This window comes from Benincasa hispida, chromosome 12 (assembly GCF_027475165.1).
Source record: "Benincasa hispida cultivar pf3 chromosome 12, pf3_genome.v1.1, whole genome shotgun sequence".
Taxonomy (NCBI): Eukaryota; Viridiplantae; Streptophyta; class Magnoliopsida; order Cucurbitales; family Cucurbitaceae; genus Benincasa; species Benincasa hispida.
The window spans coordinates 81,205,041-81,275,510 of record NC_143489.1 but is presented as its reverse complement, the minus strand read 5'-3'; the positions used below and the strand labels follow the sequence as shown (position 1 = coordinate 81,275,510).

Sequence of the window (70,470 nt, the reverse complement as noted above, 5' to 3'; positions counted from 1 at the left end):
GTGTAGAGTTTTCCCTTACTGTATTTGTAGTTATTCATGTTGTAATTTCTGTATTTTAATTGTATAACCGTTTGTATTGAAATCGATTGTAAATATATGTTCATTCATGATTGTAATTTGGAATAGTCTTATTTCGCTGCTTATGGAAATCTCGCTTCCGATTTCCTTCAATTGACATTAGAGCCAGGTTCCCTGATATTCCAAATTACAGATCTGAATTGAACGCATTTGACAGTCGCGGTGGGTTGCTACATTTGTAGTTAATCATTTTCTGCATTTGTGGATGAATATGATGAATGTTTCAGGTTTAAATTGCCTTTTTGTTAAAGCTTTCGGTATTACAAAGTGTTAATTGTAAGGTCCCCCTTGTTTTTGGGAGAAATTAACTTTGCAATCGAGTCTGTAATTTGAAAAGTTCAAGTTTGTCGAGTTGTTCGTGATGAAGCTTCAGCGCATGACGATGCAATTCTCAACGAAGAAGAAGACCAAGTGTTGGTCGGATCGTGTAGCCTCAGGTAAATGATCGTTGGGATTTAACTAAGCGATCATTTAGGTATTTTTTTTTCTAATCGTGTAGTATTTTCTAATCAATCATTTAGCTAATACTAAGTGATGGGGTAAATCGTTTACCATATCGCGTAGCGTTGGTTGCACAATCGCGTAGGCACTGGAGGTAGGCAATCGTAGTGGGAGCATTCGATACTCGTCGTTTAGTTAAGGTACACGATCGTGTAGTAATAACTAAACGATCGTTTGGATTTTTCTAGACGATCGTATAGTAAATGCTAAACGATATTTTAACTCTGGGAGCGCTGGTAAGCGATAGACGAAGTGTTTGTTTTATCGTAAACGATCGCGGGGTGTTTAGTACACGATGGTTGGAGAAGCGATACTTTGCTGAGCAGTTCAAACCCAGTTCGCCTGTTTGAACCGAAGACTCCTTGTCTTTGTAATAGTTAGCTTACCTTTTGTGTTTTAAGGAAATTTTACCCGGTTCATCAACTCTTATTGCTTATACATGTGATGTATGGTACTTATATGCCAAAGTGTTTGTCATATAGTTAAAAACCCACCTTAGGTTGTGCAATTATTCATGCATCATGTATTATAATTGTTATAATCTAGCATGAAGAAATTACTTGAAAGCATGCGCATACATCATGAAATATAAGAGTTATATTTTGCATGCAGTGAGCATTATCATGCATCATCCTTTTCTTATAAATGTTATAGTCTAACGGTGAATGGAAGCATGTTTTGCTTGTTTCATTGCTGTTTTGTATAAGTGTTATATAAAAGAAGTAGCAATGAATGGACAATGCATTGAGCATGAAACTTAGGCTGTTTATAATCGTTATGAATGCCTTGCATGTGTTAGCTTCGCATTGTGGTGGTTGTTTCCGTTTATTAGTGTTATAAAGGAAATTAGACCTAAAATCAATAATTCAGAGTTGCATGTGGACTTAGGGTGAACTCAAGTTTTTAAAAGGGTTTTAAAATTGGATTGAGATAGACCTAAGTTCAAGTGGTTCTAAAGAGTTTAGTAACCTAGATTAATCCTTTTAAAATCGGTTTAATAGGATTAAATTGGTTGAATAAAAGATTAAATTTGTTGTAAACCTATCTATAAGGGACCTTTTGTCTAAGGTGGGTTCTGGCTAGGCTGGGGTTCTTAAGTTGATGGAAACGTAACACTTCTACCTGAGAACCTACCTGGAAAGGTGAATTGGATAGATTTTCAACAAGCATGCGATGTTTTGGTCAAAGACTCCGTTAAAGAGTTTAATGGATGATGATCAAAAGTTGTTTCACTATCCAAGGTAAAATTTACTCTTGGAAAAACCTAAAAGTCACTTAGTTAAAATCCTTAGCTGTGTTTTTTCTAAGTAAACTAAGCCCTAGGTTATAAAATACTCAGTGGGAGGAAGAGGCATATTAGATACGTCTATGATTCCACTCACGTTTCTCCCTGTATGTTCACACCGTGAGATTCATGCTTGGCCTCGAGATGCCTAAGATGCATCCCCCTTCGGATGGTGTTTACATGAGTCAATATCAAGGTGGACGGAGAAAGTGTTTATAGTAAGTGGGTGAAGGGTGTGTGTCAATACGTCCTATGGTCTCTGTCATTGGTTCACACCGTGAGATCATTCTATAGGCTCTCGTGTCGCCTTCGGAGCGTCCCTCTTCGGATGGGTTTTGTGCAGTTGGTCAATATCAAGGTGAACTCCAGAAATGGATAGGATCGCTTTAGGTTTTGCCCCAATTGTATTTTTTTCCTTCGGATTGGCCTTTTGGGACGAACCTCTAGGGCTTAAAATGGCAGATCAAACTTACGGGAGATTGTTAAGTAAGTTAATGATCTTTTGGCCAAATCAATAATGGCTTGTCGTTATAGGAACAAGAGTTGTTTTGGTATTAATGACTGGTTGAGAACTTCTCAATTCAGAGGGGAGACAACTGAGCTCCCTTCGGCGGCTTTTGTCCTAAATCTTTGAAGCGTCATTGTGAAACTAGATGTCACACAGGGTTCATGTTAGTTTTGCTAAAATATTATTGGATGTTGTTTTGTTTTACAACAGGTATTTGCTTAAAACCTAATGTAGGTCAATGTGTTTTTTCTTTTCAGTAACTCGTTAGTATTTCTGTTTAAAGCTTTTAAAAATGACCGATTACTTACAATGGAAAGAATCGTGTGAAATGAATTTCGTGGCAAACGACCTTCATCCCACTACTCTCCAAAAGAGGAGACAAGACAATAAATATGATTTATTAGTCTTGGAGACATGTCTGGTAGAGAATGATGATTTTGCTTGGATCCTCGATTCAGGTGCTACTAATCATGTCAGTTCGTCTTACCAAATATTCAGTTCTTGGAAAACGTTGCCACAGGGAGAGATGACTCTTCGAGTCGGTGCAGGTAAGGTTGTTTCAGCTGTTGCTGTAGGCAGGCTGAAGTTATTTATTGACAAGAAATGTTATCTGTTACTGGATAATGTTTTTGTAGTTTCTCATATTAAGAGGAACTTGATCTCGGTTTATTGTCTCATTGAACAAGGGTATACCGACTCATTTTCTGAGAATAAAGTGTTTATTTTCAAGAATGGAATGGAGATTGGTTATGGTTCAATGGAAAATAACTTATATGTACTAAGGCCGTTAGTCATAAAAGCCTTGTATAACACTGAAATGTTCAGTACGGCAACAACAGCTAAAAGACCAAAGGTTTCTCCAAAAGAAAATGCCCATCTTTGGCATCTAAGGTTAGGTCACATCAACCTCAATAGGATTGAGAAGTTGGTGAAAAGTGGACTACTAAAGAGTTTAAAAGAAAACTCCTTGCCGATATGTGAATCATGCCTCGAAGGCAAGATGACCAAACAACCTTTTACTGGAAAAGGTTACAGAGCCGGGAAGCCTTGGAGCTTGTACATTCCGACCTCTGTGATCCGATGAATGTTAGAGCTCGAGGTGGGTATGAATATTTCATCTCTTTCATAGATGATTATTCAAGATTTGGGTATCTCTTCCTAATGCAACGTAAGTCTGAAGCCTTTGACAAGTTCAAGGAGTATAAGGCTGAAGTTGAAAACTTATTAGGTAAGAAGATAAAAACACTACGATCTGATAGTGGTGGAGAGTATATGGACATCCAATTCAGAACTATATAATAGAACATGGGATTGCATCCCAACTCTTGGCCCTTGGTACACCTTAGCAGAATGGTATATCAGAAAGAAGAAACAGAACCTTGTTGGACATGGTTCGGTCTATGATGAGTTATGCTCATCTTCTAGACTTGTTTTGAGGTCATGCAGTGAAGACTGCATATTATATCCTGAACAACGTTCCCTCGAAAAGTTTTTCTGAAACACCTTTTGAGTTCTGGAGAGGCCGTAAAGATAGTTTACACCACTTCAGGATTTGGGGCTGTCCGACACATGTGCTAGTGACTAACCCAAAGAAGTTGGAACCGCATTCGAAGGTTTGCCTCTTTGTAGGCTACCCCAAGGAAACGAGAGGAAGATACTTTTATGATCCGAGTGAGAACAAAGTGTTTGTTTCCACAAATGCTATCTTTTTAGAAGGAGACCACATGAGGGATCATAAGCCACAAAGTAAGCTCGTTTTACGTGAGATCTCAAGTGAGACTAACACTGCTGAGGGTTTAACAAGAGTTATTGAACAGACCGACAGATCAACAAGAGTTGTTGAGGTCGGGACGTCTAGTCAACTAGCTCAAGAGTTGAGACTGCCTCGACGTAGTGGGAGGGTTATGAACCCACCGGATCGCTACATGAGTTTGACTGAAATCCAAAATGTCATTACGAATGATGGGATCAAGGATCCATTGTCTTTTAAGAAAGCAAGCTCAGTAGCTTTCCTGGTACTGTATGTAGATGATATCCTACTCATTGGGAACGATGTAGAGTATTTGACTGACATTAAGAGTTGGCAAGCTACCCAGTTCCAAATGAAATTTGGGTGAGGCACAGTATGTTCTTGGAATCTAGATCATTCAGGATCACAAGAACAAATGGTTAGCCCTGTCTCAGGCATCGTACATTGATCAAATGTTGATCAGGTACAGGGTATAAAATTCTAAGAGGGGTTTATTACCCTTCACGCATGGAATCATTCTGTCTAAGGATCACTATCCTAAGACACCTCAAGAAGTTGAGAAGAGGAGACGGATTCCTTATGCTTCTGCTGTAGGAAGTTTGATGTATACAATGTTGTGTACTCGATCCGATATTTGCTATGTAGTAGGGATTGTCAGTCGGTATCAGTCCAATCCAGGATTTGATCACTGGACGACGGTCAAGACGATTCTCAAGTAACTTCGGAGAACGAGGGTCTACATGCTTGTATATGGAGATAAAGATCTGATCCTTATAGAATACAACGTTGTTGATCCCTTTACAAAGGCCCTCACGACTAAAGTGTTTGAGGGTCACCTGGAAAGTCTGGGTCTGTAGAATATGCGACATCTTGTCTAGGGCAAGTGGGAGATGATACTGGGGTCTGCCCTAGTTTATTGTATATTGTATTGTACATTAGTCTCCCAAGTCATTAGAACAAGTGGGAGATTGTTGGGATTGGTGTTCTAATTCTCCCGGAGTCTCGTTGTTTTGTGAACATACACATTGTTCAATGAATAAAATAAATGTTATTTAATTCTGGCATTTACTCATATCCAATAAACAAAGCTCCTTGGTTATCTTATGTAAACTTAAGCATGTATATGTGATATACAAGTGGATCATGCCTTAAGTGATAACCTAAATCGGTCTGTAGTATAAGGATTAAGGTGGGATATCTGATCCTGATGACGCTACGGATACGACTCGCTTTGTAGAGGTTTGCAAATGTTGTAAACTACTACAGATGGTAGATCCTGACCATTCACGTGGAGACGTGGAGCAGGGGTGTCCTATACAAAGAGTGTGTATAAGACCTGGACCACGAGATGATTGACTCTGTATATAACGTCGTTGATACTAGAGTCTTATATCTCACCTAAACGACTATAGGTGACACGACCTCAATCCTGAGTGTTTTGGGAACTCTTGCCTTTGAGAGCGGTCCTTTAATTAGTATGGGTGATAGTGGCCAAATTGCCAACTCAACATGCCTACCTTTTTGGGGACTTGTTTGCTCTGGAAGCTGGGAACTCAATCTAGAAGATGGAATTCACTCCTTTCCCAAAGCAGGGATAAGTAGAGAGATTGCTCCCTTAAGGGCTGATTCCGGGGCTTGAACATAGTGGCCACAACTTCTCTTTGGAAGAGAAGACTCGGTCATAGTAGGACTATGACTTATGTTTATTAGAGGGATCAGTGGTACTTAAGGAGATAGATGTAACTACATGGACATAACGGTTATTGGCCCAGCTGTACTTACGAGCGATCTATGAAGGGTTGTCGCACTGCTGATTGGTTAAGATGGACACATAATATATCTGTGGTAAGGAGAGTTCAGCTATCGGTCTTTAGTGAAGTGTCTGGCAGTTAACGAATGGTGGATCCCATGACTAAAGAGTTTAGTCAGTTATTCACGTACCGTTGGAGCTTCGAGCTACAGGTCCATGAGGTCCCTTTGGTAGCTTAATGGATTTAGTTGAGGATCAGTTCTTGGTATTTATTTGAAATGTATTTTGATTATATGTGATATAATCGGTTTGATGTATAAGATACATCTAATGGAAGATTGATGTAAATGAAATTTACGTTAAGTACCATGGAATAGAAAAAGAACTATGGTTTATATGTTTCATGAGATGAAATATTAAAACTATAGGTTATAAATATAGTATGATAAACTGGTTATCATTTATGTTTATAATAATATTAATTATTAGATAATTAATTCTTTTTCTTTTAAATAACCAAAGTAGTGGGTGGTTATTTGATTATGGTAACTGTGAGTTTAAAAGAAAAATGGTTTCTTATTTTCAAAAAAAGTTTTTACAAACATTTGAAAAGGTTTTTGAGATTTCTCTCGCGAAAAAGAAACTCACGAAGTCGTCAAGTAAATTCAGATTTACTAAACAACGGCTGGACGAGGTAAACGATCATGTAGTGGCGAGCTAAATGATCGTGCAACATTTACTAAACGATCGTGGGCCCAAGGTAAACGATCATGTAGAGTCTGTACGCAACAGACTGAGCTAAACGATAGGCTAGACGATTGCATAGCTTTTGCTAGACGATCACATAGCTTTATCTAAACAATTGGGCAGCGACCTATACGATAGGTCTCCGCCATCTCCCAGTTGCCCAGTCGTGTACACGATCGTTGTTTCCTTCGTTTGTCTACCTCATACTAAGGCCAAACAAAGCCCACCCTCTGGATTCTCACGTGAAGAATACCAAGGTCGCCTGGTGGTGTCAGACTCAACTAGACATTGTCGAAGTTTTCTGGAGGCCGTTCGTGGTGCTGTAGAGGCCGTTCACTGTTGCAGAGGAGATCGTGACCGAGGCGATCGTTGAGGATGAGCGTGAAGAGTTCATGCCGTGTTCGTGCGGTGTTGCAGTTGTGTAGATCAGGCGTTAGAGGTTGTTGTTGTTCGATTAGAGTCACGCAACGGAGCGTGGAGACGCATCTGCAACTATTGTAACATTTTCCCTTACTGCATTTGTCGTTATTCATGCTGTAATTTCTGCATTTGAATTGTATAACCGTTTGTATTGAAGTCGATTGTAAATATATGTTCATTCATGATTGTAATTTGGAATAATCTTGTTCCGCTGCTCATGGAAATCTCACTTCCGATTTCCTTCACATTATTCATCAATAATTTAGGTATTCTGAAATACCAGTACACTAGGAAATTCCAAATAAACACAGAGATAAAAAAATACAGCTTACTGTATTATAAATCCTAGGTTAAGCATGCATAAAATTAATTCTACAGAAAAATGAAAGAAACTTTCATTGAAGACTCGATTAGAAATTACCAATTCTTCTTTGCATTGAAACTCCATAAATACTACCAAAAGAGTTTCCTTTTCTATTCTCTAAGAATTGTTGAGGTATGTGGTTTGTGGGAACCAAAAGTGAATTGGGAAGTTGGAAGAATTTTAGAGAGGGAGAGAATTTTGTATACATAACTCTTCTTGCAAAAAATCACTTGCATAAACATCCACTCTGCGTACGTTGTGCAGGTGTTTTATCAAAGGAGGGAGAGTTTGTGAAACGTGGGAGTCATCTCACGTTTCTATTAACTTCTTCTTCGTAACTGCGTACGTTTATGTTTTTCAGATCTTTGTAAATAATACATCAGCTCCCCTCTTTGTGGGTACCAACCTAGATCTCCCATCTTTCAGAACTTTGTATCTCAATGGTAACCAACCCAAATGTCAAAGTACGAATCATTAAATGTCTTTAGGTCCACATTAAGTCCCTTCGATGTCTTCAAATCCATCAGATCTCTGTCTAGATCCACCTAGATCTCTCTAGGTTCTTGATCAAAATTTTGGGTAATAAAATAAATCTCCTTAATTGCTTTCAGATTGTTAGATATAGATGTCAAAAAGTTGTTGTATTGTGGCAGAACAACTGTCTTGAAAGCAATTACAGTGCAACTTTGGTACTAATCCATGTGCCGATTGCTCCCCGGTTAACATAGTTTCCAATTTCAAATGTGCACTCACCGAAAAATGGATTAGAATCAATGAAAATTATGCTAAGAAAACAGTAAATCTAGAGAAAAACATGTGAATAGGAAAGATAAAAATGACTTTATCTCTTTCTTTTCAAAAGTAAGAGCTATTTAAAGGAAAGGTAAGATCGGTTTCTATAAACAAAAAATCATTTTGAAACTAATTTTAAAACAGTTTTAAAATTAATTAAAATTAATTTTTAGAATTAACCACCAACAATTAATTCATGTCTTTTCTTTTGCTATATTAATCATTCTAAACATTTGTTTAATCTAAAAAAGAATGTTATAATGCAATATCGATAATATTGATAACAAAATTGTTATAAAAAAATTGATGGATCAAATTTTAATTTCAATTTAAATACTATTTCAAGAAAAAAAACCAATTTAAATACAGAGTATAAACAAGATGAATAACATTTGTTTCATAATCATTTTGTCTTTTAAAATTAAGCCTATGAATATTACTTTCATCTCCAAATTTCTTCCTTGGTTATCTATTTTTCACTAATGATTTAAAAAACCAAACCAATTTTTTTAAAACTAAAAAAAGTAGCTTTCAAAAAGTTGTTTTTGTTTTTATAATTTGGTCAAGAATTCAACCATTATACTTAAAACATATGCAAATCATGGTAAGAAATGTTGATGAAATATGCTTAATTTGAAAAAAAATAAAAAACAAAATGATTATTAAATGGAGCATAAATAATGAAGATAGATGGAAAGTTTGATTTCAAGATGAGTAACATACATGTGCGAAAGCATAATTCAACTAGTATAAGATATGTATTAGGTAAGGAAATAAATCTAAAATCAAAGAAGAAATAGCTTAATCAACATTTAGTGGACATCAAAGTAAAAGCAGGTAAACAGAATAGCCATCGGTAGCGAGAGTAAAAAAAATCTAGAGATTTGGTGTTTATGTGTTTCATTGCCATATAATAATTAAAATAATTAAAGAGTAAACATAACAATTAAAAAAATCATGTAATTTTTTAAAATATAAAATTAGTAAAATTATCCAGCTCATTTAAAATATGTCATTCAATTTGTCATGCCAAATTTCATTTGTCTATGATAGTTGTTTACTAACAGTAATGTTAATTAAGGACCATTTAAAATCATTTTTCAAATCTCAATGACCAAATAGATATTAATTCAAAATCTTATCGATAAAAAATGTATTTTACCATAAACAAAAATATTTAAAAAGTTTGAGAAAGGTTAAAGTTAAGAAAAAAGGTAAATAATGTAAATGAGAAAAAAAAAAAGAAAAAGAAAAGTACATGTCGTCTCACAGATAAGGATGAGAATAGGATCGATCCCCGTTCTAGTGGAATCAGGAATATGTAAATATAGGGTGTATCCAAGGTTTAAAATATCGATGTCGACGAAAATATAGAGATCTTAATTTTACAAAAATTTTGATAGAAATATCGATAAAATGTTGAATTCGATGGATATTTCTGGAAAAAATTATAAAAAAACAAAAAATTCAAATTAGCAAATAAATATTTTATTATTTTCAAATATGTAAATATGCATATTACTTATATTATATTTATATTAGTGGTATTTTGATGCTTGTTTTTTTGTGTTTCGTGAATTTTTTGACGATTTAATGGAAATATCGATTTACCCTTCATATTGGTATTGAAATCATGTAAACATGGAAATATCAACATATCGATAAAAATTTAATCTATGGATGTATCCCATGTTTTATTCCGTTCACCATTCTAGTAAACATCATGAAATAAATAGGATCTCATTTTTTTTTTATTTCTATTCCTTGATATTCCCATTTATGCAAACTAAACACCAACTCCATTCAATTACATGGAGATATATTATTGGTTTAGCAATGTTTATTTGAACTTTCAATATTGTACTTAAAGCTTGTCAAATATTGTGTTTAAAGATCTCTAAATTTTAAAAGGTCTAATAGGCCACCAACTTTGAGTTAATATCTTTTAGATCCCTAGCATATTTAAAATCTTTAAAAATTAATTGATTTATTTGGCAAAAAAATTGCTTATAGAACTTTTCACTTTTCTGTGTCTTATAAACTTATAAATATATCAAATATCAAATTATACCATAACTTATTAGATTTAAGTTAAAAATTTAAAAATCTCTACTAAAAGTTGAAAATTAAAAAAAATGAAGAATTAAAAAAAATGAAGAAGGAACGTAGTTAAGTCAAAATATACCAATAGTCCTATCACGTATTTATTGTAAGGGATTGTTTAAGAAACTGAAATATAATCAGATTTATTGGAATTAACTGAATGTTGGAATACGTGAAAAATCGAGTATAAATAAAAATGACATCATAAAGTGTAAAAATAGAAAAGAAGATTGGATTAAAAACAGAATGAATATTATAAATTGAGATCAAAACTTTTAATTCAAACATAAATTTTAGATTAGATTAGATTGCAAACTTATTCCATTATATGTTCTGAATAAGCGTTGTTATCTTTACGGAAAAAGAAGCTATTTTTATTTATTATTTTTTGTGTAAGAAAGTGAAAGGATGGAAGAAAAAAAAAACTCACAAAGATACCAAAAAAGAAAAAGAAAGAATGAAAAGTCGTTACGTTAGAAATCCCAAGTCCAAGGTCTCTGTCGTTTAGCCATGGCGGAATGGCGTGGATTTGTGAGGTATATATACCAACCATCGTCGCTGTTCTTTTCTTCGCGATATGAACAAGATAATCATTTTCCTCGTTTTCGTGCATCATTTGATCTTCATCACCATCTCCATCCACTCTCTCGCAAGTGTTTCTCTGTAAGACGCAATCTTCTAATTCACCGTTCCTCTTCGTCTTCCCTTTGCAGTGCGCCTTTGTATCTCTTTCGCGATGGATTCTTCTGTCAAGTCGTTTTTTGTGGAATTCAGAGCCTCCGCCAATGCTTTCCTGTCCAAGTACGAGCCACTGGCTCTCGTTTTTGTCCCTCTTTTGGTCCTACTATTGGCTCGGTTGCTTCAGTCATTTCTGGATCTTGTTTACGAAAGAGGACTTAAAGCCACCTTCTTATCGTTCTTCATGGCCACGATTAAGTATGATCTTCGCTTTCGCTACTGGAGTTGTTAATTTGATCTTTTTGGAAATGTGGTGATGTTCTTGGTTGTCTGATTGTGTCTGTGGAAACAGGTTAATTCCAGGGGTGAAACGTCGGATCGATTCTGAGAAGCAGAAGGTTGGTTTTCGTGTTTATGGTATTATAGTTTCTTTAAATGATATGAAGTTGCATTTATGAGTTGATTTTATGTTATAGCAACCATGTTGATTTTACAGAACGAGATTGTACGCTTACGGTCTGCTGTATTTGTTTTAATTAAATGAGTAACTTTAGTGATATGGTATGCGTTGAGAACCTATCGGTAGGGCTGCTGGATCAGTTCAGAGCATTCCAAATTATTATTTCTGGGTGGCCATTTAGTTGGTCAAACTTTGACCCAGAGCGTTGATTCTTCTTTCTTTATTCCATGGCAAATTTGATACCGCACCGCATTTCCTTCATTCTGGTATCTGTCTTTGGTTTAGATTAGATGGTCACATCCTTGGAAAATCTGGCAATGAAGAACTCATCCATCTTCTGTGTAGGAAATATCAGTGCCATGTTTTTCCACCTTTGTCTCTACATGTACATATATGTTGATGTCCAGATATCTTTCGAAGGAGAAGACAAGAAACTTTAGACCAAATTGAATTCTTTTGAAATTTTTAAATGGAGAAATGATTTAGAATCTCAACCATTGTTTACTTGCTTCTAGTTTTATCAGATTTAAGTAACTATATCGTGGTGGATCATGGTGGACCTTGTGGTATTGTACAGTCTAGCCGTTCAATAGATTTAGTGTTTGATGTCTCCAGACTCCATCCTCTGGTGCTTAAGCCAAATCTTTATTGAAGTTAATCTGGAGATGCTTTTACACTTGGATTGTGCCTACAAATTGGCCTATGCAGTGCCTCTCAAAATAAGTACAACCAATCGCTAGCCATATAGGTTTCATTTATTTATTTTTTAGAGAAACTTGATTTTCATTGAGGAAAAAAAAAAAAAAGAAAGAAAGAATACACAGTCGTACAAAAAGGTGATCCCGAAAAAAGGTAGCCAACTACAAGATAGGGCTCCATTCAAGTACGATGAGACCTAGTGAATAATTGTTTTGTTCGATACAGGTATGAATCCAACTTGGTATTATTAAAACAAAAATGGCTAGAAACCAAGGTTCAAAGAGAACCAAAGAATCTAACACAGGACCAAACATCGTCAGAGAAAATCTCTCTACCCTTCAAGATTCTATTATTTCTCTTGCCCCACAAACTCCACCAACTAGCACAAATCCATGTCTCTCTTTGAGTTTTGATTACAAGTTTTTATATATATATAATTGTTCTCTTGGTAACATCTTACTTAGTTAGAAACCCTTTCTCTAGCGCCTAGAGAGGTTTTTTGTATGTCCTTGTATTCTTTCATTTTTTTTCCCAATGAAAGTAGTTGCTTCTATACAAAAAAACCATTTCTCAAGAAATGGTGGATTGAGGAGAAGTTTCTCGATCAAGTCCATGCAACGTTGAGGGTTGGCAAAACTAAATTCGAACACCTCAAAGAAACTCTACATACCACCCAAGCAAAGTCACACCTCCAAAAGATATGATCGAGGTCTTCTGCTGCCATCTTGCAAAGAATACAACAATGGGGCCTGACCAAAAAGGTCTGGCTGAGATCTGATCCAAGGTGTTAACTCAACCATGAAAAATCTGTCAAACAAAGAACTTGACCTTCCACGTAGAGGAGAAAATAGATTCATTAGCCATGTATGTTTCATGATTTCAGATACCTCATACCTTGAGTAGCTATAACCACTTCACAGAAATTGTTTTCCTCGCCATTATCTCTTTCCAATTTAGGCTAAAGAGAAAAACTATCATCATAACTGATAACTAATACTTGGTACTTATAATTTTGGTGATGATGTTTTGTTCAATGAGCAGGTTGTGGAAAAATTACAATCCAGCGGTAATTCTAAAAGAGAAAGTTGGAGGACGGAGTTGCCAATGGCAGGCCTAGGAACTGAAGTCATTGAGAAAATGAAAAATGAGAAACAAAACGATGTGGTTTGGCAAGGCAAATGCTCCGGTACAGTGTATGTTTGAAGTTTGCACAGGCATATTTACTGATTCAATACAACTTAATTAGAATATAGTTACACTAAGATTGATATATATATATATATATATATTTAAAATGTCAATATTCATGATTATTTTTCATTTCTGAGCAGCTACATTGGAGGATCTGAATCTGAAGGTCATTTTTCTCTCATAAATGAGGCGTGTTCAATGTTAGTAAGTTGTAGCTGATCTATGACTTTTATGTTTTATCCAAAGTCTCTACTGAAGTGCTGAAGTCACTTAGCTATCATGTAACTGGTGAAATTTCGTTATTTAGTCATAAGTACTGGTAGTAATTATGTGGGGTCTCATGTTTTGCCCGTGAACTCTCTTTTCTGAAAATGTTCCTGAGTTAGTGCCCCTGATGTCAAAGAACAATTAGCTTTCTACAATTACAAAGTTCTGTGGCAGAAACGAAGTATTTGTTATACTTAGATACAATTATGGATCAATAATGAACAGAGAGAAATTAATTAGCTTGAACTTAATTTGAACTCTTTACCAATTAGCTCAAACTTAACGGATCAAGCTCTGGAGACTAAAGTAATTTATAATGATATTGTAGCTAAAAATTTTGAGTTCAAATCCCTCAATGTCATTTATTTATTATTTATTTTTTAGACATCATCCGGGTTACTGATATCCTATTGAAGTGGAGTTTGGATTTTATTGAAGAGCTTCCTTTTTCGTTACAAATAAAACTCCTAAAGGATCATAACATGTTTGATAGATCTTTAACAATTCACCTTGGGCTGTTCTGGATATTTTTTTTTCAGGTTTGCACATACAAATCCTTTGCATTTGGATGTATTTCAAAGTGTGGTGCGGTTTGAAGCTGAAGTAGTGGCCATGACTGCTGCTCTTCTTGGCAGTAAAGTGGAGGCTTCTGGAGGGCAAATCTGTGGAAACATGACATCCGGAGGAACCGAAAGCATACTATTGGCTGTGAAATCAACTCGTGACTATATGAAAGCCAAGAAGGGAATTAAAAAACCTGAAATGTATACTCCCTCTGTTCATCATGTATGTTTTGTTCTATACATTTCTTGGCGACCTTAAATTTATTGTAGTTTTCCCTCAATGTTCAGGATAATACCTGAGTCTGCACATTCAGCATATGATAAGGCTGCTCAATATTTTAATATCAAGCTGTGGCGTGTCCGCGTAGACAAAGAATTCAAAGCAGATGTCAAAGCTATTCGAAAATTTATCAACAGGAATACTATCTTGGTATCTATTTTTTATTCTCTTCTTACACTTGTATTGACGGAAATTCTCTTTTTCTACATTTTCCTTATTTTTATTCACAATTTTGTATATGTTACCCCATTTTCCATTCATAAGAACTAAGAAAAGCTGCTTCACCCTGTTGTAGTATAAATATTTATATCTGTATGTTAGCTGATTGTACTTTCCTTATGCTCTTAATATTGCAGATTGTTGGATCGGCACCTGGGTTTCCTCATGGAATCATTGATCCGATTGTTGTATGTTCCTGTTTTCTTGAATTATTTAGTTGTTTTCTATGTGCTGGGACAAAGACCATCAATCTTAACTTACGTGGCATTTCTTAAGTAATTTCTGATCAGGAAAATTTTGTAATATTCTTGCAGGAACTTGGGAAATTAGCTTCTAGCTATGGTATTTGTCTGCATGTTGACTTTTGTCTTGGCGGCTTTGTGTTGCCGTTTGCGCGTAAGCTTGGGTAAGGCTGTTTGGGTTTATATCTGAACAAATTTTTTTATATGCACTAAAAAACCATAGCATATTCAAAGTTATCTTAATTAGCTGAAAGTTTTTATAACACACAAAATACTTCTAAACAAACCAATATGTTGGTCGTACTTCTAACATGGAAAATAGCTGTTTGCAGTTTTGAATCACGTCTGAATGGAATGCTAGGATCCAATCTTAAGAAAACAAATTGAAATTGTGTTACAATAATTACTCGATAGCCTTTCATGAGGGCTAGCTTCTCTTTCACAATCGACAATGGATTAATTTCCCAAATTCTACTCGATCCCTAAACCCCTAACAGGGTTCACACCTCTCTTTAGGCTTTGATTTGTAAAAGGTTTTTGTAATTATCTTTAGTTCTTATTTAGCTTAATTGGAGCCCTTTTTAGGTTGTTTCATTTTCATTTTATCTATTTTATGGTTCTTATACCTTTTCATTTTTTGTGAGTGAAAGTTTGGTTTCTCATTAGGAGGGAAAACCCAACTGACCCTAACAAACTAGACATAAAGTTCAAATTTAAAGTTTAAAGATTAATTAATTTCTTTTTGATGAAATGTATCATTCAATTTTTAAAAATTTTGAATTTGTCGGGATCTATTAGACACAAAATTGAAAGTTAAAGAACCTATTAGATACAAAATTGAAAGTTTAAGAACATATTAGATATAAAATTGAAAGCTTAAGAACTTATTAGAAATTTTTAAAAGTCCATAGACCAAATAGACACAAATCAAGTCAGGTACAAGATTTGTAATTTATCCTAACTTTAAATATGCCACTAACATTCCTTTTACGACACATTAATCTATCAGGAATGTTCTTAGTTGTACATTATCAGATGCTTTATCACTAATCTCTCTCTCCATGTTTCCATAGTGAGGATATAGGCCTTACTATGAAAGAACATAGCGATTTATTTCCCCCGTATGTGTGGGATCATATTACCTAGTACAGCACACCAAACATGCAATGATGAGTTATCATTTAGAATTTACGTGAAGCAATAGTGTCGCAATTATTGTACATTAACGATGTTTTTCTGTCCATGTTCGTTATTGAAATTTTCTTTTTATTCCTTATTTTCAGGTACCCAATTCCACCTTGTGATTTTTCAGTTAAAGGAGTGACATCGATATCTGTGGACGTACATAAATATGGATTAGCACCCAAAGGAACAAGTGTAGTTTTGTACAGGAATCATGAGATTAGAAAGGTAGTTTCTTTTACTGAACCATTTAGACTTTATTTGATTAGATTGGAATAATTGGTGTCCCTTCGGGGACATCCGGTAAGATTGGAATAATTGGTAATGGTTTTTTTTTTTAAAAAAAAAAAAAAATTATTTTTAAAAAATTTAAAATTTATTATTATTTTTTTGAGATAAGTAACCAAACTTTCATGGAGAAAGCTGAAAAGATACAATCTCAAAACACAAAAGTTTGGTTTCTTATAAAAAGAAAAAGAAAAAAAAAGGTTTAAAGTTCAATTGCTAGTAACTGGATATTAGATTAAATGACTCAGATGAAATCAAGATCCCTTTAATCCCTATCTTTTCTACAATTAAAAATCATTTTTATATTATTTCTGATTTCACTTGGCTTTATGGTTGTTGGTCGGTTGGTGTTATCTTCCGGCTGTGCCTTCCTGCCTTGATTTCAACAGCATCAATTTGTTGCTGGTAAGTTTACTTATCCTTGTTACTGAAACGTTGGGTTTTCATACCTCAAGTTTAAATCAAGTTTTTATTAGCTACTAATGTGGCAGCTATTGGGCCTCCATAGTTGTCATCAAAGTTTAACTTTATTTTAGGATGTATTTACAAAACTGTGATATAAATAATATGTTTTCTTGTCACGTTTCATAAGTGGAAATCTCCATGGAGACTTGTTACAGATTTAGGCTAATACTATTTCGTACTTATCCTTTTCATGCGAGCAAAGTCCTTGTACTGAAAAAAAAAAAAGAAAAAGAAATATGCTCCCTCGACCTTTTGTTGTGGTCGATTTCACAGAAATGACATTTCCTTTTTCAATTTTTGGTCTTTTAGTAAGTGAATGGTCTGGTGGGCTTTACGTCTCTCCAACAATAGCTGGAAGCAGACCTGGTGGCTTGATTGCAGGGGCGTGGGCAGCAATGATATCTTTGGGAGAAGAAGGTATCTAAGACATGAATGCAATGACACTGTTTACCTTGTATGTGGTTAAATACTTTGCTTTGAGCTCATTGTCATTCAATTGCTTTCCATAGGATATTTGCAGAATACAAAAGAGATCATGGAAGTGTCAAAGAGGGTACATAGAGGGTATCTTCTGTTTCAATATGCTTTCTATTCATCTATTTAGACTGGGAAGAACTGTAGGGTGTTTTTCTATTTCAAAATCCATTACTTTTGGTGCAGGATAAACGAAATTCCCGAGTTATTTGTCGTTGGAAAGCCAGACATGACAATTATAGCATTTGGGTCTTCTGTTATTGACATTTTTGAAGTCAATGACGTTATGTCATCAAAAGGCTGGCATTTGAATGCGTTGCAAAGACCTAGCTGGTGAGCTTTCTCACCGAGCATAAAGAATGTCATATTTGGATCAGATTTAAAATGTTGCACAATCTTTTTCTTTTTCCTTCCAAAATTCCACTATTCTTCTCTTGCACTCAAAATATGGTTTTTGTGCCCATTTCTACCTAGTTAAACGATTAAAGGCCTATTTGGACTGACTAGAGAAAAAAATATTTTTCAAAAAAGTCTTTTTTATTTAAATTCTTTTGATAAAAACGGTTTAAAATATACTTTGAAAGTGTTTCATAAGCTATTTTGAGTGGTTTTCAAACACTTATTTTTTCCAAAATGACTTATTTTCAAAATTAAATACTTGAAAAGTTAAACCAAACACACCCTAAGACATCTGTATTTCCTTTTGAAGGTCGGAATTTGAAGCCCCACTCATTCATTTGTGAGGGAATGCTGAACTGGAACAGATTTTGAAATTTTCGACTCTATACTATGCTCTGGTGTCTTTATCACATTATGTCTGATCCATCTTCTTCGACTTTAAAAGATTTAATTAAACAGTAACTCTAATTAGTGAAACAGATTTTTCATTCCCATTGCCTACAAAACTCAAAAGCTTTGAGTGCTTAAAATTCAGTACGGTGGAAAAAAAAAGTTTGATGGCATTGATTCAATGAAACAAGACAGGACCCACCTCTGAGATGGGTTCATGTTTTCTGTTCTACTGTTTTCATGCGTCAGCTTTAAAGTTTCCAGTTCAGTCCAAAGTTTTAATATTCTAAAAGACTAATCATCTCTCATATTGATTCAGTATTCACATCTGTGTGACGCTTCAACACGTATCGATAGCTGTCGACTTTCTCCAGGACCTGCAAGAATCTGTCAACACTGTAAGCTTATTTGCAACAATCCTCTTAGTCCATCAGATGCAATTTAACTAATATACTTATTTTCAAGATGCCTTATTGACTTTGTTGTAATGCCTTGAAATTGACATCTAGCGATTTGTATTGGAATTCGTATTTGTCATACTTATATTATTAATGAATTTGATCCTAGGGTTTAGAGAAGTACATTATAAACTCTCTAATCTTAGAGGCGCATCTGATATGTATTTTGAATGTTATCACTAATAAAATTGTTTTACCTCTACTCGTGGACGTAGCTAAATACATTGTTAGTGAACCACGTAAATCTGTGTGTCGATTCTCTATTATTTTACGTTTTCTGATTTCTTTGTTTGTTGATGACTTATTTATTTGTAATGATATATTTCAGGTAAAAAAGAATCCAGGTCCAATTAATGGAGGATTAGCTCCAATATATGGTGCAGCAGAGAGAATGACAGACAGATCTATGGTTCAGGAGTTGCTCATAAGTTACATGGATGGTACATGCTAGCAAGCAGTGGCATGCCTCATTTCTTCACATTGGTTTGTTTCATATAGACTTGATTTTATATTGTGTCATTTTCCAAAAAAACAACTTTAAATTATGAAAAGAATAAACTTTATTCTTCAAAGTTTACATAGTTTTAGTTGCTGTAATGTGTTGAATTATTGGCTCATTTTTATCGTCTTATAAACATGTATTGAATACTTTAGATGTATGCTCCAATACTAGGTGGTTGATGATTCTGATGATACGTTTGACCTTAGAAAAACTTTTAAGGGTGTGTTTGGTATGTGTGTGATAAAAGTAGAGAGTTGAGTTGAGTTAGTAATTATTATCTGGGGAGTTAAATTTTCTGGGGAGTTAAATTGTCTGTGTTTGTTTGCAGAGTTGAGTTGAGTTGAGTTGGTAATTATTATCTGTTTTGTTGTGCAGAGTTGAGTTAAGTTGAGTTAGAGGATCTGATGCAGTTTTTTTGTAAATGAGATTAGTTATATTTTTTTTGTTTGTTTTTTTATTTCATTTTTTCATTTTTTAGTTTTATGCTTTGCTATTGTTGATTAATTTTCAAGTATACACGTATTTTCTCAAATTATTTATGACATAAACTGGATAATTTCAATTTTTTTTCTCAATATGTAGAACATAATATATTATTTTTCATATATTCTTTTCAAAAACTGTAATAATTCTAATTCTCTTCAATCGATAAAACATACCAACAAAATATATTTCATATTGCTGCTCAATTAATTAGTATATTGTATATTGTATGTATATATATTGAATGTAATTATCCCAATTACTAATTGGTATATTGTATGTATATATATTGAATCTTGCTAACTTAATTTTATTATTTCACATATCATATAGTTTAATTTTATATAATATGGATAGTATATTTGGGGATCCAAATGGCAAAGATGAGGGAAGAGAGAAAGAAATGAAAATATATTGATTTTTAGAGTTAGTTTTGAGGAATAAAAAAATGGAGTTTTGAGTGGGTGAAAAATAGGTTTTAATAACTCATAGGTTTGACAATAAAAAAAAAAATCTGGTTCCAAATGGCAAAGATGAGAAAAGAGAAAGAAATGAAAATATATTGATTTTTAAAAAAAATCTGGATCCAAACGGCAAAGATGAGGGAAGATAGAAAGAAATGAAAATATATTGATTTTTAGGGTTAGTTTTGAGGGATAAAAAATGGGAGTTTTGAGTGGGTAAAAAAGGGTTTTAATAACCTATATTTTCTTTATGGGCTTAACAAATATGAGTAATAAATACCCATTAAACGTAATAATTCATATCATTTATCAAACATCTCCTAACTCAAGTTTTCTAAGGCTTTTGTTGTCTTTTCAATGTTGTCTCGAGTTTTTTATTTTATCCTATCTAGGTGATTGTTACTTATAAATTAATCATTAATAATTTTACACAACATAATATAAGAAAGTCGACAAGTTTGATGAAAACAAAAAAATGGCCGAATTGAACTATATATATATATTAGCTAATTGAATTACGTGGCCTCTTGCACCAATTTATCGAAATTAGTATTTAACTATTTCTCTTTATTTAAATTGTTTAAATTGGTCGAGAGTTTAATTTAAGTTAATTATCTTATTTTATTTTGATAACTTAGATGTTTCATCATATACATTTCCAAGTGATTAAAATTAAAATTTAATATATTTATATAATTCAAATATTGTTATAAAAATAATTTAAATATTAGGCAAACAAAATATCTTTTTTTTTCCCCCAAATTAAATGATCATTTCCTGTGACATCTAGATCGACCTCGTTGAGTCATATATAATCTACCGTTCCCATGGTCTCAAGTATTTTGATGGCTTGACCCTCATTCTTAATGTGAATACCATCGATACGAAATTGATGTCACATACTGATCTTGTACACCATGATAAGTATGCGAGCATTGATATTCTTCTATAGTGATTATATCTAGACTGCCAAAGGAAGATGAGGTTGTTGAAACTATTTTAAAGATAGAACTTTGTAGCACCAAACCTTTGGTAAATTGTTTAGTACATGATAGTTTGATTGGAGTTATAAGAGCTTTATGTTCATGTTGACATTGCCGAGTCATATATTATCCATGATTCCCATAAACTAGAACGACTTTGCTCGAGTCATAAACTATCTAAGATTTCCTATGATGTCTAGATCGATTTTGTTGAGTTATATACTATCCATGATTGCCATGACTTTGAATATTTGATGACGGACCCTCCTCCATAATGTTTATATGATACCGGAATGCAAGCATATGCATCGAAGTAATAAAATCCCAACTAAATTCGGGTATTGTTCTCAGAGACTAGCATGCACAATTTATCATAAACTTAGCTATTGTAGTTCCTTATCGATTTTATTTAGGCTACTGGAGGATGGTGTATGAGCAATAATTAAGTGCGAGTGACAAATAAACACAAGAGACAAATTAGAGGAGAACGAATTCAGGGTGTTGTTTCATTAAGAAAATCCTAATGGTAGTAACATGCAATTAATTAATGAAGATATGTTGAGGCTAGAAGTTCTAAATTCGGGAAATCATTCATCAAGTTCATTCCGTTCTAACCCTAGTTTATCAAGTTTAAATTTCTTCCCATCGCTTAAACTAGTATTGCTTTAAGACCCTTCAATTACACCCCTTATTAATCTCAATTCATTTCCAGACAATCTTGAGTAATAATCTAAATTATCAAATCCAGCAAATTAAACTCTTCTTCAAGCAGTAGAATTTACCTAAATTAATTGATTAATGGCCAGTTAATCAAAGCAATAAGAACAAATAATTTATAAACCTCATCAATAATTAAACATTTGCAATATCAACAATTCATTCAAGAAATTCAAAACTCTAACAACACCTTAGAATGTAGAGTTTAGCTACACATATTTTCAATATCTATAAACCCTAAGTAGAAAGAAAGCATCTTAGACAAGGAAAGAGTTAGGGAAACAAAAATCAATCTTCCTTTCCCGTCACCTGATCACAATCTTGGTCTTCTCGACCTTCGCCAATGAATTCTTATATGATTTCCAACTGGACTGTCCTTTTCTAGATACTTTCGTTCTACCTTAGGTCGAAATTTTCCCAAATTTTTCTTCTCCCCATCACCTGACGGCACTGCTGCTTTTTATAAGAAATTGTCGTAGTGTTGCAACACTGACGTTCGAAGCAATCGCAGCGCGCACTTGCCATCCGAAGCATCACAACGCAACAAGGCAGCATTGCGACGTTGGCCTATTCTCTGCTCTCGGGTCTTCAGCATTGTGCGGCAGCATTGCAATGCTAGGTCAACGTTGGCCCTCCGATTTTTTCCTTCGAAATCCTTCCTCTTTTCTTCAATTTTGGCCTCTAGCTTCCCTCATAATTTCATAGTTGGCCCCTAGATACTTGTATTTGAACTTCTGCCCTAGGTAATGATCATATTTGCCCAATTTTCACCTAATCCTTAGTTTCCTTAAATCAATTCAACAAACCATATTAAACCATACCAACTAGTAATAATAGCTCACCCTAAACTTAAAACTTTGCTAGTTCCAAGTAAAGGAAAGAAGGAAAGAATGAAAAATAAGAAGAATAACAAATACCAAATAACCAAGGTCTTAGGTATGCATGCTCTCACTCAAATTTCATCAGCTTCTCAATACATACAACACATATCCAGAGAAAAATTCATACACATCCTAATCACTGAGCATTTCTAAAACCAAAACTTTTTATCCCCTATATGTGTGACCCATCCTTTAATTCAAAACTCATTCACTGACTTAAGATTTAATTAAGTTTCATCAGCTTTCCTCCTACTCTGGCTCAAGCACCAATCATTAAGCACCAACACACTCAAGATAATAATATATCAACTAAGAGGCCTGCATTACTCACTCTAAAAGGGTCCCTAAACTTGCATGATTCTACCTAAGGGTACTAACTTTCACACAAATACTGTAGGGACTCATCCCTAGTCAATTCCCAAGTGTCTTAACTGATCACATAAATTACTGTTTTTTTTTACCCCCATCCATGCATACACATTACTATTTTTTAAAAAATAAATTATTTTTTTAGAATAATGTTCTTTTAAGCTCATTTTCTCTCTTTCTTTTTTTCTTTCAGGCAAAACAACCTCTCTCTTTTTTACCTCACTCAGTATAACATTACCAATTATCATGTCAGACACTCTCTAACCAGTGGGGCCTTTCGAGGTGACAATCGAATTGACATAAATTAATTTCTTGTTCAGTTGAAGGTTCTAAATTAAAGTGGTTTGTGCTCAGAATAAACAGAGGATACAAAGAGGGATTTAAAGCAAAGAAAACTCAAGATAGGACTATGTTATCCAATTTCCATTTTAAAGCATGACATACATCAAGAGTGACTCATCAACCATCATCATTAGAACATGCAACCAAAGATCCCAATTTAATCAGTCTAGAAATTCCTCCTAACCAAAATTAACCCGTTTTCAAAACACCCTTTAGATTTTTTCATTAATTCCAAAATTAACAACTCAACATGCATCAATCATTCAACTCAAATTAACATGCATATACGTTAAACAGATAACCCAAGTACCAAGTACATAGTGAAGGAACTCTTATTCAAGAGAACCAGTGAGTGGAAACTAGATCTTTCCAAGCCCATTGTGAAAGAACAAAGCATTCACAAACATACAAGAACAGTTATGCATTATAGAAAAAATTACAGCATGCTTTCTTACTTAAATACAAAGGGAATCGAGAGACATACATTTGAAGAACTCTTTTTCACGTATTCCTTCGATCTGTACTGGTCAGGCATCCCAACAAAGTCTAAACGATCATGAATGAAACAAACATCCAGTGTAATCACGAACTATCTAATTCTCGAATGGTAACCTTTGACACTACCACTTAGTTACCTTGGTATTCTCGGAGTGAGAATCCAGGAGGTGTGGGCTCTGTGTGAATTTGGTAGAGGGAAGAAGGATGTATACGATCAAGTAAATGGGAAAAAGGTTTAGCCTATTGTATAGGCAGTGGGTACTCGATCTTTTAGTAAACGAGGAGCAATCGTCTAGTAAACTTTGCTTAGTCGTTTAGTCTCTCGAAAGGGCTATCGTATAGCTTTCTTTCACTTGATTAATTGTATTCAATAATCATGTGATTCTTCAAAAAATGAAAATTCTTTTCATTTTATTCTTCTGTTATTAAAACTGAAATTAACCTCCCACTTGCACGGTTAATGGAGAAAGGAAAATAACCAACTAAAACAATTATCTCATAATTATTTTTATTATAAATAAATATAATAACTAATTTATCATAGGGAGTTGCAAATATAGACATTAGACCTAAACTACTAGCAGATATAACACAATGTAAAAAAAATTGTAAATATGACCAAATTTAAATAGTCTATCAATGATAGACCATATTATTGGTAGGAGTCTATCAGTGATAGACCATATCACTGGTAAGAGTCTATCAACGATAGAAGTCTATCGCTGATAGACTTGTCTATATTTACAATTCTTTTTAAGTGATGTTACACACTTGGTTATTATTCCTAAAAATGCTACCAATTGCAATTGCACTTTATCATATTATATTTATAACCTATAGTTTTAATATCACATCATATGTAATATATAAACCATATTTCTTTTCTCCTTTATTTATTATAAATCATGTTTATATTAACCTCCAATTAATGTATCTAATACATCAAATCAATTAAATCACATATAATCGAAAAAATTTAATTATATCATATATAATCAATTTCACTCTTGTTAATTTGAACACTTCAAACTAACCCAAAAACTGATTCTTAACTTGAATCCATTGAGCTACCTAGGGGACCTTATGGACATGTAGCTTGAAGCTCCAACGGTACATAAGTAACTGACTAAACTCTTTAATCACGACCATCCGTCAACTACCGGACACTCCATTAAAGACCGATAACTGCACTCTTCTCATTACATATATATTTTTGTGTCCATTGAATATAACCAATCAATAGTACGATAACCCTTCATAGATCTCTCGTAAGTACAACTGGGCCAATTTACCATTTTGCCCCTATAGTTACATCTAACTCTTTAAGTACCACTGATTCCTTTAATGAACAATACATCATAGTCCTACTATGAGTGAACACTTTTTGGGCCATGAGAAAGTGTGTGGCGCTACATTGTTCAAGCCTCGGAATCAACCATTAAGAGAGAAATCTATCTACTTACCTCTGCTTCGAGGAAGGAGTGAATTCCATCTTGTGTAGCTGAATTTCCAGCTTCCCAATCAGACGAATCCCAAAAGTGATAGGTTTGAGTCAGCAATCTGGCCACTTGCACCCATCAAAATCAAAGGACCACCCTCATAGGTAGGAGTTCCCAACTCACTCTGGATTAAGGTCATGTTACTTATGGTCATCCTAGTGAAATGAAAGTCTTTGTCATGAACGATATTATATAATGAGACTAAACATTTCGTGGTCCGGTCTTATACAAACTCCTTTGTATAGGATACCCCCGCTCGCACGTCTCCACATGAATGATCAAGATTAGACCATCTGTAGCACTTTACAACGCTTGTAACATCTATAAAACAGGTCGTATCCGTAGTGTCACAAGAATAAGGTTTCCCTCCTTTATCCATATACTACAGACCATTTAGTTTATCACTTAAAGCATGATCCACTTGTATGTCTCCATATACATGCTTACGTTACAACGATAACCAGGGATCTTAGTTTATTGGTTTTTGGTTAATGCAACCAAAATATCCCATATTTCATAGACAACAGTGAAGAAAATATCTCATATTATTACATCACAAATGTTTGTTCATACATGTGTTTATAAATTACATGACCCTACGAGATTTAGGGCATCAACCCCAATAATCTCCCACTTGTCCTAAAGCGAGTGGGTATACAAGATAAATACAAATACAAAACAATAAACTAGGGCACTAAGGCCCAGTACAAAATCTCCCACTTGCCCTAGACTAGCCACAGACGGTCTCGTAGACCCATGCTCTGAAGGTGACCTTAAAAAAATGTAGCTGTGAAAGCCTTCGTAGATGGGCCAACAACGTTGTGCTCCAAAGAGAGCTTCGTGACTATCACGTCCCCTTGATGCATTATCTCGCGGATGAGATGATACTTCCGCCCTATATGTTTGCCGCGCTTGTGCCTCCTAGCCTCCCTGGAGTTTGCCATAACACCACTATTATCACAATAGAGGGTGATGGGCCTAGACATGTCTGAAACAACTTCTAGATCAGTCAGGAACTTCCTGAGCCAAACGACCTCCTTAGCAGCTTCACAAGCCGTTACATACTCGGCTTCCATCTTGGAGTCAGTGATGCACCCCTGCTTAGTATTTCATCATACTACAACCCTTTCATTAAGAGTTAACACTAATCCTGAAGTGGATTTCCAAGAATCCTTATCAGTCTGAAAATCAGAGTTCGTGTATCCAATAAGGATCAAATCTTTAGATTCATACACAAGCATGTAGTCCTTCATTTTCCGAAGATACTTGAGGATGTTCTTGATGGTAGTCCAGTGACCCTATCCTGGATTAGACTGATATCTACTGACTATCCCCACAGCATAGCAGATGTTAGGTCTAGTACATAACATTGCATACATCAAACTGCCAACGACAAATACATAGGGGACCCGTCTCATTTCCTCAACCTCTTGAGGTGTCTTAGGACAATGTTCCTTAAACAATGTAACTCCATGCTAAAAAGGCAGTAGGCCTCTTTTGAAGTTCTGCATCGAGTACTTGATCAACATCTTATCAATGTACGATGCCTGAGACAACGCTAACACTTTATTCTTTCGATCCCAAAAGATTTGAATACCAAGAAACCAAGTCTCTCCCAAATCTTTCATTTGGAATTGGGCCACTAGCTAATTCTTAACTGAAGTTAGTAAACCTACATCATTCCTAATGAGTACGATATAGGAAAATTACTGAACTGTTGATGATTTTCTTGTAGACACAAGGCTTATCAACGTTTTGGTCAAAGCTGTAAGATTTGATCGCAATATCAAACCTTATGTTCTAAGATTGAGATGCCTGTTTCAGCCCATAAATGGACCGATTCAGTTTGAAAACCTTTTGCTCTTGACCTTAGGCGATGAATCCCTCAGGCTGCACCATATAAATGGTCTCCTCAAGATTACCATTCAAAAAGGCACTCTTGACATCCATTTTCCATATCTCATAGTCATAATATGAGGCAATGGATAGAAGGATGTAAATAGACTTCAACATGGCAACATGCGAGAAAGTTTCCTCATAATAAACTCCCTCCACCTGGGTATAACCCTTTGCCACAAGTCTAGCCTTGAAGGTTTGCACCTTCCCATCAGCACCCTGTTTCCTCTTGTAGATCCATTTACAACATATAGGTTTAACCCCATCAGGTTGATCTACAATATCCCATACTGAGTTGAAGTACATAGACTCCATCTCGAGATCCATGGCTTTGATCCATTCATCTCGGTCAACATCCTCCATTTCCTTTTTATAAGCCAACAAATTCTCAACCTCGCCATCGGCTACCATAGCCAGGATTTCAGTGAAACCTATATAGCGAACAGGTGGGTTTGCAACCATCCCACTATGTCGAGGTTCCCTCAACTCTTGAGGTGGATTCGACCTACTAGATGAACTTCCATCAACAACTCTTGTTGATGTAGCAGGTCATTCAATAACTCTTGTTGATGTAGCAGGTCATTCAACAACTCTTGTTGAAGTTTCAGTAGTTTCGTTGGAAAGTTCACGCAACACGATTTTACTACGTGGACCGTGCTCCCTCATATGATCCTCCTCAAGGAAAGTAGTATTTTTCGATACAAACAATTTGTTTTCCTTAGGATCATAAAAGTAACCCCTTCGTGTACCTTTGGGGTAGCTTACAAATAGGCACAATCTCGAACGTGGTTCTAGTTTCTTAGGATTAGCCTCAAGCACATATGCTAGGCAACCCAAGATGTGGAAGTGATGCAAACTAGGTTTACGCCCGTTCTATAACTCCAAGGGTGTTCTGGCAACACTCTTGGAAGGAACACAGTTGAGGATATAAGAAACAGTCTCCAATACAAAACCCTAAAACGAGTCTGATAAGGAAGCGTAATTCATCATCGACCGAACCATGTCCAATAGGGTTCTGTTTCTCCTTTCCGATACACCATTCTGCTGAGGTATACCAGGCATTGAGAGTTGGAAAACAATTCCATGTTTAATCATATAGTTTTAGAACTCAGAATCCAAAAACTCTCCACCCCGATCTGATCGAAGTGTTTTAATTCGTTTATCCAATGCGTTTTCAACTTCAGCCTTGAACTCTTTAAACTTTTCAAAGGATTCTGACTTTCGTTGCATCAAATAAACATACCTATACCTCGAATAATCATCACTAAAAGTGATGAAACATACCTTTTACTCATAGCCTCCCTTGGCTCGCACATTCATCAGACCACAAAGGTCTGAATGCATTAACTCTAGAGGCTCTTTGGCTCGATAACCTTTTCCAGTAAAAGGTCTTTTAGTCATCTTGCCTTCAAGGCATGATTCGCACACAGATAAAGAATTTTCCTTTAACTCACTTAGAAGTCCATTCTTCACTAACCTATCAATCCTATTGAGATTGATGTGCCCTAATCAAAGGTTCCAAAGTTGGCCATTTTCCTTAAGAGAAACCTTAAGTCGTTTATTTTGAGTTGCGATAGTTTTAAACATCTCTATGTTATGGAGGGAATTTTTTGCTAACGTCCTTAGCACATACAAATTTTTTTTTCCAGTTTTGCTGAACAAATTTCAACACCATCTTTCAAAATAAACACTTGATGCACCGAAAATTTGATTTCTTCTCATTATGTGGTTGAGGAGCTGAAAAACCTAGAGGGCCCTGTAAGACATTTCTAGTGTTAGCATAGGAAAATTTTCATGATTACGCAAACCTGGATGATAATTAGTGGGTTGTTGTGCTTGATATGATGGAAATTGAGAAAATTAAAATGGCCCTTTGGACGGATTAGCTTTATGCACAAAATTTTCCTGCTCAGGGTTAGACATTTCCAATGATGGGTTAGTATTGCATGCCACCGTACTTGCAATCGAGGGTTGATTACCTATAGACAAGTGACTAATTGTGTTAGTCAAAGTAACCATTTGTGCCTTTAATGCACTTACCTCATCAAGCTCGTAGAGGCCTTCCACTTGAGATGTGAACCGTTCTGATGGCCAGTTATAACTCATGACCACCATATCCTCCAACAGTGACTGAGCAACATCGTAAGTTTTAGAAAAAATGGAACCCCCTACCGCAACATCCAAAATGGATTTTGTTGTGCTAGTTAGTCCATTGTAAAACAACTGGATTTGAAGCCAGTCAAGATATATGTCTTGAGGACACTTTCACAATAACTCCTTATAGCACTCTCATGCTTCAAACAGTTGCTCACCCTCTCTCTATCTGAACGTTTTAATTTCTGTCCTCAATTTACTAGTTTTTGAAGGAGGGAAGAACTTGTTAAGGAAAGCCTAATGTATTTTGTACTTTATTTATATTTGACATTTTACTCCTTTAGCTTTAGGACAAATGAGAGATTGTTAGGATTGGTGTCCTAAATATCTCTTGTATTCTCATAGTTTGTCAACTTTGTAAACAAATTGTTATTAATAAAATAATAATTATTTTATGAACATACACTCTATCCAATAAACTAAGATCCTAGGTTATTTTATGTAATTTAAACATGTATGTAGAGATATACAGGTGGATCATGTTTAAATGATAACCTGAACGGTCTATAGTAGATAGATAAGGTTAGGTACCTTATCATTGTGATATTACGGATATGGCCTGCTTTGTAGTTGTTATAAGTGTTGTAAACTGCTACAAATGATTTGATCCTGATCATTTATGTGGAGACATTTTAGGAGGGGTATCCTATACAAAGCGTTTGTATAAGACCGGAACACGAAATGACTAGTCTCTATTTATAACACCGTTGCTAGAAGAGACTTACATTTCACTAAGATAACCATAGATGATTTGACCTGAATCCTGCCTATGAAGGCAGTCCTTTGATTTTCATGGGTGAGAGTGACCAGTTTCGCCGATTCAATATGCCTACCATTTTGGGGATTCGTTTGATTATGGAGCTGGAAACATTGCTACACAAGAAAGAATTCACTCATTCCCTATTGTTAGGGTAAGTAAAGAAATTGCTCCCTTAAGGGTTGATTTTGGAGCTTGAACAATGAGGCGCCTCGCTGTCTCCAGATCAGAGAGGGATACAGTTATAGTTGAATTATAACTTATTTTTCATTAGAGGAATCAGTGGTACTTAAGGAGTTAGATGTAACTACGGATGCAAAATGGTAATTTTGGCCTAGTTATACTTATAAGTAATTTGTGAAGGGTCAATACACTGTTGATTGGTTATATTCGATGGACACAAAAATATATCTATAGTGCGAAGAGTGCAACTGTTGGTCTTTAATGGAGTGACCGAAAATTAATGGAGGTTGATTAATTTAATTAAAGAGTTTAATTAATTAATCAAGTACCATTGAAGCTTCAATCTATAAGTCCATGAGATCCCTTCGTTAGCTTAATTAGGATTAATGAGAATCAAATTAATTTTGGATTAATTTGAATTGTTCAAATTAATAAAAGGAAATTAATCATATGCACATTATATTATAAAGTTTTGGTGGGAAAAATAAATATTTGAATATGATTCAAATATTAATTATATGAACATGATTCATATAAAAAACTATAGGTTAAAATTAATGTGAATTTGATTTATACTAATTCTATAGGTTGTGTGAGAGATTTATAAACTATAGTTTATATATTATATGTGATATTTATTATAATAACCTCCCCCCCCATTCCCCATCATCGCTTAGTACGTGGAGTGAGTTCCTTCTTTTCACAGAGAGGTGGTTTTTTTCCCTTGAGAATAACAGGAAAGCCTCGTGGTGATGCCCGAAAACCTTTGCTACGTTTTCTTGTTGAGATTGGGAAAATGTGTCAGTTCATGATCTTGTGGATTAGGAGATGATTCATGAAGATTGGTATTCTTCAAAGGTATTTCCCAAATTTCTCTCTTTCCTCTTCAAAGCATGATGTGTAATTTGATTTATTGTTTATCCTATATTTTTCATATGTTTCTCTAATTTTTTTGTTTGTAATCAAATTAAAAATTTAAAAGTACGACATTCACACGGTTCCTCCTGGTATTCAATCCTTTCAAGCTATACATCTTACAGTATGAACAAAATTTTTTAATAGATAATAGTTAGAGTTGAAAAAAATCCTCGTGGGGTCGGGTCCTCGTGGGTCCCTACCCCGACCCAGTTTGACTAGGGATGGGGCTCAAACCAGGGATCCTAACCGGGTCCCTAGTCAGGGATGGAGCGGGGACGGGGAGGATATCCCCGCCCTGTCCCTGTCCTCGTCCCCATCCCCAATTAAAATTTTTTATTTTTTTGTTATATATATATACACACACACATATATATATAAAGTCGGAGATGGGGGAGCCCCCTCGCCCCTACCCCGCCCCGTTGCCAATCCTAATAATAGTCACTCTTTTTTTTTCTTTTTTAATTTTAAACAATAAAAGAGTTCAAATAAAAATAAACTTTGAATTTTTTTTCTTTATCAATCCAAACCGCCCCAAAATGTGAACATCTTAATGTATTTCTCTCCTATCAAAATTATAAACATATATTAGTAGTAGTAAAAACTAATTATAAAATAACTTTAAAAATATTTTTTATTTTCAATTTATATTATTAATTTAGTTTATTAGATTAATCTTATTAATAAATAACACGAACATATAGTCTAACATCGAAATATGAGGGGAATATGAAGCTCCGAGGTTACAAATTTATTCAAAGGTGCAACATCATCAGTTTCTGGAGGGTCTAAGTGCGATTGAGCGGGAGTGATCTAGCTCTATCCTCTCATCAAAGTGTATTCAAATGCTCTTGAAGTTATTAAACTATTGAATGGAGTTGATTTTTCTTATGCTGAGATTGAGGTCATTATTGAGGATATTCTTTTGATTGGGAACATTGTGAATGTTGCCCAACTTTGTCATATTCCTTTAAAAGAGGACAAATCTGCTCATAATATTGCAGCTTTGGCCTCCTCTCAAGGTTGGTCTTGTTGGGTTGTAAGACTAAACATATTCTATTTGCAATAAATATGTTATTGAGATTTTGTCCAATAAAACTGTTATTGTATATGTAAATTACACTAAATCCAATAAAATAAGATCCATGGCTATTGTTTAAGTACTTAGACTTTATGTGGAGACATAAGAGTGGATTGAGTTCAAGTAGATAGCCCAAACGGTCTATAGTATACAGATAAGGCTATGTACCTTATTCTGGGGATACTATCGAATGCAGCCCACTTTGTATTTAGTACAAATGATATGATCCTGAATCGTTCATGCGGAGACATACGAGTGGGGGCGTCCTATTCAAAGAGTTTGTATTAGATCAGACCAAGAAATAAGTCACTCTTACTTTATAATACTGTTTACTGTTTAAGACTGACTATTTCAAAACGATGACCTAGGTAACTTGACCTTAATCTTGAGCTAACTATGAACTCCTATTTATTCGGGATTATCATTAGATTTGCATGGGTGAGGGTTTGCTCAACAGCGCCGGCTCAATAAGCCCCCTATTTCAGAGGTAAGACCGGGTAGATAGCCGGGGACATAAGGTGCAAGACAGAATTCACTCCTACCTACTTACTCGCTTTTAGGGATCGTACAGAGGCTGTCCATCATAGTTAAATCAAGTTGACAGAAATATATCTATAGTGAAGGGACTGCAACTACTAGGCTTTAGTGGAGTGACCTAGAAGTTAATGAATGTTGATTAATTCGGTTTAAAGAGTTTAGCCAATTAATCTTAGAATGTTGGAGCCCATGATCTGTAGGTCCATTAGGTTCCCCTACTAGCTCACAAACGAATTAAACCTTAAAATAGCTTGATGAGTAAATTTGAAAAGTTCAAATTTGAATTAAGGGAATCAATAATTATATACGATATAACTACACGTTTAATTATCAAATTAAATGAAATTGGATAATTGAATAATATTTAAATTTGATTTAAATATTGAATACATGAATAAAGATTCATGGTTAGGATTTGGTGTTTTAATAATTTAATATTGGATATTGAATTATTTTAATTAATTAAATAAAATTTATTTAAAACTAATTGCTTAAACTAATTTTATTTAAATTGAAAATTTGAAATTTAAGAAAGTTCAAATAATAAAATCAATTTTGTTTTAATTTAAGTTTTGAAAATTTTATTTTTAAATGACATTTGAATAAAATTGATTTTGAATCTATTTTTTTTTTCAAATTTAGTGGGTTTATCCCACTTTAAACACTAAAATTCCCATTATAGGTTGAGTTGCTTGGTGCCAATTTATTATGCAATCAAATTGCATGAGAGACTTGAATAAAACTGAGTCAAGATCAGTTGAGTTTTCAAGCCATGCAATTGGAATTTTCTGGTTTTTGGTTGAAGAAGAAGTTCTTCATCACTTGAACCACAAAACCACTTTTCCTCCATAAAAATTCCCTTGAATTCAAACTCATTTTAGATCGCACCTTCTAATCTAAGGTCCTAGAAGATAATAGGAAAGATCAACTAGTGGTTTACAAGTATTTGGAGTGTGGATTTGAAGATTGAAGGGTTCCTTAAAGGTATATCTTCAAAACTCTATTTTTAGTTTATAAATTTGCATGTTTTTATAATAAAATTGATGGAATTAAAGTGCTTAAGGTCCTAATTGCTTCTACATGTTGAGTATCTACATTATCAATTGGTATCATAGCATAATTTAAACACTCAATTCACATTAATTTTAACTTGGTGGGTGTTTTTCATAGGTTGTATGAAAATTGGTGCTGATATGGATAGTTTTAGTTTTGTCATTCGATTTCTCTTCAATTCAATGTTAATTGTTATAATTGGCTTTTTGTTTATGGGTTTTAATGTGTGATTAAGTGTATATAAATTTGTTAGACTTGGTAAAGTTGCAATTAGGTTGTAACTGAAGAAAGAAGCAAGAAAGGTCAGCGGCAGAAAACTAGGTGTAAAGCTTCGCCTTACAGTGTTGCAATGTTGCCCTTGGAGCATTGGAACGTTGTTCTTCAGCCAGCCCAAATAAAAAAGGTTATCCTCACAGCATTACAATGTTGTTCATCTCAGCCCAGAATGTGCGCGCACGACCCGATTGGCGGTTCAAGTGAACCAGTTCGGCCAGTTTGGGTCAAAGAGGTTTGGTTCAACTTGGATTTGACCTATTCAGCCTATTTTAGAGCCTTGGAGGTTTGGTTCGGGTAGTTCGGGTCTGATTTGGATCGATTCGTGAAGTCTAGAGGCTTTTAAAGGTTTTTTCAATCTATTACTGTAATAATTTAGGTTGATTGCTTGCTTAGGATGCCAAAACTGGTCCATATCAATGTGTTTAATTATTTATGCATTATTAATATATGTTATAATTAAATAAATCTTGTATATGCATATAGTATGCCATATAGATTTAAAATTCCACCATAGGAAGCATGTAACATGTATCAAAATTATGTTACAAATGGTTATAATATATAGTATGCATGTGTTAGAGTTTCATGTTTTAATATAAAGTTTTATATTAAATTGTGAAATGCTTGATGATTGCTATGGATTAAAAGTATGTCTATATTTTATAAAGTGAATTAGACATTTAAAATCTATAACAAAGATTAAATGCATACTCATCTAGGATTTACAAATAACAACTTGTTTTAATAGTTTAAATAAGTCGCTATTTTGTAAAACTTTAATTACAAACTCAACCAGTCTATAATCCTTTCTAAGGCTTGTGGTATTTAAGTTGACAGTTTATGAAACACCTGCCACTTGAGGATTATAGTCGAATTATTGAGCGTTTTTAACCCGGTTTTATGAGCATGGTGAGCATGGTGAGGTTTTAAAATTAGTTTATCACCTAGACATTGCAGGAGAAATCCAAATATAAACGTTATACTTGGAAAATTACCTACACTTAGGTTGTTTTATTAGCTGGAAGATACTTAAGTAAATATTTACCCAAAAAAAAAATAGAACACTTCAGTGGGGGATTAATAACATATACGATATGTTTTTCTTAGCTTTCACGTCCCAAAGAGTTCACACCGTGAGATTCATGTTTGGCTTCGTGTCACCCTGTGAGTGACCTCCATTCGGAAAGTGTTTGCATGGGTCAATAGCAAGAGGAATAGGGGAAATAGTCCATAGTAAGTGGGCGAAGGATGAGTGTCAACATATCTTATGGTTTCTTCCATTAGTTTGGACCGTGAGATTCCTATGTTGCGCCTGCTTGTCATTTTTAGGCGACATAAGTTAGTCGTTTTACGGCGGCTATCCCCTCAGAGGGTTGTAACATGGAATTCAGAACAACTCAAACACCAGAAATGGATAGGATTTCTTAGGTCTATTCCCAAACTTGACTTTTCAATTCGGTAGCATGTTGGGGTCGACTTCTGAGATCTGAAAATGGGGGGTTACACTTATAAGAGTTACTAAGTGTTAGTAAGTTCTCGACCGAAAACGGTAACTAATTGACTATAGGAATAAGAGTTATTCTAGAATTTGTATTTAGTTAAGAATGTTTTGCTTCAGTGAATGAGTATTTGACTACCCTTCAGTGACATCTATTCTGACTCACTAAAGTATCGTTGCAAATAAACAATAAAATTTGGATATATTATTACTTTTGGTAAAATTTGTTTGGATTTAAAAGTAATTTACTGATTAGAACTTGCTTATATTTTCAGCATGTCAAATTTTTCTAAAGTACTCGCTTCCAACAAGTTTAATGGTTTAATATTTCAACATCAAATATAAACACAATACTAGCAGATGATAATTTAAAATTTGTTTTTAATAGAGAAATGTCCTCCATCTCCTAGCTCATTTGCAAACCAAAAAGTTTGAAATACATATGACAGATGAATTAAAGCACATGAAAAGGCCTGAATCCATATATTAGCAAATATATCCGATACTAGCTAAGAAATTCAAGAACATGATTTCTGCTAAGAAATCATGGATCCATTATAGATATTGTTTGGACAATTGGTTAGCAACATTATTCCTGAAAAATGTTTATAACTATAACATAAAAGATAGAACCTCTGTTAACGAACAAGTTATAGATATGTTAAAAGCAATAAACACAAATGTCATAAATGAGGAAACTAAGAAAGCACAATAAAGTAAATATGATTTACTTGTCATTGAGAAATGTTTAATGGAAAATGATAAATTAACCTGTATATTAGATTCAGGTGCCGCTAATCATATTTACGCTTTCGCTCAAGAAACTAGTCCCTAGAGGCAGTTTATAGAAGGTGAAACAACTTTTAAAGTAGGGACCGGAGAGGTTGTCCTAGCTAAAGCAGTGGGAGATATGAAGTTATTATTGAAGATAGATTCATTTTTCTTGAAAATGTTTATTACATTCCTTCCATGAGGAGGAATTTAATACCTATCTCACGTTTGCTGGAACAAAAGTACAAAGTCTCTTTTGAAGATAATGAAGCTATTTCAAAAGATATTAAAATATGTTTTGCAAAACTGGAAAATAAATTATATGTGTGAAAACCAACTGAGGTAAGAGTTGTTCTAAATATAGAGATGTTTAAAACAACTGAAACTCAAAATAAAAAACGAAAAATTTCTCCTATTGCCTATCTTTGCCATTTAAGACTTGGCCACATTAATCTCAATAGGATTGAGAGATGGTTAAGAGTGGACTTCTAAATTAGTTAGAAGACAACTCTCTACCACAATGTGAATCCTGTCTTAAGGGTAAAATGACCAAAAGATCTTTAATGGAAAAAGGTTTTAGAGCCAAAGAACCTTTAGAGCTCGTACATTCAGACCTCTATGGTCCAATAAATGTTAAAGCCTGAGGAAGGTATGAATATTTCATCAACTTTATTGATGATTATTCTAGATATGGCTACATTTACCTAATGCATTATAAGTTCGAAACCCTTGAAAAGTTCAAGAAATATAAGCTAGAGGTTGAGGACCAATTAGGTAAAAAGATTAAAACACTTCGATCAGATCGAGGTGGTGAGTATATAGATGTAGAATTCTAGGACTATTTGATAGAACACAAAATTCAATCACAACTCACAGCACCCGGTACACCTCAACAGAAAGGGGTAACGGAAAGGAAAAACAGAACCTTGTTGGACATGGTTCTTTCGATGATGAGTTATGCTCAGTTGCCTAGCCTAACTCTTTTTGAGGACATGCAATAGAGGCTGCTGTGTATACTTTGAACATGGTTCCCTCAAAAAGTGTTTCAGAACATCTTATGAGTTATGGAGGGGACATAAAGGTAGTTTACGCTACTTCAGGATGTCCAACACATGTGTAGCTACAAAACCCAAAGAAATTGGAATGTCGTTCAAAAGTATGCCTATTTGTAGACTACCCTAAAGAGACAAAATGTGGTCTATTCTATGATCCTCAGGAAGATAAAATATTTGTCTCTACAAATGCAATCTTCTTAAAGGAAGATCACATAAAGAATCATCAACCTTGCAGTAAGCTAGTATTAAATGAAATATCCATAGAAACAATAGACAAATCAACTAAGGTTGTTGATCAAGCTGGTTCTTCAACAAGAGTTGTTGCTGAAACTGGTACTTCACATTCTTCTCAAGAGTTGAGAGTGCTCCAACGTAGTGGGAGGATTGTTCAACAACCTGGCCGTTACGTGTGTTTGACAGAAACTCAGGTCGCCATACCTGGTGATGGCTTAGAGGATCCATTACCCTTTAAATAGGCAATGAAAGATGTGGATAGAGACCAATGGATAAAAGCCATGGACCTCGAAATGAAATCTATGTAATTCAATTTGGTTTGGGAACTTGTAAATCAACTAGAAGAGGTAAAACTCATTGGTTGCAAATGGATCTACAAGAGAAAACGAGACCAATTTGGTAAGGTACAAACCTACAAAGCTAACTCGTGACAAAAGGGTTTACCTAAAGAGAGGGGGTGGACTATGAAGAAACCTTCTCTCCAATTGCCATGATCAAGTCTATTAAAATACTCTTATCCACTGTTGCTTTTTATGATTGTGAAATATGGCGAATGGATGTCAAGGCAGTCTTTCAGAATGACTATCTTAAAGAGAGTATGTATATGTCTCAACTAGAGGAGTTTATATAGCAGGGTTAAGAGCAAAAGGTTTACAAGCTTAAAAGATCTATTTATGGATTGAAACAAGCATCTCAATCCTGGATTATGAGATTTGACACTGCGATCAAATCTTATGGCTTTGAACAGAATGTTGGCGAACCTTATATTTACAAGAAGATTGTCAACAAGACTATAATTTTTTTTTGTTTTATATGTTGATGATATTCTACTCATTGAAAATGAAGTAGAATTCCTAGTTGACGTTAAAAGATGGCTAGCGCAATTCCAAATGAAGGATTTGGGAGATGCACAGTATTTTCTTGGAATCTAAATAATTCGGAATCGCAAGAACAGAACGCTAGCATTATCTCAGACATCTTATATAGACAAGATCTTGTCTAGATATAAAATGCAAAATTCTAAGAGAGATATATTATCTTTCAGGCATGGAATTCATTTATCTCAGGAATAATACCCTAAGACAGCTTAAAAAGTTGACGTTATGAAACAAATTCCCTATGCATCAGCAGTTGGAAGTTTGATGTATGCCATGTTGTCTCAGGAACAATACTTTAAGTCTAATGCCCTAGTTTATTGAATTTATTCTCTCATACTCAACATTGTATATAATTGTTTATATATAAACCCACTGAAGTTTTAATTCAAGTGGGAGTTTGTTAGGTCGTGTGTCCTAAAACTCGCAGTTTGCAAGATTAAACATATTCTATTTGCAATAAAAATGTTATTGAGATTTTGTTTAGTAAAACTGTTATTGAATATGTAAATTACACTAAATCCAATAAACTAAGATCCATGGCTATTACATGAGTACTTGGGCTTTATGTGGAGACATAAGAGTGGATCAAGTTCAAGTATATAGCCAAAACGGTCTATAGTATACGGATAAGGCTGGGTACCTTATTCTGGGGACACTATCGGATGCGATCCACTTTGTATTTAGTACAAACAATGTGATCCTGAATGGTTCATGTAGAGACATGCGAGTAGGAGCATCCTATGCAAAGAGTTTGTATAAACTGGACTAAGAAATAAGTCACTCTTACTTTATAATGCTGTTTACTATTTAAGACTGACTATTTTAAAGCGATAACCTAGGTAACTTGGCCTCAATCTTGAGCTAACTATGAACTCCTGTTTATTTGGGATTATTCTTATATTTACATGGTAAGAGTTGACTCAACAACGTCGGCTCAATAAGACCCCCATTTTAGGGGTAAGACCGGGTAGATAGCTGGGGACATAGGGTGCAAGACGAAATTCACTTCCACCTACTTTTAGGGATAGTAGAGAGATTATTCTCTTAAGTACCAATTCTGGGTCTTGAACAAGGGACTCGGTTTGGTGATTGGATCACAAACCAATTGTTCATTAGAGGATTAGTGGGACTTAAGGAGCAAGATGTAATCTCGGGGGTAAAACAACGTTTGACCAAACCGTTATTACGAACAACCTGTGAAGAATCGACTTACTAAACATGATTAAATTAAGTGAACAAAAATATATCTATAGTGAGGGGGTGCAACTACTCGGTAGTTAACGAATGTTGATTAATTCGATTTAAATAGTTTAGCCAATTAATCTCGGATCTTTAAAGTCCATGAGCTGTAGGTTCATTAGATCGTCTACTAACTCACAAATGGATTAAACCTCAGAATAGCGTGATGAATAAATTTGAAACATTCAAATTCAAATTAAAGGAATCAGTAATTATATACAATATATTACATGTTTAATTATCAAATTAAATGAAATTAGAGAATTGGATAATATTTAAATTTGATTTAAATATTAAATACATGAATAGAGATTCATGGTTATGGATTTAGTATTTTAATAATTTAATATTGGATATTGAATTATTTTAATTAATTAAATAGAATTTTAAAATTAATTATTTGAATTAATTTGATTTAAAATTGAAAATTTGAATTTTATGAAAGTTCAAATAATAAAATCAATTTTGTTTTAATGTAAGTTTTGAAAATTTAAATTAAAATTTGAAAATTTTATTTTTAAGTGACATTTGAATAAAATTGATTTTAATTTTTTTTTTTTCAAATTTAGTGGGTTTATCCCACTTTAAACACTCAAATTCCCATTATAGGTTGAGCTACTTGGTGTCAATCTATTATGCAATCAAATTGTATGAGAGACTTGAATAAAACTGAGTCAAAATCAGCTGAGTTTTCAAGCCATGCAATTGGAATTTTCTGGTTTTTGGTTGAAGAAGAAGTTCTTCATCACTTGAACAACAAAACTACGTTTCCTCCATAAAAATTCCCTTGAATTCAAACTCATTTTGGATCCACCTTCTAATCTAAGGTCCTAGAGGATAGTAGGGAAAATCAACGGGTAATTTACAAGTATTTGGAGTGAAGATTCAAGCTAGATTTGAAGATTGAAGGATTCATCAAATGTATATCTTCAAAATCCTATTTTTAGTTTATGAATTTGCATGTTTCTATTATAAAATTGATGAAATTAGAGTGATCTTAATCGCTTCTGCATGTTGAATATCAACACCATCAGGTCTTTGTCCTGGAAAGATATTTTTCTAGGATGTGTTCTCTTATTTTCTAGGGATTGCCAATTTTGGTTGTTTTCAGTTCTGTTGTTCTCTACCTAAAAAAAGAAAAAAAATGTTTATAAACTGTTTTTTTTATTCCATAGATTTATTCTCCTTGTTTTAACATATTTGGTATACTTCAATAAGCTTATAAGTATAATATACAAGTGAAAGCATGCAAAGTTGCAAACCCAAACAAATAAGAACACTCAACTTTATATAAAAGTTGTTTTTTTAATCTTACCTAATATTCTGCAAAAAAAAAAAAAAATTAAAAAAAAAAATAAAATAATAGTATTGGTTTCTCCTTCTTTTTATAAATTTTTTTCCACCCAAACAAAAACAAATGTTAGGACAAATATAAAGATCAGTAAAATTTTTTGAGAAAAAACAATGATGTAGAAGATAAACACACAACCAAAAAAAGTGGCAACTTGTTCGTAGTATATATTATCACAATCAAAATTATAAATAGTACATAATAACTAAAAAAAAAAAAATCTTATAATAAATAATTAGAAACATAACCTTTGAAAATCTTTTTGAAACAAAATGGAAGGAGATGAGTGAGAGCTGGCTGCTGGAAGAAAATACTTTGCAATGGCCGATGGAAATGGAGAAGATTGGTATAGATGGAGAGGTGGAGAAAATGTTGGAGCTCAATAGCCATCATTCTCTGCGTCTTCTCAGGTCAATGCGCGGCGGACGAGGTGGCAGGTGCAGTGGCGCGTGTCAGATGTTGGCGGGACTTCACGACGGCGCGTCAGGTTTGACCACTGACTGTGTCTGCCGTGACTCCATCCGATTCCCGTTCAATTTCCGGTCAAAATTACTTTTGAATGCATGCGTCTCTTTGAATGCATCCTGTTTTTTGTATATATATATATATATATATATTCATTCATTTTTTTTACATTGCAATTTTAGCTAATCAGAATGCCGATGGGTATGGAAATTTTCTATTACTGCCTTTCTGGTCATCGGTAGTTTTCTAATTGCAGTTGAAATCTAATGCATTTTTCCCTGTGAAGCTAGGTTTGGTAAGCCAGACTGAATATCCCTTTTCAATTTCTAGAGCTTTCATGTTTTTAGTTTGCTTTATTAACAAACTGGTTCATTTGGTTTCGTTCTCTGAGAAATTTGTACCTGTGCTAGAAAGGTCTGAGATAGTGAGATGAGATGTTTGGTGTATTTTGTTAAGTATATTCCTTGGTTGCAAATTCTTTGTTCATTTAGAAATTAGCACTTGAAAGATCAACTCATTTAATTGTTGCTGTAGATGTGATACACTTGAAAGATGCATCGTGTTCATGTTGATGAAACAGAGGTTTGTTGGTTCTTTCCTTCGAATGAAGGTTTATTTGGTCTGGAATTCATCAATTGCCAATGTTGTTTTCTGTGTTTTCTCCATCAGGCGAACCTGTTTAGTCTATTTCCATTGATGACTAATGGATATTTATGTTTAATGGATATTTAGTAGATTCGTGAATTTTTTAAAATATCAAAGTTGAAGAACTAACTTTGACTCTTTTGAAAGTTCAAGCACAAACAGACACAATTCTTAAAGTTCATGTTGAAATGAGTATAGTTCAATTGGCACGGTGCTTGTGCTATCAATCTCGAAGTCAGAGATTCAATTCCCCCACCACGTATTTATGAAAAAAAAAAAAATCCTCAAATTCATGACTAAACTTGCAATATAACCTATCTTATGTTAATTTAATACATTGTATTAAATACTATTTCTCTCACTTTTATATTTATTTTGCTTTAATCCATAAACTTTAAAAATTTATCCTGGAACTTTATACGAAAATTATTTTAGTCTTGCCGTTCACCTTTTTTTGTTAGTCATTTAATTGAATAGAAGATTTTGGTCCATTTTAAACCTACCGTTTTGACCTTGTGTTTGAATACTTGTCCATGTAGACATTTACAATTAAATAAAGGATCAAAACACATGTTATGTTAGATCTTAAATAAATGATTTATATAAAACTAATAGAAAAACTAGAATGAATTATTATTCAAAGTCTTGGGACTGCAACATAACATTTAAAAATTAAGGGACATTAGATTGTGTATGAAATTTTAGGCTCAAAACCAGGTTTATACCTAAATATGTTTGTACTGTGCTTGGAAGGTGAACATATGGGGTATTGATCTGGTGGTAACTGTAGTAGAGTTTTCTTGGACTTCTTGGATAGATGGGAGTTTAAAACAACTTTTGCTGACAACCTGCTTTGATTAGACCGTTTCTTAGTATCGCTTGATCCTATCTCCCTTCTGTGGCAAATTTCATAAGTGCAGGTTGAAAAATGAGAAAAAATATCGGTCTTCAATATGAATTTAGTAGCTTTCTCTACCTAGTGGTTGTTGCTTTGTCTAAATCACTTGTATGAGAGGAGTCTTTGACATGCATCCATAAGCTTCAGCAGTTTTCTTGCCTTGTGGCTCTCGGCAGAATTAATATCGATGATCCCACAGTGCTTACTGAAGATCTTTTAATTCTCATTTGTGGCCTGAGATGTTAAGATGTCATGTGATGAATTTTAATTAGATTTTGCCCCTTTGTATCAGAGGAAGATTGTATTGCCCCAAGTCTTAGAGAATTTTGTACTCAAAGCTAACATTTGATTTCTTCCTTATTCGGAAAAGTTTTCAAGTAGGCATAATAATCCTTAATTTCTTTTTTTATAGCTGTTTACAATATTAATTAAATTTATCTTTGAAGAGGTACAAAATATAATAAAGATTCTTGAAAGGCAATTAAAAAAAGTTTTGGATGTCAGAGAAATGAAATTATAAATTTAGCTTTGAAGGCAAATTTCCCTAAAACTTGGGGCAGTATAAAGAGTCTCAGGACAGTTAAATTTTGTTGCCGTTCTATGGATTATTTGGTCAGAAAGAATAGGTGGATACTTTGGGTGTTAGAGGGCACTTGGCAGGAGGTTTGGAATTTAGCTATGTTTAATGCTTCTCTTTAAGCTCATTCCAGAAATTTGTCTGTTTGATTGCAAACAGTTGGGGTTCTTTTGTATGACTTGTGTACTTTTGGATAGCGCTCTTGTTCTGGACATGGCTTTTCTTTGTGAGGTCACTTATTTTCTGTATATATATTTTTGAAACCTCTTGCAGGAAGCGGAAAGTTTAAGAAATTGAACGACATAATCAACCTGCTGGAAATTAGCAGTGGAAAATAAAGGGTTGGCATTTGCAAATCGTGCCAATGAAAAGGGGTTTTGTTTAGTTACTCTCCATTAATTTATGGCCAGTTTACCAGATAAATACACTATATCAAATAGGTGAGTAACTGAGTATGTTGAGTACAGAATATCAAATACATGTGCATTTGATAGGTATGCTAAATCCAACTACTTGGTTTCTGCCTAAGGAGAAGTTTAGTTTACCCGATGCTTTTACATATATAAAATACGTCTTCTTCATGAAAGAAGACAAAGTTGTATTGTATCTACATCAGAATTTCGAATTGTGCTGATAAAAAGGATGAGTCGATGACTACCTGTTTTGCCAGACTGTTTGGGGGGGTAGAAACCTATTGCTTTTCAACCCAAAATTCTTTGTTATCAACAAGTAAACTTAACCAGGTGCACTTGCCTACATGAGGAGTGGATGAACAACGATGGAGAAGTATCCTTGATAAGATGGCAAATATTGGCAAGTATCTTACCAAATCAACTTATACTAGGAAAGGAAGAAACTGAGAAGTTTTTATTCTTGAACGCAGATTGTATAGGATCCTTCGCTATTATTAGTGTTTTACACCCCCTGTCCCCCTAGAAAAAAAAAAGAACCAAGGAAGTTTTGTAATGAATAGATTAAATTAGTTCTTTTGTTTGCTTTCTGGTATTCTGTTATTAACTTCATATTTTTGAGTTGTTGATTTGGGCAGCGGCTATTCTTCTGCTTTTGGTCCATACTTCTTCTAGGCCTAGGATATGTTATTATTTTGGAAATTTACGGAATGACATTTTGTGTTGGTTTAGTTGGCTATGGTAAATCTAAATGTCAGAAAATCTCCTCTCTTTCTGCGCTACCAGTGTTCTCTTTTTCATATTAGGTAAATAGACTTGGGAAAATGTCTATATTTAACTTTAGCCTAATTAAAAAGCAGAGGGTTGTCGAAAGCAAAAGGAAAAGAAAACAGGGAAATATCAACTGCATTAGGACGTGCTTTTTGTGGAATATGTAAGAAAATATGACCATAAAGTGTTCTAGAGATAACAATACATTTCACACACAACATACAAAGTGAGTGGTTGAAGAGGGAGATCCTCTACTTATTTTCACACACCCAAACGCTGTTCAGATTGTAGTAACTTGCACACTATCAGCAATAATTACCAATATGAGTAGACAATACTGCAACACACTCGGCTACTGATGAACAAGGAATATGCTTCTTCTACCCCTCAAAGCTCCAGCACTAGATCTGTGATGAACATAATGAAAGTGAATTAGAGTTGCTTCACGAGTCAGTTTAGTCATTTATCTCTCAAATAATTGGTTAAATAATGTAGTGAGCAATGATTATTTTAGCAGATATAGGGAAAAGGATTAGCTACTATTCATCTTTACTGTGTGTCTTGTGGAAGGTGAGCATAAATACCAAGTCAGGACTACAATGAGTTGAATTTTAGTGTATACAATTTAAGAGTATAAATTTGTAGCTTGTGGGTGCTGATATTAGTGTTCATGAAAACTAATAGGACATCTAGGTGAAATAGGATATGATGAGTTACTTACAGTCTTCATCTGAATTAATCCAGCGTTCCTTGTTGTCATTTGGATCAGAACTGTTTAGTCCATAATGTGGTGGAAATTGATTCTTGATCCGTCGAAAACTTGGTTTCGACAGTGTTCTCTGAGGATATATCATGATATCCTCATCAGATGTTTGCTCTCCATTGTTGCAGCAACCATCATGGTTATGGTTTGCTTTCTTCTTTTTCTGAACCTTTTGGTGTTTATCAGACTTCTGTATGATTGTTGAACTTTCAGGGTGAACTTTTCTGTGGAACATGTGAAAGATCTGCAAGCCACATGTCATATATTGAAGAAATTTAACAATTACTTGTAGACAGGAAAACAGTTACAATCCAATTGGGCTCAGTAGTTCGCTAGGGTTAAATAGGTTTCTGAAGCCTCTCAATTGAATCATCTACTAGTTTTAAAATTTATAATGATAGCTAGAAAACTAACAATCAGATGAGACCAGGCAGGAATTTAATCTGTTTATCCCAAGAGTCAAAATGAGAAAAGTAAAATGGCATGAGGACCCTCAATATTCTTGCCTAGGATTGGGTTTTAGGAAGTTTGTGTGGATCCCTGATTCTTTGGATTGAATGTTCCAAGGTACCATCATAAAGATTAAAATTAATTGTTCCAGGGCTATCTTCGCATAGAGCTATCTGTTATACTCTTCAAAAACATTGGAAGCAAGGGTTAAGTTTAAGTCATAACCATCATGAGTTGGCCTAGTGGTAAATAGGGGGTTTGACATTGATAAATGACTAAAAGGTCATGAGTTCAATCTATGGTGGTCTCCTGCCTAAGATTTAATATCCTATGAGTTTTCTTGATACTCAAATGTTGTAGGGTCAGGTGGATTGTCCCGTGAGATTAGTCGAGTTGTGCATAAGCTGATCGGGACACTCACGGATACCTAAAAGAAAAAGTTTAAGTCATACTTTGACATACCTTATACAGTTTTGTTTCTGCTGAAGCAGAATCGTTGAGTCCTTCAACAGCTGTTGCAGAGCTCCTAGAAGAAGCAGACAACATTCTTTTCTTCAGTTTCTTTTTCATTAGGTGCATGGCAGATTTATCAATATCCTCTTCAGCTCGCTTGTCTTCCTTGTCAAATTTTGCACCTGCATTCTCCTCAGCTATTTTGCTTCTCTGAAACAGCTCGCCAAGGGAGGTCCTGTTTTCTTTTTTAGCCACTGTTGTTGTAGTCTCTGACAATTCAATTGCTGACCCAAAAAGATACCCCTGAAGTGGGCAGATGATGGTCCCACTCAAATTGCTTTCTAGGCCATCCATTGGCTTGCCACTGAGTGTAATTGTGCTACCATGGCTGCTCCTTCCCATGCTCACGTAACTGTTTCTTCCAGAGGAATCATTGTATCCGTCATCCTTAGTTTCAGCTCCTAGAACCTTTTCCAACTCATCATTAATAAGCTTCAGTTCATTTTCAGTTACTTCAGTTTCTTTTTCCGTTATATTCTCAACAGAAATTGAAAACTTTGGTGTCATTGGGTCACTGATGACTTGTTCAGATCCTAGAGTTCCAATTGCAAGAAATCCGTGGAAGATCTCAGACATTGGATGAGATGATTCATCTTCGTAGTCTTCATCTCCTACTTCTGATTCTAGACCAGCGAAAGATTTTCGAAGGTTCTGTTCTCGTTGGGATTGCTTGAAAGGTTTAATGCTTGACTTTGAGATGTATTGCTGATCGTCAAGCGATTGTTGGCCTAAACAAGTATAAGAATAACCTCTTCGTTACACAAATACATTTAGTACCTCATTTAGTAATTGAAGGTATTAGGTTTACCAATGGCGAAGTCTTTGAGTGGTTCACCGCTGTTCTGCCGAAATTTACGATGCATCCAACCGAGTAACTATGTGGAAGAAAACCACAATATCATTTAGTATTTAGACAGAAACGCTCTACAAGGAATAATGCAGAATTAACGTTACCTTCATCTTTGTGGTTGTGCTTCAGAAAACTGAGTTTTGATGTCTTCAGTGTGGAGGGGTAATGATAAAAAAAAGGTGTTTTCCATAGTTTAGTTCACTGCTTATTTATTAATGAGAGTGTCAAACTCTTCCTGCATACCTCCAATAGTCTGAGATGATGTGGGTAAAGGAAACATAGAGATCCTTACAAAAGAATTGGTTAGCTTATGCTATCCATTCAAGTGGCCAAATTGTTAGTGGGTCCAGGGGCACCCTTCCGGAAGCTGATCATCATTCTATCTGAGGAATGTGACTAGTTTTGATTTATTTTGGTACTTTAGGTGGTGGTATTGACTCTCTCCAAACCTGAAATTCTTCCATTCTTCAAAAAGCATATTGGTACTGTTCGTAGATGTTTTTAAACAATCTCTTTTAGTTATATTTAATCAGTTTTAAGTATCTTAATTTATTCATGTTTTGTATATAGTTGTGCTATCTACACAAACATGTGTTGCACATGCTTCCATGGGAAAATGATAGTTCCCATCCTTATAATTGTAACAACTTCTCTATGATTTGGTGGGAAAAGCCCAAAATGACTGGTGGGGTCTCTGGAGAATATTTTGTTGGACCAAAATAAGTGCAAAGATAATTGAAAACGAAGTGGATCGTTTCTCATCAGGGGCACATTTGCATTGTTCTGACCTGGAAAGGTAGAAGAGACTGTACATTGTGTTGCATATTTTTAATTGAAAATTTTGAAAGGACTCTTCAATGTCTTATTTTCATATGTGATTCTTATTAAATCTATATGTTGGACCATGCATTTAGTTGTGGATCTTTGCAGTAAAAGATCTTTAATAGTAGATGACCTTTTGGTCTCCCTGACACCATTTTTTTTTTAAAATTATGTTTGTAAGCAAGAAGATCTAAGATGAGATCTGATATAACATAAAGGTTAGATTGCGTTTCTGATCTTTATTCCGTAACAATGGCCATGATTCCAGTATTGTTGTTGGTAACCTCTAATTGTGTTACAATTGTATTAGGGAGTTTTAATTTATAGCAAGTCTTTTAGGCTTCATAGTATGATCTCTAGCGTCATTTCAGAATATTTCTTCAAGAAGAAAATTTAGAAGGAAAAAAATATGCCTGGGTCCCATTTGTTTTTTGACCGAACCTTTTACAACTCCACGTTTCTGAAACATTCTATTGTAGATTTTGTATTACAGAAATTTTACCCTTGTGGATATCAACTAGTTCTTGTTTGTTGTTCATATTTATTGTTTACTTTCAGTAGTATTCTTTGGCTAAAGACATGGTGACCCGATGAGATAGAGTAAGAAAGAAGAGAAGGAAAAAGGGTTACGCACTTTGACATTGGTTGTGAAGTACATAAGATGCAAATTTAAACTCTTTTACCTTTTTCCCCTTTAACTGTCATAATAATTTCTGAATGTCCTAACCCTCAGGTTTCTTCTGAGCTTTTTTACAAGAGAAAATATTTTTCCTAGGAAAGAAATTGATATGATTTCAGTTCTGTCATCATATTTCTGAAGCCTTCTCAAGTCATTTCCTTGAGCATGAAAAAGATCATTTGCCTCAAGTCTGCCCAGGATATGCACTCAATATTCACATGAAAATGTGAGCAGTGAGCATGGATTATAATATTATCTTAGGCCATGATTTCGTTTTTTGTTTTCTATTTTTAAAATATACTTGTTTTCTCCTAATTCCCTTACCATATTTTTCATCTTTCTTAAAGAACATTCCAATTTTTAATCAAATTCTAAAAACGAAAACTGCTTTTTATAGATTGTTTCTTGTTAAAGAAAATACTACTTTTTATAATTTTCAAAACTTGGCTTGGTTTTTGAAAACATTGATAGGAAGTGAATGACAAGAAACTTACGGGTGAGAGTAGTGTGTATTTAGTTAAATTTTTATAGATAAAAAACAAAAAAACAAAATAGTTATCAAATTGGACGTGTTTTATAATTTCAGGAAGAAGATCTAGGAACAGAGGATTTCAGATTGGATTAAGGTGGGACTATGATGCATAGCACCATGCGATATTTACCTTTATGAGTTTGAGCAAATGATTTTATGTCAAATCAGCCTAAATTTCCAGCTGATAAGTTGGCTTCCTCTATTTGTTTTTAGTTTTCAACCTGGTAGATTGATATTTCAATCTTAAGTTGATTAGATCTGCATTAGATCTGGTGACAGAGTGGGAAAGATGCAAAGGGGGCCATGCTCCATGAACTTGCAAGCTTTCTGGACATGAAGATAGGTTTTTATCTGTGATACAAAAGCTTGTCAAATCCAACTAATATGATTGGCAGATCCATTGATCCATGTTTATACGTGTTCATACTAACCCTTTTCACTAAATTCACTGTATGGAGAGATTTTATATTCAGCGATATGACAAATTGGAGCTGATGAAAACCTTCTTCCTTCTGGTATGTTTCCATCAAAACTTTCGTGCTTGCTATTCCTGTTTTTAAGAGAAAACTGACCTGGAAACTTGCTTATGGGATTGCTAGGCTGTTAAAATTGCCAAAACCAAGATGTAAAATTACATTTTCTTTAAACCTTCAATGCATGGTGGAGAATCAAACTTTTAACCTTTTGGTGGAGAGTATATGAATTATGCTAGTTGAGTTATGCTCATGTTGGTATCTATATCTTTTCATTAATACATATAAAACCTCCCAGAGATACTTAAAAAAAAAAAAAAGAAGTAAGACACCTAATTTTAGAATATGATAAATGAGCTTCAAGATTGAGACATTTTATTTAATCTTATCATGTTAGTTAACAAGTCATATTAGTTCAAAAAAATTGAAGTTAAAAATAATTTTGTTTTGCAGTGTAAGCGATAATGCATTGTTCGATTTTTGCGACTTTTAAAAGTGCAACTATAAATGACTTATCATACTAAATTTATGCTGTTCTTTGTTAGCGATAGAGCCAACTAGTAAGAGTTAATTAAAAAAAATAGAACGATAATAAAACATTTCATAGTATAGAGACAAGTGAAATTAATGTTAGAATAAGAAGACTAAAAAAGTAATTTAATCACAATCTTAGGTAGGCCATATTGCAGATGGAAAAAGTGAGCATTTTATCATCTGATTCTGGGACCTGCTAAACTTTTGTGCCGACTTTTGTTTTTAGGAACAAAACATGAAACTAAAATCCGAATGTCTTGTCAATGACATGAGGGAAAACAACTATGTTGTAGACAAAGTGTGCCACATATTTATCCTTCTCTTGACCTTTTCTTTTTGACCAACACCCTAAAAGGGCCTTCCCACTGGGATGTGAATATATGCACTGAACATGTTGTGTTATAAATCTCTTTGTCTAAATGCAATAGCCTTCATTCATTATGATTTGTACATGTAAAAGCAAAGCCAAGTTAGTAGCAGCCCTTACTGTGATGTGATTATGCAATGAACATGAACCTGTTTGTCTAAAAGCTTTTTTAACCTTTCATTTCTGGATTGAACCCTACTTTTAAAGCATTGTGCATCAGTTTTTCTTAATGCTCGTTTGAACTCTTTATTCTTTGTTGAATGTGAGGCTGTGGTTTTACAGGGTGATTGACTATTATTGAAGAACATTGCTGCCTCTGTTGTTTGGACAGTGGATAGAGATTGAGACCTTAGACTGACTTTGAACCTCACAGTTGGATTTTCATACTATTGTATTTGTTTTCATGTTTTCGAGTCTAATTTGAGGCTCCTATCTGTTTTGAGCTCAACAAGGCACAATTTTGGTACTTTGACCATAGCATGAAGTTAGCGTTTCGGAAAGATATTAGTTCCATTACCGACGTGTGAAATAATTTAGGATCTATGAAATAAATCATTAATTGAATGATGATATAAGATGATTTTGGATGTTTGGAGACTTCTCCTAAAAAACGATATTAGTTCCATTTACCGAGATGTGAAACAATGTAGCATCTATGGAAGTAAAAGTCACTAATTGAATGTTGATGTCTTCTAACAAAGTTTGTTAATTTTAATAATTCGTTGATGTAGTAGGATTAGGATAAGTTAGGATATTATGGGCAAATCCTTAATTGATTAGGATAGGGATTAGTTTCCATGATTGATTAGAATTAGGATTAGTTTCATTGGTTTATTAGGATTAGGATTAGTTTCTTTAACTAATTAGGATTAGGATTAGTATTTGATTAATTAGGATTAGGATTAGTTTGCTTTCTCATTCTCTATAAATAGAGAGATTATTTTCTTGTATTGACAACTTTTGATTCATAATGAAGACTTTGATTTTATTATTAGAGATTTCTCTCTTTTTATCTTCTAGGCTACATCAAATTGGTATCGGAGTAGCCATCTGAGCCAATGTTGATTGTTGCTGGTGGAAGATCGCTTGGCAATGCTGATCGCAAGAGAGAGTTTCGTGAGCTGTGCTCACTGTGAACAGTTCACATCTATATAGGGGAAACTCTTTAAATTTTAGAAAAGAAAGAAAATACCGAGATTTTTTTTCAAGATTTTGCAAGAATGGACTATTATCGATCAAGGAAGACTGTGAAGAAAAAATATAGTAGTTGATATAGGCAAGAAGGTCAAATTTTCTCCTAAAAGCAGTGTTGGAATTTTGATTCAAGTGATTCAGAAGAAGAATTCCAACATCATAATTTCACCTATGCTTGATTTTCTCAACAAACCTATCATTATCCACATTTGAAATTTGATTATAGTGATTCTATTGATTTCGATGAAGATTCTAATGCAGTTAGGAATGGGATAACAAGACGATGTTATCAACAAAGAGCCCGACGATCCAATCAAATTGGTTTCTAAAAAACTTGACGTAAGAATTGGGAGTTAGATGATTTAGAAAATGATTCAAAGTGTGAGAAACTATTATCACCAACATCAAAGAACACCACCCACGAATCATTCCAACACAAATTTGGAGGTCGAAATATTTTCAAGAAAACATAAATATTCAAATAAAAACATCTAAGAGGAAAAAAAATTCAAGAAAGGCATAATTATAATCTTCAAGATTTTTCAAGAAACCATCAAGAATCACATTTAGTCACTCAAAAAGATCAATAACTCATCCAAATGAGCTGTGAAATTTCATAAAAAATGACCAAAGTAGAATAAAAGAAAAAATCAATTGAAAACGAGTTGAATAAGAAAGGTTGAAAGATCGAAAAGGAGTTTGTGTTAGAAGAAGAAAAAAACAATGGGACTAATAGGGAGGTTGTTCAATTCGAACTAAATGATGAGGAATTATTAATCGATGAAATCAATGATGGAGGTGTTGAAGAAGATGAAGTTGAAGGAAATCAAACACGAGGATTTCCATGAGTAGCAGAAGGATCGTTCCAAATTCCATTCGAATTGAACATAAATAATTACAGTACAAGAATGGAAATTGACAGGTCATACACAACAAGAAATTACAACATGTTTAGATAGAACTCAAGGGATAAAGAATGCGTACATTTGAAGAAACATTCTTCAAGAATCACTCGAACATACTCCAAGCGTCCAAGACAGCAATACACGAACGTAGTGACCAGAACAACACGACCAACAGAACGAACACAATGAACAACCAACAACTCCTTGAAACCAATCGAGTCACACTCGATTCACGAAGTGAGTGAGAACACCACCACAATGGTTACCTTGGTATTCGCAGTGTGAGAATCCAAGAGTTGTGAACTCTGTATGATCTTGGCTTAAGTAAGAGACGAGAGGAAAACGATCGTGTAGACGATCGAGCAAATGGGAGATAGGAAGCTGTCTATCGTATAGACGATGTGCTCGATCGTTTAGTAAATGGCTGCCTATCATATAGACTTAGTCACTCGATCATTTAGCTATGATCAACTGATGAACTATCATATAGTCAGAGCTTTACGATTTTTTAGTCTCTACACAACTATCGCTTAGTGAAACTCTTTCACTTGATAGCTTATCCGTGAGTTCTTTCCAGATGTGGCAAAACCACTAATTTTAGGAAAACAATTTTTCTTTTATCTCACGGTTACCATAAAACCATCAATAACCTCCCACTCAATTGGTTATTAGAGAAAAAGAAATTAATTATCATATAATTAATATATTATAAATAAATATAATAACCAACTTACCATATTATATTTATAATCTATAGTTTTAATATTTCATCTCATGAAACATACAAACTCTAGTTTTTGTTTTCTTTCTATTTTATGGTACTTAATGTAAATATGATTTACATTAATTCTTCCATTTGATGTATCTCATACATCACACCAATTATATCATATATAATTGAATTTCCTCTTGTTAATTTGAACACTTCAAACTAACCCAAGAACTAATTCTCAACTTGAATCCATTGTGCTACCAAGGGGACCTTATGGACTTGTAGCTTGAAGCTCAAATGGTATGTGAATAACTGACTAATCTCTTTAGACACGGGATCTACCATCCGTTAACTACTGGGCACTCCACTAAAGACCGATAGCTGCACTATTTTCACTACAGATATATTTCTGTGTCCATGTCAACCAATCAACAGTGCAATAACCCTTCACAGATCGTTCGTAAGTACAGCTGGGCCAATTTACCGTTTTGCCTCTGTAGTTACATCTAACTCCTTCAGTACCACTGATTTCATGAACAATAAGTCATAGTCCTACTATGACTGGGCCCTCTCTTCCAAAGAAAGGATGTGGCCACTATGTTCAAGATCTGGAATCAACTCTTAAGAGAGCAATCTATCTACTTACCCCTGCTTCGGGAAAGGAGTGAATTCCATCTTGTGTAACTGAGTTCCCAGCTCCCCAATCAGACAAATCCCCAAAAAGGTAGGTTCGTTGAGTTGGCAGTCTGGCCACTCTCACTCATACTAATCAAAGGATCGCCCTCAAAGGCAGGAGTTCCCAAAACACTCAGGATTAAGGTCATGTCACCTATGGTTGTTTTAGTGAGATGTAAGTCTCAATTATCAATGACGTTATATAAAGAGACTAACCTTCTCGTGGTCTGGTCTTATACAAACTCTTTGTATAGAACACCCCCGCTTGCATGTCTCCACATGAATGGTCAGGATCAGACCATCTATAGTAGTTCACAATACTTGTAAACCTCTACAAAGCGATCCATATCCGTAGTGTCTCTAGGATAAGGTATCCCTCATCTATCCTTATACTATAGACCTTTTAGGTTATTACTTAATGCATGATCGACTTGTATATCTCATATACATGCTTAAGTTTACATACAATAACCACAGATATTTGTTTATTGGATATGAGTAAATGCAAATAAAATAACTCTTATTTTATTAATAACAATGTGTACAAAGTTTACAAACTATGAGCCTTCAAGAGAAGTAGGACGCCAATCTCAACAATCTCCCACTTGTCCTAATGCCTTGGGAGACTAATGTACAATACATGAAAAAACAAGTACAATATACAATAAACTAGGGCATACTCTATACCCCAGTATCATCTCCCACTTTCCCTAAACAAGATGCCGCATGTCTCGTAGACCCAGACTCTTTAGATGACCCTCGAACACTTTAGTAATGAGAGCCTTTGTAAACAGATCAGTAACGTTATGCTCCGACGCGATCTTCATGACTATCACATCATCGTGATGCACAATCTCCCTAATCAAATGATATTTTCGTTCGATATGTTTACCTCTAAGATGACTCCGAGGTTCCTTTGAATTTGCCATAGTCTCGCTGTTATCACAATAGAGTGTGATTGACAAAGACATATTTGGAACAACTTCCAAATCTGTAAGGAACTTCCTAAGCCAAACAACCTCTTTAGCAGATTCATAAGCAGCTACGTATTCGGCTTCCATAGTGGAGTCCGCGATGCATCCTTGCTTGATGCTTCGCCAAACTACAATCCTTCCATTCAAAGTGAACATTGACCCTGATGTCGATTTTCAAGAATCTCTATCAGTCTGAAAGTCAAAGTCTGTGTATTCTGTAAGGATCAAATCCTTATCTCCATACACGAGCATGTAGTTCCTCGTTCTCCAAAGATACTTGAGGATCGTTTTGACCGCCGTCTAGTGATCTAATCCTAGATTGGACTGATAACGACTGACAATCTCTACTGTATAGCAAATGTTAGGTCTAGTACATAACATTGCATACATTAAGCTTCAAACAGCTGAAGATAAGGAATCTGTCTCATCTCCTCAACCTCTTGAGGTGTCTTAGGACATCGATCCTTAGAGAAAATAATTCCATACTTGAAGGGTAATAAACCCCTCTTGGAATCCTGCATCCTGTACCTAATCAACATTTGATCAATGTACGATGCCTGAGACAAGGCTAACCTCTTGTTCTTACAATCCCAGATGATCTGGATCCCTAGAACATACTGCGCCTCTCTCAAATATTTCATTTGGAACTGGGTGGCTAGCCACTTTTTAATGTCAGTTAGAAAACCTACATTATTCCCAATGAGTAGGATATCATCTATATATAGTACCAAGAAAGCTACTGAGCTATTGATGATCTTCTAGTAAACACAAGGCTCATCAACGTTCTGATCAAAGCTAAACGATTTGATCGCACTATCAAATCTAATGTTCCATGATCTAGATGCTTGTTTCAGCCATAAATGGACCTATTAAGCTTACAAACTCTTTGCTCTTAATCTGGAACTATGAACCCCTCTGGTTGAGCCATGTAGATGGTCTCCTCAAGATTACCATTAAGAAAGGCAGTCTTGACGTCCTTACCATATCTCATGATCATAAAATGTGGCTATGGATAGGAGTATTCTGATAGACTTCAACATGACAACAGGTGAGAAAGTTTCCTCATAGTCTACTCCTTCGACCTGGGTATAACCCTTTGCCACAAGTTTAGCCTTAAAGGTCTGCACCTTTCCATTTACACCCTATTTTTGCTTGTAGATCCACTTACACCCTATAGGTTTTATCTCATCAGGATGGTCCACAAGTTCCTAGACATTATTAAAGTACATAGACTCCATTTCCTAGTTCACGACTTTAATCCCCCCATCTTTGTCAACATCCTCCATTGCTTGCTTATAAGATAATGGATCCTCGACCTAATCATCAGAAATGATGTTCTGGGCTTTAGTCATACCCATGTAGCGATCCGGTGGGTTTATAACCCGCCCACTATGTAGAGGCAGTCTCAACTCTTGAGATGGTTGACTAGATGAACCAACATCAACAACTCTTGTTGAATTCTTAGTAGTCTCACTAGAAATCTCACGTAAAACAAACTTGTTTCGTGGTTTATGATCCTGGGTGTGATATTCTTCCAAGAAAATAGTATTTATCGACACAAACACCTTATTCTTACTCGGATCATAGAAGTATCCATCCCTCATTTCCTTGGGGTAGCCTACAAAGAGGCAAACTTTCGAACGGGGTTCCAACCTTTTAGGGTTAGTCACAAGCACGTGCACGGGACATCCCTAAATCCTGAAGTGACGTAAACTACCTTTACAGCCTCTCCACGGCTCAAAAGGTGTTTCAGAAACACTTTTCGAGGGAACGTTGTTCAAAATGTAACATGCAGTCTCCATTGCAAATCTTCAAAACGAGTCTGGAAAATGAGCATAACTTATCATAGATCAAACCATGTCCAACAGGGTTCTGTTTCTCCTTTCTGATACACCATTCTGTTGAGGCATACCGAGGCCGAGAGTTGTGATGTGATTCCATATTCTATCATATAGTTCTAGAATTTGAGATCCATATACTCTTCCATGATCAGATCGTAGTGTTTTTATCTTTTTACCTAACAAGTTTCAACTTCAGCCTTATACTCTTTGAACTTGTCAGAGCTTCAGACTTACGTTACATTTGGTAGAGATACCCGTACCTTGAATAATCATCTATGAAAGAAACGAAATATTCATACCCACCTCGAGCCCTACACTCATCGGACCACAAAATTCTGAATGTATAAGCTCCAAGGTTTCCTTGGCTCTATAACCTTTTCCAGTAAAAGGTCGTTTGGTCATCTTGCCTTCAAGGCATGATTCACACATCGACAAGGAGTTTTCTTCTAAACTCTTTAGAGGTCCACATTTCACCAACTGTTCAATCCGATTGAGGTTGATGTGACCTAAACTTAGATGCCAAAGATGAACGTTTTCATTAGGAGAAACCTTTGGTCTTTTTGCTGTTGTCACCGTATTGAACATTTCAGTATTAAGCAAGGCTTTTATGACTAATGACCTTAGTACATACAAGTTATTTTCCATTGAACCAAAATCGATCTCCATACCATTCTTGAAAATAAATACTTTACTCTCAGAAAAGGAGATGGTATAACCTTGTTCAATGAGACAAGAAACCGAGATTAAGTTCCTCTTGATATAAGGAATTACAAAAACATTATCCAGTAACAGATAACATTTCTTGTCCAAAAATAACTTTAGCCTGCCTATAGCAATAGCTGAAACAACCTCACCAGTACCGACTCGAAGAGTCAACTCTCCCTATGGAAATGTTTTTCAGGACCTAAATCCTTGGTAGGAAGAACTAACATGATTATTAGCACCTGAATCAAGTATCCAGGCAGAATCATCATTGTCTACCAAACATGTCTCCAAGACAAATAAATCATATTTATTGTCTTTAGACTTCCTCCTCTTTTGGAGAGTAGTGGGATTAGTATCAGAACCTAAATAAGTTCCAAGTTCCATTTCAGAGAACACTTCTCGTCGATGAACTTCACCATGGTCAGCAACACTTGTTTTCTCTAACGGGAGGTTATCTTGGGAACTTACACTATTGGTTTCTTTGTCATCCATCCCTTTGCGCTCGAAAAGTGAGAACTTTCATTCAAACAATTCTTGCAACGAGTCCATGATCTCACGTGCAATGACCATGTTCTCAATCCTTTTGGCCAATACATTAGGTATGCTAGCCAAAATGTGAAGTTGAGCCATCGAATTAGCCTTCATCCACACCTCATATGCATTACGAACATTTCGCGGTACATCAAGGATCGAGACTTGAGGACACTCCTCAACCATGACAAACTCGAGGTCGTTTACCACGAAATATGTTTTAACAGACTTTTTCCACTGTATGTAATCGATCAAACTAGAGGCAACTAACGGAAAAACATTCATGTTGTTGGAAAAGAAATACATTGACCTACATTAGGTTTTAGCAAATACTTGTTGAAAAATAACAACATCCAATACGGTTTAGCAAAACTGAAATGAACCTCATTTGATATCTAGTTTTGCAATGACGGTTCAAAGGTTTAGGACAAATGCCACCGAAGGGTAGTCAATTTATCATTCCTCTGAATTGAGACATTCTCAACCATCCATTAATACCAGAACAACTTTTGTTCCTATAACGACTAGCCATCCATGATTTGGTCAAGAAATCATTAACTTGCTTAACAATTCACGTAAGTGTGACAAGTCATTTTAGGCCCTAGAGTTCTGCCCCAAACAGCCAATTCAAAGGGAAAAAAATCCGATTGGGGAAAAACCTAAAATGACCATATCCATTTCTGGAGTTCACTTTGATATTGACCAGCTACACAAAACCCATCCAAAGTGGGACGCTCCCAAGGCACCACGAAGGAGTATAAGAAGATCTCATGGTGCGAACCAATGAAGGAGACCATAGGAGTGTTGACACACATCCTTCACCCACTCACTATAAACACTCTCTTCGTCCACCTTGATATTGACCTATGCAAACACCACCCGAAGGGGGATGCTCCTAGGGCACCATGAGGCCAAGCATGAATCTCACGGCGTGAACATTCAGGGAGAAACATGAGGGAATCATTGACATATCATATATATCTCTTCCTCCCACTAAGTATTTTATAACCTAGGGTTTAGTTTACTTAGAAAAAACACAGCAAAGAATTTTAACTAAGTGACTTTTTAGGTTTGCCCAAGAGTAACTTTTACCTTGGAAAGTTGAACAACTTTTGTTCATCATTTATTAAACTCTTTAACAAAGTCTTTGATCAACTGTCGCATGCTTGCAAAAAAAAAAAAAAAAAAAAAAAAATCTATCTAATTCATCTTTCCAGGTAAGTTCTCAGGTAGAGGTGTTCTGTTTTCGTTAGCTTAAGTACCCCTGTAACAGCCCAGGCCCAGGATTCGGAATCCGGATTCGACCCTTGATGGCCCCGACATTCCCTCATCCTCCCTTATCTTGAATGCTTTTTTTTTAGAAGTGAAAGTTGTCCCCATAAACCAACACAGGCTCTTTTCAGCATGCTTTGTCTTCACTCACATGCATCCTAGAAAAATTCCTAGGAGGTCACCCAACATAAGATTGCTCCAACCTAAGTACGCTTAATTTTGGAGTTCTTATGATTGAACTACTGAAAAGGAAGGTGCACCTTGTTGGTATAGGTAGTAACTTTCAATTCTTTTAAGCCTTTGTTAACCATACTTTCATGTCCTCGGGATCCCTTGATAACGCACGTTATTACAGTGCTAAGTTATTAAACAATGAAGGTTTGCATTGATAAAATATGTCAGATTGCGTCCAAAAAGCATTAGTTAATAACATTGCGGTTGCATGCGTTCATCACATAAAAACAGTTAACTTTTGTATTTTGTAAATTAATAAACATATTTTGTTTTGTTTTTCGATAAAATTTTTATTGAAATTGTAATATTGAATTCAATAAACTAAGGTTCTGAGGCTATTTAATGTAGTTTGAACTTTATGTAGTGACATAAATGTGGATCAAGTTCAAATATATAGCCAAAATGGTCTATTATATATGAATAAGGTTGGGCGCCTTATTCTGGGAACACTATGGATGCGGCCCATTTTGTAGTTAGTACAAACGATGTAATCTTAAATCGTTCATGTGGAGACATGAAAGTGGGGGCATCCTATGTAAAAAGTTTACATAAGACTGAACCATGAAATAGTCACTTTTTACATTCTAAACGCCGTTTTATGTGTAAAACTGACTATTCCTAAGCTAACTATGAACTTCTGTTCACTCGGAATTATCCTTAGATCTGCATAGGTGAGGGCAGCTCATTATCACTGGCCCAATAAACCTCCCATTTCAGGGGTAAGATCAGGTGGATAGCTGAGAACATAGGGTACAAGATGGAATTCACTCTTACCTGTTATAGGGATAATAGATAGGTTGTTCCTTTTAGTATTGAATCCAAGTCTTGAACAAGGGGCCCCACTCTCTCCTTGATCCGAGAGGGGTTCGGTTTATAGGTTGGACCTTAAACCAATTGTTCATTAAAGAATCAGTAGAACTTAAGGAACAAGATGTAGTCTTGGGGGTAAAACGATTTTTATGACCCGGCTGAGATTACGAACAACCTGTGAAGGATTAACTTACTAATCATGTTTTTATCATATGAACACAAATATATCTATAGTGAAGGGAGTGCAACTACAGAACTATAGTGGAATGACCCATGAGTTAACGAATGTTGATTAGCTTTGTCTAAAAGAGTTTTAGCCAGCTAATCTCAGATCGTTGGAGCCCATGATCTATAGGTCCATTAGGTTCCTATACTAGCTTATATGGAATAAACTTAGAACAGTATGATAGAATAATTCGAATTGTTCGAATTAGGTGAAGAGAGAGAAACCGACAAGTATATGTGATATAGTGGTCGGTTTTTCAATTTAGAGATACAACTTTAATATTTAAATATCAAGAATATGAATACGTTCATATTCGGAAGCTCGGAAATAATGGAAATGGTCAAAGATGTAAAAAGTTAAAGAGTTGACTTTTTGACTTTGAATAGTCAAATTTTGACCGACCTTATATTCAAACGTGATTTGAATTTCGAGAAAATGAATGCGGATTCATGCTCGGGAGGTAAAAATTAGTCAACACGAAAAAAATCATAAAAAGTCAAAATGTTGACTTTTCGGTCAAAGTTTGACTTTGACAAAATGACTATTTTGCCCTTTGACTAAAGTTAGTGAGAAAATCCAAACTTTTATTGGATAATTCCACTAACAAAATAGTGGGCTAGGTGTTGGCTTATAGTGGAGACATTAAGCCCACTTAGATAGTGGATTCTAGGTGTTGAGTTTTTATGGATTTGTTTCATGCAAATGTGACATGGTTTTTTTCTATGAATTTGGGCTTTCAAATTGGATAAAAAAACTTTTTGCCATTTTGCCAAAATTATTTTCTAAATTTGGGCTTGAAAAATCACTTCTTTGGAGAAAAATTAGAAATCCAAACCTAACCCAAAATTCCATCTTTTTCTCTCTCTCGGGTCATCCATCGGGTCCCACAACCTGGATCTGAGTCCAGAGTATATTATGTCAGCTCTAGTGGTGGTCCGGAAGAGTTTGGGTTGAGATTTAGTGAGGAAATGCGTTTCGAGAGCTACAAAGGTTGTATTACATCCCTTTTAATTTATTGGTTTTTCCTATTTTTTGCATGCTTTTTTCCTTTAAATTAAAAGCAATTAGAGTGTAATTAGATCCTTATTCTGCTGTATATGTCTCGTGTTCCATCATGTGGTATCAGAGCATGCTTTAATTACGCTCAATTGCTTTTGGTGGGTGTTTTTTTCCTTTCTATTCAAAGGTTGAATGAAATATGGACTAAAGTGGATTTATTATGATTTTGGCATTGTTTCTCTTTAAATTTCTTGTGGAAATTTGTAATTGCTCACATGTTTATGAACATTAATGTGTGAAAAAGGGTCTGTAAATTTGTTGGAGTCATTAGAGTTGAAATTAGGTTGTAATTACTTGATTCCGGGAGAGAGGACAACATAAAAAATTGAAGATTTTTGCTCACAGACTTGAGAGATTGCACCCAGACCTGACCCGAGCAGCAATCCGACCCAGTTCGGAGAAGCCCCGCTCGCGCCATCTGTCGACAAAGTATCCGGCCCATTCCGCGCTCTGACCCAGTTTCTTCGCTCGCTCCGGTCCGACCCGCTTCGAAGCTGCCTTGCGTGCATCGTTCGCCCGCGACCCGTGCACCCACGCGTTCAGTTCGACTCGCCCCGCCCTGCAGTTTCGTTAGGCATGCCAGCGAGCGTTGACCAGTCGGTCCAGTTGCCTTGGTTGAGCCGGTTTGACCGGTCAACTTGGTTTTTGGTTTTTTGGGTCGGTTCGAGTGGTTTCTGAGCGGTTCTAGATGGTTTAAAGTGTTTGAAGCCAGTTTCGAGAAGTTGGTTGCTGATTTTTGTAATAAATTAGTTATTTGTTTATTTTTAATGCCAAAATCGGTCCACTTTGGTGTTGTTTACCTATTATGCATGTATGTATAATATTGTTTGATTATGTGTGCATATAGTATGCCATATAGTTTTAAAACCCCACCATAAGAAAAGCATGTGACATGCATTTGTTATATGTTATAAGTGTTATAAAATATATACTACGCATGCTTAGTTTTAATGTAAGTGTTATATTAAAACATGTTTGTTTGAAGGAAGATGTTATAGATGAATGCTCTAGGGTTATAATTGTTATAATTTATTTTATAATTGTTATAAAATAACCTAGACTTCTAAAATCTATAATACAGATAAGATGCATGCTCACTTAGGGTTAACCATCGAGCAATCCCATTTTTCATAGAAAATAGGTCGATATCTTGTAAAACCGAAGTTATAAGAAAACTCACCCGACAAGATCTTGGAAAAAAATCAGATAAGATGATTAAGGTTGAAGGTTTTTAAGTTGATAGTTCATGAAACACCTACTATCTGGAGATCGAGTTGGCGCCTGAGTTAGGTTAAACCGGTTTTATGAGCATGCGTGAGCGGTGTGAGGTAATAAAATTTGTTTATCATCTAGACATCGTAGGTTAAAAATCCAGTATAAAAGTTATACTCGGATGAATCACCTAGACTTAGGATATGTTTAGTTAGCCAAAATGTATCGCTAAGTATTTTATACCCTAACCGTCTAGAACACTTCAACTGGAGAGAAGTAATGTACTTTTAGCTCTAATGTCCCTAAGAGTTCACACCGTGAGATTCATGCTTGGCTTTGGGCCGCCCTGGGAGCAGACTCCATTCGGAGAGTGTTTGTATGAGTCAATACCAAGGTGAATAGGGGAAGTTGTTCATAGTAAGTGGGAGAAGGAAGTGTGTCAACACATCCTACAGTCTCTTCCATTAGGTCGCACCGTGAGATTCCTATAATGCGCCTACATGTCTGCCCTGGAGCGACCTTACCAATTGGAGGGCTGTATTATAGGATTCGGAACTCCGCGAACTCTAGAAATTGATAGGGTCTCTCAGGTCCGTTTTCATTCTTGTCTTTCCAACTTCAGGAGCATAATGATTCCGATCTTTGAGGTCTGAAAATGGAGGGTCACACTTACGAGAATTACTAAGTGTTAGTAAATTCTTGACCAAAGTAGCGATAACGAAGTTACTATAGGAATAAGGGTTATTCTAGTGATAGTATCTAGTCAAGATAGTCTTAGTTCAACAGAGGAATAGTCGATCACCCCTCGGTGAAGGTTATTCTAAACCGTTGAAATATCGTTGCAAATATAATAATGATGGGTACATTATTAGTTTTTTTTTGCTAAATTTGATTGGATTTAAAAGATTAATGTTTTTTAAAAAAAGATATGTTTTTCTTTTCAGCATGACTAGCTTTTTAGTTCAACTATTAGCTTTTGAAAAACTTAACGGCGACAACTACTCAACATGGAAAACAAATCAGAGGAATATCCTGAGATTTGTCTTAACTGAGGAATATCCTCAGGCCCCTGCCTCGAAAGAAGCACAAGGTAAATATGATTTACTAGTTGCTGAAACATGTTTAGTGGAGTATGATACCTCAACCTGGATATTGGATTCAGGAGCCACAAATCATATTTGCTTCTCTTTTAAGGAAACTAGTTCCTGGAAAAAGCTTGAAGAAGGCGAGATCACCCTCAAGGTTGGAAGAGGAGAGGTTTTCTCGGCCGAAGCAGTGGGAGACTTGAAGTTGTTTTTCAACGATGGATCTTGATTCGAAATGAAGCTGGTGATGTTGCAGATGATCCAAACTGCAGAACAGTTCAGAGGAAGGCGTGGTGCGGACCCGTACGCCCATCTCCGAAGCTTTATAGAAATTTGCAACACTTTTATGTTCCCGAATATCTTTGCTGAAGAAGTTCGACTAACTTTATTTCCATTTTCTCTGTGTGATCTGGCAAGAAAATGGGCGTATTCCCTCGAGCCCGGAGAGATCACTTCATGGGAACAGGTCGTAGAGAAGTTTATGAAGAAATATTTTCTACCTACTGAGAATGCCAGAAGAAGGAAACTAATAACCAATTTTGAACAAGACATGGATGAATCGCTTAGCGATGCCTGGGCGAGGTTTAAGAGGTTGGTAAGGGACTGTCCACACAACAGATTACTAGACTGCTTGCAAATGGAGATCTTTATGAAGGTTTAAATCCCGCTTCACAGACCGCTGCCAATGCGGCAGCCACTGGTGGTCTGCTAGACAAAACATATGACGAGGCTAAGAATATTCTAGATTGCATCTCTAAAAATCACAAGGATTGAAAAGAGAGCGATTAGAGACTGAGCATAAAAGATAAGGATGCAAACAATGGTGCTATCACTTCACTTTAGAGTCAGATGACCGTAATGATGAGCCTAATTTAGGGAATTGCGATCAACAGCCCAACACCGCATAATGGACAAGTAAACGCAATTAATCAGAATGTCGCAAGGTGTACGACTTGCGGTGAAGGGCCCGCAATGGGAGAATGCTCGCAGAACCCACAGTCGATTTATTTTGTGGAAAAAAATCCGTTCTCTAACACCTACATCCCCGGGTGGAGAAACCACCTCAACTTTGCATGGAAGAATCAGCAGCAAAATTTTCAATCTGTGGCACAAAAAGAAAGGCCACCCAGATTCTTCCCGCGAAATAACGGTCAGATGAGCAGTCAAGCCATTAGTTCGCAATCACCGCAATCTTCCTTCTTGGAAAGTCTGTTGAAGCAGTATATTGTGAAGAACAAAACGGTGCTTCAAAACCAGGCGACGTCCATCCGTAACTTGGAATTACAAATGGGCCAGATTGCGAGCGAACTAAAGAACAAACTGCAAGGGGCCCTGCCAAGTTCAACAGAACTCACACACAACCTAAGGGGAACAGGTAAAGAGCAATTTCAAGTTGTGACATTGTGGAGTGGAAAGACGGTGGTGGGGGAAAGGAAAGAGCCTAGCCAGATGACTCTGATTGCGTTGTAACCTGAGATTGTGGTGACTCGAGAAGAAGAAGGAGAAAAAGAAGCAATAGAGCCAGAAATTATGTCCACCTCACAGCCAACAGAAAAGGGGATCGTGAGAGTGCAGTTGCCACCTTTCCCGCAGAGACTCAGAAATAAAAAGAATGACGAGGTACAGTACCAACGCTTCATGACTATGTTAAAACAATTGCATATTAATATTTTGTTGAGTGAAACGATTGAGGAAATGGCTGCATACGCAAAGTTGTGAAGGATATGGTAACCAAGAAGAGGGGCACTGGTAAGTTTGCCATGGTGGCTTTGACGCAGAGCTCAAAATCAATAATCCCACCGAAGATGAGCAATCCTGGGAGCTTTACTATACCTTGCTCCATTGGAGGATTGTACATCGGGCAAACATTGTGTGACCTTGGAGCCAGCATCAACTTGATGCCTTTGTCGATCTTTAAGCAGCTGAATGTGGGGCAACTTATGCCTACGACCGTAACTTTCCAACTTGCAGATAGATCTCTGGTGCATCCAGAAGGGAAGGTGAAGGACGTGCTGGTTACCATCGACAAATTTATATTACCAGCTGACTTCATCATCTTAGATTATGAAGCCGACAAAGATGTGCCCATCATCTTAGGGTGACTATTTTTATCAACAGGTCGTGCCCAGATTGATGTGCACAAAGGAGAGATCACCTTGAGTGTGAATGGACAGAAGCTCAAGTTCAACATCATACGTGTCATGAAGTTTCCTGACGAAGAAAACCTGAATGAATCTGATGATGACCAGAACTTGAATGAAGAAGAAAAGCCTGACGAAGAAAATGAAGAAGAGGATGCAAGTGCATCCATTGTTGTATGTAATGCGATCATAGAAAAACAAATAAGGAAGATGAGATGATCGCAACTCAAGAAAAAGAGCCAACAGTAAAAGAAGAAAGAAAAACAATGCAACCGTACTTAAAAGAACCACTAGTGATAGAGTTGAAGATCCTACCGAATCACCTAAAGTATGCATTTTTAGGGCAGAATGAAAAACTGCTAGTCATTATTTCCTCGGAACTTAATGAAGACCAGGAGAATGCGTTGATAAGCATTCTGAGAAAACATGTGCGAGCGATTGATTGGACGCTCGCAGACATTCCAGGAATTAGCCCCGCATACTGTATGCACCGAATTTGTCTCGAAGAAAACCACAAGGGATCGATTGAACATCAGTGCAGACTCAACCCTATGATGAAAGAGGTCGTTAAAAAGGAGATAATCAAGTGGTTAGATGCGGGTATTATTTATCCGATAGCAGACAACAGGTGGGTCAGCGCATTGTAGTATGTTGCAAAAAAAGGTGGGATGACGGTAGTCTCCAATGCAAATAATGAGCTAATACCGCAAAGAACCGTCACTGGATGGCGTATTTGTATGGACTACCGCAAGCTGAATGTGGCAACGAAGAAAGATCATTTCCCTCTATCGTTCATTGACCAAATGCTAGATCGTCTAGCCAGAAATGACTTCTACTGCTTTTTGGATGGCTATGCTGGGTATAACCAAATTATGATTGCTCCCGAAGATCAGGAAAAGACCACATTCACTTGCCCATATGGGACTTTTGCTTTTCGCCGCATGCCGTTCGGCATCTGCAATGCGCTGAGCACGTTTCAAAGGTGTATGATGGCATCTTTTCAGAATATCTTGAGGATTCTGTTGAAATATTCATGGACGACTTCTCTGTTTATGGGCACACATACGAAGTTTGTCTTGCCAACCTGGAGAAGATATTGAAAAGATGTGAGGAGACGAATCTCGTACTTAACTGGGAAAAATGCCATTTTATGGTTAAGGAGGGCATTGTGCTGGGGATAAGGTATCTCGAGACGGCTTGGAGGTGGACAAGGCAAAAATAGAAGCAATTGAAAAACTCCCACCTCCAACAAGTGTAAAGGCTGTAAGAAGTTTCTTGGGGCATGCCGAATTTTATAGACGCTTTGTCAAGGACTTTTCGAAAATAGCACTATCGCTGAGTGCGTTGATAGAGGCTGACAGAAAATTTGACTACGACAATTGCCTCAACGCATTCAGGATTTTGCAGAATGCACTAACAACCGCACCCATGTTGATCGCACCAGATTGGACACTTCCCTTTGAATTAATGTGCGATGCAAGCGGGTATGCGATGAGAGCAACTCTGGTACAGAAGAGAAAAACAATCTTATATCCCATCGCATATGCGAGTAAAACTTTGAATCCTGCTCAGACTAACTACACCACCACAGAAAAGGAGCTACTTGCAGTAATTTTTGCGTTGGAAAAATTTAGAGCGTATTTGCTGGGAACAAAAGTACTCATCCACACTGATCAGTCGGCGATAAAGTATTTAATTACAAATAAGGATGCGAAGCCGAGGATGATCAGATGGGTTCTCCTCCTCCAGGAACTTGACATAGAAATAATTGATCGCAAGGAGACGGAGAACCAAGTTGCAAATCACTTGTCTAGATTGGAAAATCCAGAGGTTGATTGCAATCAGTCAGAGGTGAGTGCGGTGTTCCCAGACGAGCAGCTGTTTCACATTGAAGAATTGCCATGGTACGCAGACATGGTAAATTATCTAGTTTGTGAGAAATTCCCTGAAGATTATACCGACCACTAAAAGAGGAGGCTCAAGTACGAATGCAGATCATATTTTTGGGATGAGCCGAATCTGTATAAGAAGGGGGCAGACCAGATTCTACGACTATGTGTACCGAATGCTCCTCAACAACGCATATTATCGCAATGTCATGACTCACTATATGGTGGTCACTTTGGAGGACAGCGCACCGTAGCTAAAGTATTGCAAAGTGGATTCTATAAGCCAACATTGTTTAAGGATGCAGCTGACTACGTGATGAAGTGTGACCGGTGCCAACGCACAGGTAACATTTCATAGAAACATGCGATGCCTATGAACACCATTTTAGAACTAGAGTTGTTTGACGTCTAGGGCATCGATTTCATGGGACCATTCCCACCATCGTATGGTAAAAATTATATTTTATTAGCCATCGACTACGTGTCCAAGTGGGTAGAAGCAATGGCATGCGCCGCAAGTGATGCGGCGGTAGTCTCTAAATTCCTAAAAAAAAAAATTTCACTCATTTTGGCACTCTACGTGCCATAATAAGTGATGAAGGGTCCCACTTTGTCAATCATACGGTCAAAGAATTGCTGCGCAAATATAATATCCTCCATAAAATGGCTACCTGATAACTTGTAGAAATACAAGTTATTTATACTGCTTTATTTAGATATTGTGGCCAAAAGAAAGGAAAGTTGCGTCAATTGTAGAGAAATTAGCTAAGAAATGCAAGAATTATAGATTGTCGTCAATACACCCACTGATACCATTGCGATGGTAGAAGAGAATATTTCAAGTGTGTTTTGCAGGAAATCAAGTCACCGCATGCATTCATGGCTCAAGATAAAAAGAAAAATGCATCTACTTTGCATTGCGCCAATCATTCAGAAATGAATAGAGGATCAACAGAATGACGATGCATGCGACAATCGATCAAAAGCTAAGCAATCAACGCAATCTCAACCGCATGTGGTAATAAAAAACAACACCGCATGTGGGCAAACGATCGAAGATGTAAAGAGCAACGCAATTGTGGAGGATCCAAACACGTGTACAGCTGACCGTTGTTTCTTTTACGTGATTGATTGTGTAACAGAAGGAATATTCACTCCACCATTTCCGGAATTGCCATAACAATAAAGTGGGGTCCACACTACAGAGAGTCAAAGCCGAGCCTATAAATAGCCTCTGAAATTCTATTGGAAAATATACTTAATACGGGCATATTTTGATATTTGTATATTGAGAGAGAGGCTGGTCTGAGTGCTGATCGGAGAAGATCCAGGAAGATTTACGAGACAAGGCTGAGAGATGAGTCTCAGGGAAAATCCTTTCAATCCCCACCGTGAAGCTCTGTACCAAGGTCACTCTTACCGGACGAGCAAGCCTGAAAGGGAAACTCTTCTTTCCATTCACTCCATTTGTCGGCAAGCAAATCCACCGTTCAGATTTGTGTCAAGACGTTGGCACTCTTCTGTATTTGTTTCTATCTCTTATCATCAATTGTATTCATCTTCTTAATCTCTATCATTTGCACTATGTATCAGACGCTAAATATTAGTATTGAATATCATGATCATTTTCATCTCCATCTTTCTGTCTATTTCCGTTTCTCCACTAATCGCTTTCTCCATGATGTTTTCTTAATCCCTTGGTAATTAGAATGAATTAAACAAGTAAATTAATGTGTGCTAAAGAAATAAATATGTTTAGCTAAAGTATGCAAGACAGAATCTTCACTTGTGAGAGTAGAAGTGAAGATGCCATTCTGCCTGTCGAGAGAAGGTTGCGTTAACTAAAGCGAGAAGTACTTCCAGAGATCGAAGCAACCTTGCGTTCATTATGTTCATCCTTGTTTCACCACAGAGATGTGGAAACGTGGCTGATCACCGAGAGGTATACGCCAAAGGAAAGCGGAACAGTAGTTAAATCTTTAACGCAATTAATGAACTTGTGATGTTTATAATAATTATCCTTTCTATTTCTGTTTCATATATAAAGACTTGCCACTGCATAACACGACCCTTTGTATAATCTTCAC

At 35.5% G+C, this 70,470-nt stretch overlaps 3 protein-coding genes across 15 annotated transcripts; 2 read left to right on the top strand and 1 right to left on the bottom strand.

The window, feature by feature from the left end:
• Positions 1-10,692: 10,692 nt before the first annotated feature.
• DPL1 (dihydrosphingosine phosphate lyase) lies at positions 10,693-19,246 on the top strand. 3 transcript variants are annotated; one of them, XM_039019877.2, is made up of 16 exons: positions 10,693-10,834; positions 11,012-11,234; positions 11,329-11,374; positions 13,177-13,328; positions 13,467-13,526; positions 14,133-14,357; positions 14,445-14,586; positions 14,793-14,843; positions 14,970-15,061; positions 16,181-16,307; positions 16,757-16,772; positions 17,142-17,249; positions 17,342-17,396; positions 17,493-17,639; positions 18,415-18,493; positions 18,882-19,246. In XM_039019877.2, the coding sequence occupies exons 2-16, from the start codon at positions 11,035-11,037 to the stop codon at positions 19,002-19,004; spliced, it is 1,623 nt and encodes a 540-aa protein (XP_038875805.1). In that variant the 5' UTR covers positions 10,693-10,834; positions 11,012-11,034; the 3' UTR covers positions 19,005-19,246. The 3 variants fall into 3 exon arrangements, 2 of the variants coding, with proteins under 2 accessions (XP_038875805.1, XP_090164612.1); XR_016525337.1 differs by lacking the exon at positions 10,693-10,834 and having other exon boundaries at positions 10,868-11,234; positions 18,016-18,493; XM_090308486.1 differs by lacking the exon at positions 10,693-10,834 and having other exon boundaries at positions 10,868-11,234.
• Positions 19,247-41,242: 21,996 nt separating this feature from the next.
• Positions 41,243-51,602, top strand: LOC120067021 (uncharacterized). 11 transcript variants are annotated; one of them, XR_016525585.1, is made up of 5 exons: positions 41,243-41,656; positions 44,028-49,238; positions 49,599-49,638; positions 49,812-50,059; positions 51,201-51,602. XR_016525585.1 is itself a non-coding variant. In XM_090308749.1 (5 exons), the coding sequence occupies exons 1-3, from the start codon at positions 41,452-41,454 to the stop codon at positions 49,609-49,611; spliced, it is 303 nt and encodes a 100-aa protein (XP_090164875.1). In that variant the 5' UTR covers positions 41,376-41,451; the 3' UTR covers positions 49,612-49,638; positions 49,758-50,059; positions 51,201-51,602. The 11 variants fall into 11 exon arrangements, 6 of the variants coding, with proteins under 6 accessions (XP_090164877.1, XP_090164875.1, XP_090164874.1 ...); XR_016525586.1 differs by having other exon boundaries at positions 49,758-50,059; XM_090308749.1 differs by having other exon boundaries at positions 41,376-41,656; positions 49,154-49,238; positions 49,758-50,059.
• Positions 45,053-47,817, bottom strand: LOC120067020 (protein LAZY 1-like). The gene is made up of 5 exons (XM_039018393.2): positions 47,616-47,817; positions 47,470-47,536; positions 46,611-47,389; positions 45,657-45,942; positions 45,053-45,342 (listed from the first exon to the last, which is right to left on the bottom strand). Exons 1-5 carry the CDS (start codon positions 47,619-47,621, stop codon positions 45,323-45,325), a joined length of 1,158 nt encoding a protein of 385 aa, XP_038874321.1. The 5' UTR covers positions 47,622-47,817; the 3' UTR covers positions 45,053-45,322.
• Positions 51,603-70,470: the final 18,868 nt, after the last annotated feature.

What these genes read in the sequence shown, in the direction of transcription:
- DPL1 (XM_039019877.2), top strand. Translation starts at nt 11,035, where the DNA reads ATGGATTCTTCTGTCAAGTCGTTTTTTGTGGAATTCAGAGCCTCCGCC. An exon ending in ATAAATGAGGCGTGTTCAAT is followed by an intron (nt 13,527 to 14,132) that starts GTTAGTAAGTTG and finishes TTTTTTTTTCAG; the next exon opens with GTTTGCACATACAAATCCTT. An exon ending in TCAACAGGAATACTATCTTG is followed by an intron (nt 14,587 to 14,792) that starts GTATCTATTTTT and finishes TTAATATTGCAG; the next exon opens with ATTGTTGGATCGGCACCTGG.
- LOC120067020 (XM_039018393.2), bottom strand. An exon ending in ACTCAAAGACTTCGCCATTG is followed by an intron (nt 47,390 to 47,469) that starts GTAAACCTAATA and finishes ATACTTGTTTAG; the next exon opens with GCCAACAATCGCTTGACGAT. An exon ending in CAGAAACAAAACTGTATAAG is followed by an intron (nt 45,943 to 46,610) that starts GTATGTCAAAGT and finishes TGTGGCTTGCAG; the next exon opens with ATCTTTCACATGTTCCACAG.
- LOC120067021 (XM_090308746.1), top strand. Translation starts at nt 41,452, where the DNA reads ATGAGTGAGAGCTGGCTGCTGGAAGAAAATACTTTGCAATGGCCGATG. An exon ending in ACTTCACGACGGCGCGTCAG is followed by an intron (nt 41,657 to 49,598) that starts GTTTGACCACTG and finishes TTATAATTTCAG; the next exon opens with GAAGAAGATCTAGGAACAGA. An exon ending in GGATTTCAGATTGGATTAAG is followed by an intron (nt 49,639 to 49,811) that starts GTGGGACTATGA and finishes GATCTGCATTAG; the next exon opens with ATCTGGTGACAGAGTGGGAA.